The sequence below is a fragment of the Oncorhynchus nerka genome, unplaced genomic scaffold, assembly GCF_034236695.1.
Source record: "Oncorhynchus nerka isolate Pitt River unplaced genomic scaffold, Oner_Uvic_2.0 unplaced_scaffold_1429, whole genome shotgun sequence".
Taxonomy (NCBI): Eukaryota; Metazoa; Chordata; class Actinopteri; order Salmoniformes; family Salmonidae; genus Oncorhynchus; species Oncorhynchus nerka.
Window position 1 is genome coordinate 48,719 of NW_027039884.1, and position 69,771 is coordinate 118,489.

Sequence of the window (69,771 nt, forward strand, 5' to 3'; positions counted from 1 at the left end):
ACTGAGATGCAGGGTCTTAGACCGCTGTGATACAGCCTGGATTCAAACCATGGTGTCTGTAGTGACGCCTCTAGCACTGAGATGCAGGGTCTTAGACGGCTGTGATACAGCCTGGATTCAAACCATGGTGTCTGTAGTGACGCCTCTAGCACTGAGATGCAGGGTCTTAGACCGCTGTGATACAGCCTGGATTCAAACCATGGTGTCTGTAGTGACTCCTCTAGCACTGAGATGCAGGGTCTTAGACCGCTGTGATACAGCCTGGATTCAAACCATGGTGTCTGTAGTGACTCCTCTAGCACTGAGATGCAGGGTCTTAGACGGCTGCGCCACTTATATCACCTTTACATGCTGCATTGTCCAAATCTACAATTGGATTGAATCCCAGACATAGTTTCATTCAAACCATGGTGTCTGATGAATTGCACTGAGATGCGGGTTTAGACCTGCTGTGAAAGCCTTCATGTTCAAACCATAATAAGACATTCTGGCTTCCTAGTCACTTGTAGATGAAAGGGTCTTTAGAAATAATAACTCAATCGTTATATCACTTTATATGTGCATTGTCCAAATCTGGTCATTGTGGATTGAAGGGAGGAAGAAATAGTTTCAGTCAGAGAGAGAAAAGACATAAACAGGGAGAGAGACAGAGGCAGAGTGGCAGACAAGATACAGATATGTTCAGAGAGAGAGAGAGACAAATAAGACATTCTGAGGCAGAGTGGCAAATGAAAGATAGTCTTTAGATACATAAGAGATACTTTATAGTGTGGACACAAACAGGGAGAGCGACAGAGGCAGAGTGGCAGACAGAGAGACAGATACAGAGAGAGATACAGAGAGAGAGAGACATAAACAGGGAGAGAGACAGAGGCAGAGTGGCAGACAGAGATACAGATACAGATACAGAGAGAGAGAGACAGCAGAGTGGCAGACAGAGATACAGATACAGAGAGAGATACAGAGAGAGAGAGACACAAACAGGGAGAGAGACAGAGGCAGAGTGGCAGACAGAGATACAGATACAGAGAGAGATACAGAGAGAGAGAGACACAAACAGGGAGAGAGACAGAGGCAGAGTGGCAGACAGAGATACAGATACAGAGAGAGATACAGAGAGAGAGAGACACAAACAGGGAGAGAGACAGAGGCAGAGTGGCAGACAGAGATACAGATACAGAGAGAGATACAGAGAGAGAGAGACACAAACAGGGAGAGAGACAGAGGCAGAGTGGCAGACAGAGATACAGATACAGAGAGAGATACAGAGAGAGAGAGACAGAAACAGGGAGAGAGACAGAGGCAGAGTGGCAGACAGAGATACAGATACAGAGAGAGATACAGAGAGAGAGAGACACAAACAGGGAGAGAGACAGAGGCAGAGTGGCAGAGACAGAGATACAGATACAGAGAGAGATAAACAGGGAGAGAGACAGAGGCAGAGTGGCAGAGACAGAGATATAAACAGATACAGGGAGAGAGACAGAGGCAGAGTGGCAGAGACAGAGATACAGATACAGAGAGAGATACAGAGAGAGAGAGACAAACAGGGAGAGAGACAGAGGCAGAGTGGCAGACAGAGATACAGATACAGAGAGAGATACAGAGAGAGAGAGACATAAACAGGGAGAGAGACAGAGGCAGAGTGGCAGACAGAGATACAGATACAGAGAGAGATACAGAGAGAGAGAGACAGAGGCAGAGTGGCAGACAGAGATACAGATACAGAGAGAGATACAGATACAGAGAGAGATACAGAGAGAGAGAGAGACAGAGGCAGAGTGGCAGACAGAGATACAGATACAGAGAGAGATACAGAGAGAGAGAGAGAGACAAACAGGGAGAGCGACAGAGGCAGAGTGGCAGACAGAGATACAGATAGAGAGAGAGATACAGAGAGAGAGAGAGAGACAAACAGGGAGAGAGACAGAGGCAGAGTGGCAGACAGAGATACAGATACAGAGAGAGATACAGAGAGAGAGAGACAGAGGCAGAGTGGCAGACAGAGATACAGATACAGAGAGAGATACAGAGAGAGAGAGACACAAACAGGGAGAGAGACAGAGGCAGAGTGGCAGAGACAGAGATACAGATACAGAGAGAGATACAGAGAGAGAGACATAAACAGGGAGAGAGACAGAGGCAGAGTGGCAGACAGAGATACAGATACAGAGAGAGATACAGAGAGAGAGAGACATAAACAGGGAGAGAGACAGAGGCAGAGTGGCAGACAGAGATACAGATACAGAGAGAGATACAGAGAGAGAGACACAAACAGGGAGAGCGACAGAGGCAGAGTGGCAGACAGAGATACAGATACAGAGAGAGATACAGAGAGAGAGAGACACAAACAGGGAGAGAGACAGAGGCAGAGTGGCAGACAGAGATACAGATACAGAGAGACACAAACAGAGAGAGAGACAGAGGCAGAGTGGCAGACACAGAGATACAGATACAGAGAGAGATACAGAGAGAGAGAGACACAAACAGGGAGAGAGACAGAGGCAGAGTGGCAGACAGAGATACAGATACAGAGAGAGATACAGAGAGAGAGAGAGACAAACAGGGAGAGAGACAGAGGCAGAGTGGCAGACAGAGATACAGATACAGAGAGAGATACAGAGAGAGAGAGAGACAAACAGGGAGAGAGACAGAGGCAGAGTGGCAGACAGAGATACAGAGAGAGAGATACATAAACAGGAGAGAGACAGAGGCAGAGTGGCAGACAGAGATACAGATACAGAGAGAGATACAGAGAGAGAGACACAAACAGGGAGAGCGACAGAGGCAGAGTGGCAGACAGAGATACAGATACAGAGAGAGATACAGAGAGAGAGAGACACAAACAGGGAGAGAGACAGAGGCAGAGTGGCAGACAGAGATACAGATACAGAGAGAGATACAGAGAGAGAGAGACAGAGGCAGAGTGGCAGACACAGAGATACAGATACAGAGAGAGATACAGAGAGAGAGAGACACAAACAGGGAGAGAGACAGAGGCAGAGTGGCAGACAGAGATACAGATACAGAGAGAGATACAGAGAGAGAGAGACACAAACAGGGAGAGCGACAGAGGCAGAGTGGCAGACAGAGATACAGATACAGAGAGAGATACAGAGAGAGAGAGAGACAAACAGGGAGAGAGACAGAGGCAGAGTGGCAGACAGAGATACAGATACAGAGAGAGATACAGAGAGAGAGAGAGACAGAGGCAGAGTGGCAGACAGAGATACAGATACAGAGAGAGATACAGAGAGAGAGAGACATAAACAGGGAGAGAGACAGAGGCAGAGTGGCAGACAGAGATACAGATACAGAGAGAGATACAGAGAGACTCAAACTTTTAGTCCCGTACCCCTTCAAACATTCAACCTCCTTCAAACGTACCCCCTCTAGCACCAGGGTCAGTGCACTCTCAAATGTTGTTTTTTGCCATCATTGTAATCCTGCCATACCCACAATATATGATACATTTGTTAAACATAAGAATGAGTGTGATTTTTGGTCACAACCTGGCTCGTGGGAAGTGACAAAGAGCTCTTATAGGACCAGGGCGCAAGTAATAATAGAATAATTATCAATCATTTTGCTCTTTATTTAGCCTTCGTTACATATAAAACCTTATTTGTGAATAAAAAATTGTGAATAGCTCACCACAGGTTAATGAGAAGGGTGTGCCTTGAAAGGATGCACATAACTCTGCACTGTTGGGTTGTATTGGAGAGAGTCTCAGTCTAAAATTATTTTCCTCACACAGTCTGTGCCTTCATTTAGATTTCATGCTAGTGAGGGCCGAAAATCCACTTTCACATAGGTACGTGGTTGCAAAGGGCATCAGTGTCTTAACAGCGCGATTTGCCAAGGTAAGAAACTCTGAGCGCAACCCTATCCAGAAATCTGTCAGTGGCTTCTGATTAAATTCAATTTTCACAGAACCGCTTGTTGCAATTTCGATGAGGCAAGTAGTTAGTAGTAAAACCTTGAAATCTCTTGTTCAGATATAGTGGACTGGAAGCAGAAGAAAGGGATGACGAATCCAGTTGTTTGTGTCGTCCGTTTCGGGAAAGTACCTGCGTAATTGTGCACCCAACTCACTCAGATGCTTCACTATATCACATTTGACATTGTCCGTAAAGCTTGAGTTCATCTGCACACAATAAATCACACAATGATGGAAAGACCTGTGTGTTGTCCTTGTTAATGCAGACAGAGAGGAGCGCCAACTTCTGAATCATAGCCTCAATTTAGTCCCGCACATTGAATATAGTTGCGGAGAGTCCCTGTAATCCTAGATTCAGATCATTCTGACGAGAAAAAATATCACCCAGATAGGTCAGTCGTGTGAGAAACTCGTCATCATGCAAGTGGTCAGACAAGTGAAAATTATAATCAGTAAAGAAAACTTTAAGCTCGTCTCTCAATTTTTTTAAACGTGTCAATATTTTGCCCTTTGATAACCAGCACACTTCTTTCTGTATGTTGTAAAAGCGTTACATGGCCGCTGCCCATATCATTGCATAATGCAGAAAATACATGAGAGTTCAGGGGCCTTCCTTGCTTTGTTAACAAAGTTAACCACTTTCACTGTAGCGACTAAAAAGTCTTTCAAGCTTGCCTGTCCTAGCCACTCGGTAACTCACCTTATAAGACACTTCTAGCCCCTTCTTATTAATGCTATCTGTTGCTTTTATACATGTCTTACTACTCAAAACCATTTTTTTAAATGGTCATGTTTCGTTTTTAAATTTCTGCACAGGAGTGAAGGTTTCCTGCGAGAGAGTAACGGATAATGTGATTGGATGTTAATTATTTGACTAGGCTACCTGTATTTGACATTGTGTTGTTATTTCGCTGAACAGTAGATGGTTTAATTGTATTTCTGGCAGGGAAACGAGGACAGGGCCAGGATATAACCCCACCTACTTTGCCAAAGCACAGCCACCACACCACTAGAGGGATATCTTCAACCACCAACTTACCATCCAGAGACAAGGCAGAGTATAGCCCACAAAGATCTCCGCCACGGCACAACCCAAGGGGGAGCGCCAACCCAGACAGGAAGACTACGTCAGTGACTCAACCCACTCAAGTGACGCGCCCCTCCTAGGGACGGCATGGAAGACCACTAAGTAAGCTTTTAATTTGACACGTCAAATAACACAATTCTATTATAGAATGTTGCGTGTGCTGAGTTTACATGTGCAAGCCAAGCACCACAACTACTAAAGTTATGTGTCTACAATACAGCGTTGGTGAAAATAGACCCAATTATTAGGGTGAGTCACATGGGCTACTAACAGCTTACTACACAACATGCACTTAGTATTACGTTCTTACCTACAGTATACATATCTCCCTGTCATATTACATCACTTATGCAGCAGCATACAATACATTTTGGAATCACCTTGGACTCACCTTGGACTCACCTTGGACTCACCTTGGACTCACCTTGGACTCACCTTGGACTCACCTTGGACTCACCTTGGACTCACCTTGGACTCACCTTGGACTCACCATCAAACTTTGTCATCAAAGTCTGGCATCCTCTGGATTTAGGGTGGGAACATAACCACTCCAAAACAAAGCCACTCCATTGAATAGCAGGCTAACGTTAGTGGTTTCTTTGCAACACTTGCAGGTAGTCAGTGATTCCTTCCAAACGACTCTTTGTTGAATTTGCAATTTCCAACTTGTTATGCAATCTTTATGCCGGTGAGCACCGATACATTTTATCTATAGTTTCTCATCATTATTTATCTTCATATGACAGGGATTAAAAAGGATTTGCCAGTAGATTGTCGACTTGATGACAACTGATGATGACAGCTAGCTAAGACTTTGAAAGTAAGATGTTGACATGATCAGTCCTACCAAAGCTACTGTAGATATAACGTGATTTGATGTCATTCTATCTGTGGCCAATGACTTTGAGCCTTCTTGGATGGGAACTTCTAATATAACTATGGCAGAACCCAAGGGGATTTATTTTTTTAGCTCTAACCTTAGAATTGGGGATGACGTACTGGCAAGTGTGGTGCTCTTCCCCACCTGCCCTGAATGACAGGTCACCACTGTATAGAACACAGATAAATAGATGGGGAGATAGTTAGATGGGGAGATAGTTAGATGGGGAGACAGTTAGATGGGGAGACAGTTAGATGGGGAGATAGTTAGATGGGGAGACAGTTAGATGGGGAGATAGTTAGATGGGGAGACAGTTAGATGGGGAGATAGTTAGATGGGGAGATAGTTAGATGGGGAGATAGTTAGATGGGGAGACAGTTAGATGGGGAGATAGTTAGATGGGGAGACAGTTAGATGGGGAGATAGTTAGATGGGGAGATAGTTAGATGGGGAGATAGTTAGATGGGGAGATAGTGAGACCAAAGGAGAATAAATTGCTAGGTGGGATACATGCTTTAGGAGTGAAAGTGAGCGAGAAAGAGGGCAGAAGGGGGATGGAGTGCAATTCTGAGGGGTGCTGAGGCAGTGAAACAAGGGGTGATGAGGCAGTGAAACAAGGGGTGCTGAGGCAGTGAAACAAGGGGTGCTGAGGCAGTGAAACAAGGGGTGCTGAGGCAGTGAAACAAGGGGTGCTGAGGCAGTGAAACAAGGGGTGAAATATCGCTGATGTCAGATAGCATTTTTTAGACCTGATTTGCTAGGTTGTTTTAGTTTAACTTTGTGAAAATATGTGTATTTTGTTTTATATGACTTTATTCTAGTTGAATATTTAGACAGTGGTAATCTAGTGGTAGGCTTGATTACCAACAACGACGAGACGGCCTACAGCAGGGGTGTCAAAGTCAAATGGACGGAGGGCCAAATAAAAAAATCAGCTACAAGACGAGGGCCGGACTGTTCGAATGTTCATTGAAAATTTTTTAAATGACGCATATAGTCTAGTGAACCTAATTGAACCTACTGAAAACCTAACAAATATATTACAATATGATCAGATAAATAAAGCAATATTTTCTTATGGCTCTGTCAGTAATCTTTAATTTTCAACAGACACAAAAGACAAATTTCCTTTATATAAATATCCCCATAACATGAACATTAAATGAAAGAAACCGGTATTCAAGGCACCATCAGTAGACTATATTTTCTATTTTAGCAAAAGTGGGCTAAATTTACTTCAAAGAAAAAACAATAATAGCAATTTTCTATCATCCACTCAACTGAAATATTTTTAAAATATAATTGGATTGAAATACAAAAAAATAAAGTGCAAAAATCTATTAATCAAAAACAACACTTTGTTTAAGGAGAAGTAACATGCAGTGAAAACAAATATTAAATTTGAACTTTTAAACTTGAACTGAGTAAAAACTCTAAATATGTGATTGCACAGTAATGTTCACTTGTTTGAGGTTGAGGGTGATACTTGGTGGTGTCCCATCTTTTCCACAAGTTCATCAATGTTCTAAGGCTCTGAGCTGAAGAAATCCTCAGAATTGAGTGGAGGTGTTCAGCAGTAAGTCGACTTCTGTGTGATGTTTTGTTCAGGTTCATCAAAGAAAACAGTTGTTCACACAGGTATGTGCTGCCAAACATAGACAACGTTTGAGCAGCCTGGATGCGCAGCTGGGGCAGGGAGGAAACGGGCGAACTCCGCAGCACCCACTGCCGCATATTTTGCCCTCAGTGCATCATTGCATTGGAGGTCAATCAACTCCATTTGGAGGTTTGGTGGTGAGCTTTCCACGTCAACAGCAAATGGGTTACCGAGCAGTTCCAACCTGCTTTTTGTGCTTCAAAGTCAGCAAATCGGCGTCGAAAGTCAGCGGCAAGCATACCTATTTTATCAGCCAACTGTGTGCTCGGGAACGCACTGGTAGAGAGCTTCTCTTTCATGGTCTGGCAGCTGGGAAAGTGGCTCAAATTTTCTTTCCGCATCTCGTCTCCCACAGAGTCAGTTTGGTTTTAAATGCCTTCACTGTACTGTACATATCAGAGATGACACGATCCCGACCCTGCAGCTGCAAGTTTATTGCATTCAGATGACTCGTAATGTCACACAGAAAAGCCATTTCACACAGAAACATTTCCTGAGTTGTGTTGTGTCTTTCCCTTTGCTGTCCAAGAACAGACAAATCTCCTCACGAAGCTCGAAACATCTTTGAAGCACCTTTCCCTGGCTTAGCCATCGCACCTCTGTGTGATAAGGCAAATCACCATGCTCCGTTTCTAACTCCGTCAGAAATGCCTTGAACTGGCGGTGATTCAAACCTTTGGCTCTGATAAAGTTAACTGTGCGCGTGATGATGCTCATTACATGCTCCATTTTCAAGGCTTTAGACAACGCTTCCTGGTGTATGATACAATGATAAGCTGTCAGCTCACCTGTCGCGTTTTCCTCTTGCATCTTTTCCCGTATCTTCGCCACCAGTCCGCTCCTGTGTCCACACATCGCAGGTGCTCCGTCGGTTGTCAAACCCACGAGTTTTTCCCAAGGCAGCTCCATCTCATTTACACATCTTGACACCTCTTCATACAAATCATGCCCCGTAGTTGTGCCATGCATAGGACGTAAAGCCAAAAACTCCTCTGTCACGCTTTAGGTTGGAGTCCACTCGCGGATGAAAATTGACAACTGGGCAATGTCAGAAATGTCGGTGCTCTCATCCACAGCCAAGGAATATGCAATAAAATCTTTTCCCTTTTTCACAAGCTGCTCTTTTAGATTGATGGACAACTGGTCTACTCTCTCGGCAATGGTGTTTCTGCTCAGACTCACATTTAAAAAGAGTTGCCTTTTTCTGGGCAAACTTCGTCACAAACTTTAATCATGCAGTTTTTGATGAAATCCCCCTCCGTAAATGGCCGGGCTGATTTAGCGATCTCTTCTGCCAAAATAAAACTGGCCTTGACAGCAGCCTGGCCTTGTGATTTGGCTTTTTTGAACAGAGCCTGTCGAGATTTGAGGCCTCGTTTTAATTCCTCTGCCTTTTGTAGCCTTTGTTCCATGTCCATATTCTTGTTTTTGTCCGCGTGTTTCGTTTCATAATGTCGTCTCAGATTATACTCTTTCAGTACCGCCACACTTTCTCCACACAGAAGACACACAGGTTTTCCAGCTACCTTCGTGAACATATACTCCGACTCCCACCTTGTTTGAAACCCCGGTTCTCAGTATCCACCTTCCGTTTTGCCATTTTTGATGGGTATCTGAAAGTTAATTTTACTGTGATGCTGACGACTGCTGTGCCAATAAATATTGAAATGAAGCAGCCTACTGCTCGGTGCGTCATTTTTTGCATTGTGGGAAATGTAGTATTGGTGCGTGTAAAAGATCTGCGGGCTGCCGGCTTGCTGCGGGCCGGTTCTAATAATAAATCAAGATCATCCCAGGGGCCGTAAAAACCTTCTTGCGGGCCGGATGTGGCCCGCGGGCCTTGACTCTGACATATGTGGCCTACAGGGAGGAGGTGAGGGCCCTCGGAGTGTGGTGTCAGGAAAATAACCTCACACTCAACGTCAACAAAACTAAGGAGATGATTGTGGACTTCAGGAAACAGCAGAGGGAACCCCCCCTATCCACATCGATGGAACAGTAGTGGAGAGGGTAGCAAGTTTTAAGTTCCTCGGCATACACATCACAGACAAACTGAATTGGTCCACTCACACTGACAGCTGCGCAGCAGCGCCTCTTCAACCTCAGGAGGCTGAAGAAATTCGGCTTGTCACCAAAAGCACTCACGAACTTCTACAGATGCACAATCGGAGCATCCTGGGGGCTGTATCACCGCCTGGTACGGCAACTGCTCCGCCCTCAACCGTAAGGCTCTCCAGAGGGTAGTGAGGTCTGCACAACGCATCAAGGGGCAAACTACCTGCCCTCCAGGACACCTACACCACCCGATGTTACAGGAAGGCCATAAAGATCATCAAGGACATCAACCACCCGAACCACTGCCTGTTCACCCCGCTATCATCCAGAAGGCGAGGTCAGTACAGGTGCATCAAAGCTGGGACTGATGAGACTGAAAAACAGCTTCTATCTCAAGGCTATCAGACTGTTAAACAGCCACCATTGAGTGGCTGCTGCCAACACACTGTCATTGACACTGACCCAACTCCAGCCACTTTAATAATGGGAATTGATGGGAAATGATGTAAATATATCACTAGCCACTTTAAACAATGCTACCTTATATAATGTTACTTACCCTACATTATTCATCTCATATGCATACGTATATACTGTACTCTACATCATGCTGACTGCATCCTTATGTAATACATATCACTAGCCACTTTAACTATGCCACTTTGTTTACTTTGTCTACATACTCATCTCATATGTATATACTGTACTCGATACCATCTACTGTATGCTGCTCTGTACCATCACTCACTCATATATCCTTATGTACATATTCTTTATCCCCTTACACTGTGTATAAGACAGTAGTTTTAGAATTGTTAGTTAGATTACTTGTTGGTTATCACTGCATTGTCGGAACTAGAAGCACAAGCATTTCGCTACACTCGCATTAACATCTGCTAACCATGTGTATGTGACAAATAAAATTTGATTTGATTTGATTTGATTTGACAGTGGGAGGCTAGGAGACATGTGTGTTGTATAGTATCTTTTGTCACATCATTTCTTGCCACTGCAGGCAGTAATAGATAAGGTGATGAATCAGGTTATTTGTTAGGTCAGGTTTCAATTATAAAGTCAATCTCAATGTGACTTGGATTTAAAAGGAATAACGACAGATGCAAAAATATGGTGGAGGGAAACTATCCAGCCCATGTTTACACTAATCCAATGCTTTTTAACTTGAGCAGTACAAGAGGAATCAAGTTAGCAACCTAGCCAATGTTTCCCCTGTTCAGTTATGGTGGAGGTCCTCGTTCCAGTTCCACTCCTCGTTCTAGCATCTCTTCATCGCTTCTCTTAATATGTATGGACACAGAACTTAATGGAGCAGCTGACCAATTACGCAAGGCTTTAGTTTTAACCAAGATTAGCGAAGCATTTAGCTGGCTGATTCAGTAAACCCCCTAAAAGCTTGAAACCCCCATACGATTTTTGCCCAAAGTTTCGAGAGAAAAAATCTAACGGAACATAATTCATTATGTTTTTTTTATTTGACTTTAGTTTGTTTTGAAGTCAAATATAATATTTTCAGTTTAGTTTAGTTTTTCAAATGGGTTTGTTAATTATTTTATTTTATTTTACTTTATACTTTTTTTCAGATCAGGTTTTCCTTTCAGTTTTCGTTTACAATAATAACCTTGACACACACGCACACACACTGACACACACGCACACACACTGACACAACGCCTTTGTTCAGAGGAATTCATGCAGGTTTCAGTGGTTCAAATGATAACACATAACACTCTGTCCTGCTCTTTCTTTCTATCTTTTTCCACCCCTCATCTGTGTTTTATCAGTGACCTTGGCCGTAGAGCCACCAGGTATATTAAAACATTTATAGCCAGCAGCCTGGGAGAGTCCTGAGGGGCTAGTAGAGGTTTATAGGCCTAAAGCAGTCCACCACACACACCGTACCAGCATAAAAGCATGAGCACTCGGACACAACAAGGCCCCTCCTCTCACTCTACCCCTCTTTCATCTTACCCCTCCCTCCTCTCTCTCTCTCTCCCTCCTCTCTCTCTCTCTCTCTCTCTCTCTCGCTCTCTTTCTGTAAAGGTTATAGTAGCTCCATGAATAAGCTGCAGATTTATTAACCTGCCAACTCCCAGCAATCACTGTGACCGGGCGCTCACACACGCATGCTGACTCGCTCACTCACTCACTCACTCACTCACTCACTCACTCACTCACTCACTCACTCACTCACTCACTCACTCACTCACTCACTCACTCACTCACTCACTCACTCACTCACTCACTCACTCACTCACAAACACTATGGTAATGAAACCAAAATGACACTGTGATAATAGTTTGTCCTGTGAATATTGACTAAACTAGACATACTCACACACTCAGCTCTCCTCACTGCATCTCTCTGGTTTTCCTCACACCTAAAAACTCAGTCGCAGGGAGTCTCCTCACCCCTTCTCCACCTCCCCCTCCCATTATGTGTACTCAACCATTCTTGTCACCCCTTACCACTCATCCTCACCCCTCCTCCTCACCCTCCTCCCCTCTCTCCCACTCCCCCGTGTGTACTCCCCCTTCACCCCTCCCCCTCTTCACCCCTCTCCTCCCCTCCACTTCTCCTCACCCCTTTCCTCTTCTCCTCCCCTGCCTAGCCACCCCTCCTCCTCCTCCTCCTCTCCCCCTCTCCTCCCCCTCCACTTCTCCTCCCCCTGTCTACCCACCCCTCTCCTCTTCACCGCACTCCTCTCCTCCTCCCCCTGTCTACCCACCCCTCTCCTCTTCACCCCCTCTTCTCCTCCCCCTGTCTACCCACCCCTCCCCTCACCCCTCTTCTCCTCCCCCTGTCTACCCACCCCTCTCCTCTTCACCCCTCCTCCTCCTCCCCCTGTCTACCCACCCCTCTCCTCTTCACCCCTCTTCTCCTCCCCCTGTCTACCCACCCCTCTCCTCTTCACCGCACCCCTCTCCTCCTCCCCCTGTCTCTACCCACCCCTCTCCTCTTCACCCCTCTTCTCCTCCCCCTGTCTACCCACCCCTCTCCTCTTCACCCCTCTCCTCCTCCCCCTGTCTACCCACCCCTCTCCTCTTCACCCCTCTTCTCCTCCCCCTGTCTACCCACCCCTCTCCTCTTCACCCCTCTTCTCCTCCCCCTGTCTACCCACCCCTCTCCTCTTCACCCCTCTTCTCCTCCCCCTGTCTACCCACCCCTCTCCTCTTCACCCCTCTCCTCCTCCCCCTGTCTACCCACCCCTTTCCTCTTCATCCCTCTCCTCCTCCCCCCTGTCTACCCACCCCTCTCCTCTTCACCCCTCTTCTCCTCCCCCTGTCTACCCACCTCTCTCCTCTTCACCGCACTCCTCTCCTCCTCCCCCTGTCTACCCACCCCTCTCCTCTTCACCCCCTCTTCTCCTCCCCCTGTCTACCCACCCCTCTCCTCTTCACCCCTCTTCTCCTCCCCCTGTCTACCCACCCCCTTTCCTCTTCACCCTCTCCTCCTCCCCCTGTCTACCCACCCCTCTCCTCTTCACCCCTCTTCTCCTCCTCCCTGTCTACCCACCCCTTTCCTCTTCACCCCCTCTTCTCCTCCCCCTGTCTACCCACCCCTCTCCTCTTCACCCCTCTTCTCCTCCCCCCTGTCTACCCACCCCTTTCCTCTTCACCCTCTCTTCCTCCCCCTGTCTACCCACCCCTCTCCTCTCCTCCTCCCCCTGTCTACCCACCCCTTTCCTCTTCACCCCTCTTCTCCTCCCCCTGTCTACCCACCCCTTTCCTCTTCACCCCTCTTCTCCTCCCCCTGTCTACCCACCCCTCTCCTCTTCACTCACCCCTCTCCTCCTCCCCCTGTCTACCCACCCCCCTCTCCTCTCCTCCTCCCCCTGTCTACCCACCCCCCTCTCCTCTTCACCCCTCTCCTCCTCCCCCTGTCTACCCACCCCTCTCCTCTTCACCCTCTCCTCCTCCCCCTGTCTACCCACCCCTCTCCTCTTCACCCTCTTCTCCTCCCCCTGTCTACCCACCCCTCTCCTCTTCACCCCTCTCCTCCTCCCCCTGTCTACCCACCCCTCTCCTCTTCACCCCTCTCCTCCTCCCCCTGTCTACCCACCCCTCTCCCTCTTCTCCCCCTGTCTCCCCCCCTCCTCTACCCACCCCTCCCTCTCCTCCTCCCCCTGTCTACCCACCCCTTTCCTCTTCACCCCTCTTCTCCTCCCCCTGTCTACCCACCCCTTTCCTCTTCACCCCTCTTCTCCTCCCCCTGTCTACCCACCCCTTTCCTCTTCACCCCTCTTCTCCTCCCCCTGTCTACCCACCCCCTCACCCCTCTCCTCCTCCCCCTGTCTTCCCACCCCTTTCCTCTTCACCCCTCTTCTCCTCCCCCTGTCTACCCACCCCCTCTCCTCTTCACTGGCACTCCTCTCCTCCTCCCCCTGTCTACCCACCCCTCTCTCTCACCCCTCCTCCTCCTCCCCCTGTCTACCCACCCCTCTCCTCTTCACCCCTCTCCTCCTCCCCCTGTCTACCCACCCCTTTCCTCTTCACCCTCTTCTCCTCCCCCTGTCTACCCACCCCTCTCTCCTCCTCCTCCCCCTGTCTACCCACCCCTTTCCTCTTCACCCCTCTTCTCCTCCCCCTGTCTACCCACCCCTTTCCTCTTCACCCCTCTTCTCCTCCCCCTGTCTACCCACCCCTTTCCTCTTCACCCCTCTTCTCCTCCCCCTGTCTACCCACCCCTCTCCTCTCCTCCTCCCCCTGTCTACCCACCCCTTTCCTCTTCACCCCTCTTCTCCTCCCCCTGTCTACCCACCCCTCTCCTCTTCACTGGCACTCCTCTCCTCCTCCCCCTGTCTACCCACCCCTCTCCCTCTCCTCCTCCCCCTGTCTACCCACCCCTCTCCTCTTCACCCCTCTCCTCCTCCCCCTGTCTACCCACCCCTCTCCTCTTCACCCCTCTCCTCCTCCCCCTGTCTACCCACCCCTCTCCTCTTCCCCCCTCTTCTCCTCCCCCTGTCTACCCACCCCTCTCCTCCTCTCCCCCTGTCTACCCACCCCCTGTCTACCCACCCCTCCTCCTGTCTTCACCCTCTCCTCTCTCCTCCTCCCCCTGTCTACCCACCCCTTTCCTCTTCACCCCTCTCCTCCTCCCCCTGTCTACCCACCCCCTTTCCTCTTCACCCCCCTCTCCTCCCCCTGTCTACCCACCCCTCTCCTCTCCTCCTCCCCCTGTCTACCCACCCCTTTCCTCTTCACCCCTCTTCTCCTCCCCCTGTCTACCCACCCCTCTCTCCTCTTCACTGGCCTCCTCTCCTCCTCCCCCTGTCTACCCACCCCTCTCCTCTCCTCCTCCCCCTGTCTACCCACCCCTCTTCCCCCCTCTCCTCCTCCCCCTGTCTACCCACCCTTCTCCTCTTCACCCCTCTCCTCCTCCCCCCCTGTCTACCCACCCCTCTCCTCTTCACCCCTCTTCTCCTCCCCCCTGTCTACCCACCCCTCTCCTCTCCTCCTCCCCCTGTCTACCCACCCCTCTCCTCTCCTCCTCCTCCCCCTGTCTACCCACCCCTTTCCTCTTCACCCCTCTTCTCCTCCCCCTGTCTACCCACCCCTTTCCTCTTCACCCCTCTTCTCCTCCCCCTGTCTACCCACCCCTCTCCTCTCCTCCTCCCCCTGTCTACCCACCCCTTTCCTCTTCACCCCTCTCCTCTCCTCCCCCCTTTCTACCCACCCCTCTCCTCTTCACCCCTCTTCTCCTCCCCCTGTCTACCCACCCCTTTCCTCTTCACCCCCTCTCTCTCCTCCCCCTGTCTACCCACCCCTCTCCTCTCCTCCTCCCCCTGTCTACCCACCCCTTTCCTCTTCACCCCTCTTCTCCTCCCCCTATCTACCCACCCCTTTCCTCTTCACCCCTCCTCCTCCTCCCCCTGTCTACCCACCCCTTTCTTCTTCACCCCTCTTCCTCCTCCCCTGTCTACCCACCCCTCTCCTCTCCTCCTCCCCCTGTCTACCCACCCCTCTCCTCTCCTCCTCCCCCTGTCTACCCACCCCTCTCCTCTTCACTGGCACTCCTCTCCTCCTCCCCCTGTCTACCCACCCCTCTCCTCTTCACCCCTCTTCTCCTCCCCCTGTCTACCCACCCCTTTCCTCTTCACCCCTCTACTCCTCCCCCTGTCTACCCACCCCTCTCCTCTTCACCCCTCTTCTCCCCCTGTCTACCCACCCCTTTCCTCTTCCCCTCTCCTCCTCCCCCTGTCTACCCACCCCTCTCCTCTCCTCCTCCCCCTGTCTACCCACCCCTTTCCTCTTCACCCCTCTTCTCCTCCCCCTGTCTACCCAGCCCTTTCCTCTTCACCCCTCTCCTCCTCCCCCTCTTCTCCTCCCCCTGTCTACCCACCCCTCTCCTCTCCTCCTCCCCCTGTCTACCCACCCCTTTCCTCTTCACCCCTCTTCTCCTCCCCTGTCTACCCACCCCTTTCCTCTTCACCCCTCTCCTCCTCCCCCTGTCTACCCACCCCTTTCCTTTTCACCCCTCTTCTCCTCCCCCTGTCTACCCACCCCTCTCCTCTTCACCACACTCCTCTCCTCCTCCCCCTGTCTACCCACCCCTCTCCTCTTCACCCCCTGTCTACCCACCCATCTCCTCTTCACCCTCTCCTCCTCCCCTGTCTACCCACCCCTCCTCCTCCTCCCCCTGTCTACCCACCCCTCTCTCTCTCCTCCCCTCCCCCCCTTTCCTCTTCACCCCTCTTCTCCTCCCCCTGTCTACCCACCCCTTTCCTCTTCACCCCTCTTCTCCTCCCCCTGTCTACCCACCCCTTTCCTCTTCACCCCTCTTCTCCTCCCCCCTGTCTACCCACCCCTTTCCTCTTCACCCCTCTTCTCCTCCCCCTGTCTACCCACCCCTTTCTCTTCCTCTTCCCCCCCCCCCCTCTTCACCCCTCTCCTCCCCCCTGTCTACCCACCCCTCTCCTCTTCACCCCTTTCCTCTTCACCCCTCTCCTCCTCCCCCTGTCTACCCACCCCTCTCCTCTTCACCACACTCCTCTCCTCCTCCCCCTGTCTACCCACCCCTCTCCTCTCCTCCTCCCCCGTCTACCCACCCCTCTCCTCTTCACCAGCACTCCTCTCCTCCTCCCCCTGTCTACCCACCCCTCTCCTCTCCTCCTCCCCCTGCCAGTATGTGTATTCAGTTCTCCTCTCCTGATTCAGAGGTGTTGGGTTAAATGCGGAAGACACATTTCAGTTTAATGTATTCAGTTGTGCAACTGACTATGGTATCCCCCTTTCACTTCCCTTTCCTCCCCCTCCTTTGTGTGTACCCTGTCCCAGAGGTGTTGGTTCATAGTGAGGTCAACCTCCAGTCAAACCGTCTGGATTAATATTTCACTAGGAGACTGATGCATATTTCATCACATCCATGTCTTCCCCATGTCACACTCTCTTCAAATAACCCCCCCTCTCTCTCTTCCTCCTTGTCCCTCTATCTTTTCCATTGTCATCTCTCCATTGTTACCTTGTGGATTGTTCACTCTCTCATGGTTGTTCTCTATTAAATGTAACACGTCGACAGATTGTCCACAAACTAATTTGGAACAAAACAATTCCTTTGAATTAAAATCCAACATATTTATTTTACTAGGCAAGTCAGTTAAGAACAAATTCTTATTTTCAATGACAAACTTGCAACCTTTAGGAACAGTGGTTTAACTGCCTGTTCAGGGGCAGAACGTCAGACTTGTACCTTGTCAGCTCGGGGGTTTGAACTTGCAACCTTTAGGAACAGTGGTTTAACTGCCTGTTCAGGGCAGGGCAGAACGCTCAGACTTGTACCTGTTGTCAGCTCGGGGATTTGAACTTGCAACCTTTAGGAACAGTGGTTTAACTGCCTGTTCAGGGGCAGAACGTCAGACTTGTACCTTGTCAGCTCGGGGATTTGAACTTGCAACCTTTAGGAACAGTGGTTTAACTGCCTGTTCAGGGGCAGAACGTCAGACTTGTACCTTGTCAGCTCGGGGATTTGAACTTGCAACCTTTAGGAACAGTGGTTTAACTGCCTGTTCAGGGGCAGAACGTCAGACTTGTACCTTGTCAGCTCGGGGATTCAAACTTGCAACCTTTCGGTTAACTAGTCCAACGCTCTAACCACTAGGCTACGCTGCCACCCCTATACAAAGAGTTTTATTGAACAATTATTTGAGCTTAATAGAGTTGATAAGTAGAAAATACTATCATAGTATTAGTAAGACAAATTCCTGCAGACTGTCTGGATTGAGACCCAGTGGTCTGCTTCCTGTATGTCTAAACCACAGCACCTCTCTACCACGACCTTCTGATGCCTTCCATCTGATCTCCTTCAGTACACACACACACACACACACACACACACACACACCTCGGCAGAGTGCATCAGATGCTTTTCGGTAGTAGTCTCAGTCAGTGAACTCTGGCTGACCTAACTGATAACTGGTCTCACCCAGCTACGACCTTACACACTCTAGTGTCTCCATCACACCCCTGGAGAGCAAGATACACACACAAAGGCACACACACAAACCAACACACTCACTTTGCACGCTGTCGTGATCTCCAGTCCAGTTTATATCTGGTGAGAAAAAAGAGACACAAAGAGAAGAGATGAGAGGCTAGATGGTACAGATTTAAGCAGCCATGAAGCCAGTGAGCTCTGAGGTGTCCTGTCAGTTTGAAGGAATGTGTCTTTAGAAATGATGATGAAACACCTCGATTGTCTCTATCTCTCCGTCATGTTTTAGAGAAGAGATATTGAGGGAGGGATTTAACAAAGAGAATAAAAGAGAAGGACGAGGGTTGACAGAGGGGAGGGGAAGTACTGTAGGGTGTGTGTGTGTGTGTGTGTGTGTGTGTGTGTGTGTGTGTGTCAGGGCGATAAGATGCTCTCCGTTAACAGCTCTGATTTTCTCTACAATTCCAATTAACATGTTTAATTAATAATGAAAAGCTCAATCTCCAAACACACACATGAACACACACACACAAACATGCACACACACACACACAAACATGAACACACACACACACACACACACACATGCGCAGGGACAGAGAGAAAGAAAGAGGACAGACAAAGGGAAAGACAGAAAGGTTAAGAGGGAGAGGAAAAGAAAGGAAGAGGGAGGAAGTGGTATGGAAATGGAAGAATAGAGGGATAAATAGAAAGGTCATTAGAAATGGGTAGAAAACAAGAGAATGACAGGAATGGAGAGATTAAAAGAAGGCAGGAAAAGAGAAATGGAGGGAAAGACAGATAAAGGTTAAGAAGGATTTCTGTAATACATGCTACTTATTCTGCCATCCAGTCTTAATAGCGGTCTTACCACTTCGTGACGTAACCTAGGTTACCAAACACTGTAGTTTGATAGCAGATATCACTTACCACACACACACACACACACCCCAGGTTCCAGTAAATGCAGTGCCAGTGTGATCGAAGTGATTGCTGGGTGGGAAATGTAACGACACTATCATTCCCAGGTTGTGTGTGTGTGTGTGTGTGTATTCTGTTATCATTCCCAAACTCATCATACCCAGGTAATTTCCAGCTCTAGCTCCTGCAACGGTGCTTAACGTAACGCATACAATCATGCGTACACACACACACACACGTGCGCCTCCACATGCGCATGCCACACACACACACACACACACAGTGATGGCCCTAGGGTACCATCTAGTGTCTAAAATGTGTGTGTGACAGGGGAAAATACGTCTCATGTCTAATCTGACTCATATTCTCACTGTGAACTATGGAGAAGAGGGGGGAGGAGATATACAGAGAGAGAGAGAGAATGTGACTTTGGGGTAAATGAACAGGTAAAGGGAGAGAGAGAGAGGAGGGGGTATGAAAGGAGGAAGGGTGGGGGCGAGAGAGAGGAGGGGGTATGAGAAAGGGAAGGGTGGGTGGGCGAGAGAGAGGAGGGGGTATGAGAAAGGGAAGGGTGGGGGCGAGAGAGGAGGGGTATGAGAAAGGGGGAAGGGTGAGAAAGGGGGGGCGAGAGAGAGGAGGGGGTATGAGAAAGGGAAGGGTGGGGGGCGAGAGAGAGGAGCGGGTATGAGAAAGGGAAGGGTGGGGGGCGAGAGAGAGGGGGGAGGGAATGGGGGGGCGAGAGAGAGGAAGGGTGGGGGGCGAGAGAGAGGAGGGGGTATGAAAGGAAGGGTGGGGGGGGGGCGAGAAAGAGAGAGGAGCGGGTATGAGAAGGGAAGGGTGGGGGCGAGAGAGAGGAGCGGGTATGAGAAAGGGAAGGGTGGGGGCGAGAGAGAGGAGGGGGTATGAGAAAGGGAAGGGTGGGGGCGAGAGAGAGGAGGGGGTATGAGAAAGGGAAGGGTGGGGGGGCGAGAGAGAGGAGGGGTATGAGAAAGGGAAGGGTGGGGGCGAGAGAGAGGAGGGGGTATGAGAAAGGGAAGGGTGGGGGCGAGAGAGAGGAGGGGGTATGAGAAAGGGAAGGGTGGGGGGCGAGAGAGAGGAAGGAGGGGGCGAGAGAAAGGGAAGGGGGTGGGGGGCGAGAGAGAGGAGGGGGTATGAGAAAGGGAAGGGTGGGGGGCGAGAGAGAGGAGGGGGTATGAGAAAGGGAAGGGTGGGGGCGAGAGAAAGGAGGGGGTATGAGAAAGGGAAGGGTGGGGAGGAGGAGAAGGGAAGGGTGGGGGGTATGAGAAAGGGAAGGGTGGGGGGCGAGAGAGAGGAGGGGGTATGAGAAAGGAAGGGTGGGGGGAGAGAGAGGAGGGTATGAGAAAGGGAAGGGTGGGGGCGAGAGAGAGGAGCGGGTATGAGAAAGGGAAGGGTGGGGGGCGAGAGAGAGGAGCGGGTATGAGAAAGGAAGGGTGGGGGGCGAGAGAGAGGAGGGGGTATGAGAAAGGGAAGGGTGGGGGGGCGAGAGAGAGGAGCGGGTATGAGAAAGGGAACGATGGGAAGAAGGAGGGAGATATTTTCGGGTCTACTGCACTAAAAGCATATGGAAACACGGTGCCAAACTCATTATCCACACACACTGTACACACTTCCCTTGACTAAGCAGAACTGACCCTTCGATACAGCCAACCACTTACCGCAGTGTGTGTGCGCGGGCATATGTGTGTGCAAGCGAGCATGTGTGTGTTTGTGTGTGGTGTGTGTGTGTTCGCGTGGGCGTGGGGGTTATCAGTAGTGTAAAGGATGGGTGGTAATTGAATACCTGATGGATCACCTGTCACTACTCTGTCCTCCATCCCTCCATCCTTGTCCTCTCCTTTCTTTCAATCGCACCATCCACAGCTAAAAGTCAAATCAGCCGTCAGCAGTGTAAGTAGGCTAAAGGCCCAGGTGTGTGTGTGTGTGTGTGTGTTACCCCCCTATAATGGCGCCTAGAATCCACTTCTTCCAAAGCAAAGACGCCTTTGACAGCATTTTGTCACCATTTCTTTAATATATTTAAAGAGGTTGCAGAACTACAAATACAAGCAGGTGAAGAGTATTTACACACAGGTCTCTTTAGAACAATTTATATCCTGAAGATAGACAGAAAATACTGTAGTGTCACAGCACCAATATACCTCCGTAGAGTGAGTTACTCTACGGGTACAACATTAACAAAATATAGAGGTCATAAGGAATTGTTTTGATAGAGAGAACATTCTCCAGAAGAAATGATATAATTTAAAAAAAAATCCTGTTCATTCAATGATTTACAGCACAAACATAATTTCAGTGGCTTCAAACATCTTATCACATCTCCAATATTTCATCACCTTCCAGGTCAATCAAATCACTCTGGAGACATGGTTTAACGCAGTCAGCATTTGTTTGAATTGCTGTGTATAGAGTATCATGGATTAATGCTCTGGGTAGAAGTTCCTATTTTAGCACAGATCTAGGATCAGCTTACCTTACCAAAATGGAACATGAACCATTATGGTTAAAAACATGAACCTGACCTTAGATTAGTGTCTGGTGGTGACTTACAGCTGTAATCCCCTCTCTGTCAGGTGTAGAGTGACTAGCATGGTGGTTTTCTATACCAACCGTGGGAACGCAGTGAACCAAGGGCACACACACACACACACACACACACACACACACTGAGTTAATGACATTGATATTTTTTATAGGAGGAAAAGTGACTACTGGAACTGTGTGGGAGGAAATAAACACTCCGGATATCTATGTAGGGAGGGAAGGGGGTGAGGGGAGGATGTAGGGATGGAGGGAGGGAGGGGAGGGGGGCATGTAGGCAGGATGTAGGGAGGGAGGGGAGGGGGCATGTAGGCAGGATGTAGGGAGGGAGGGAGGGAGGGAGGGGGCATGGAGGGAAGGGGGGATAAGATATGGAGGGAGGGAAAGAAAGATGTGGAGAGATAGAGAGGATGCTGGTTGATTTCTTTCTAGAAGGATCAGCACAAACCTGTGGGAAGAAACACAAGACATGAAAGAATGAAACCACACTGTGTCTCTTTCTCTCTCTCCACTCTCTCTCCACTCTCTTACTTTCACACTCGAAGGCCTGCAGGACCGTGGTGTATGTAGGACCCAACCAGGAAGTGTAACTACCCACAACCCTGAGCAGGTGGTGGGTGGAGTCAGAAAACAGGAGATCTGATTGGGTGTAGCCCACTGAGCTGAACATGGTGGTGTTCCCAAACACATTCTATAGAGAGAGAAGAGAGGGGGTGAGATGTCAAAAAAAAGTACACACACACACACACACACACACACACACACACACACACACACACACACACACACACACACACACCTGTAGGCGTTCCAGGTATTTCCAGACTCTACACTTGTCCTCTAGGCGTACCACCACAGCGTTAGCTGGTACCACAGCCAGGTGACACGTCTCATGGTCAAACGGCCCAGCCTCACTGCCATCCGGGCACAGCAGCTTCAGGTCCTCCAGTTCCAGGTCCATGGCCCATGATTCCATATTGTTGCCTAGGGTAGAGTAGAAGAATTGGTGAAGTGATGTGGAGGAGGCTGATCAGAAAACCTATGAAATACTGACACTTAGTGTCTCGAGCGAGAAATGCTGAAGTTTGTTTAGAGAGGAGACATTCTGAATGTTGGTGTTTGGTTAGATTTAGATCAGATTCTCACCATCCATGTTGTCAGAAATGGTGGTGTGTTTGACAAATGCCACATCGCCCAAATTCTCAGCCACACACCTGGAAGAAAGACTCAAGTCAAACACAGCTAGTTAAATAAGACACTGTTTCTCAAACCAGTCCTCTGGGATCCACAGCAATTCTACCTGATTCAACTAATCAAGGGCTTGGTGATTCGTTGACTTGTTACATTTGTAGACTGGTGTTGGAATATATCAAATATGTGGGATGGTTAGGGGCCCCCATGGACTGATTTGAGAAACTTTCAAGAAGGAGAAATAGATCCTTTCCTCCTCTCGTCTCATCCCTATCACCTCTCCTCCTCTCCCTCTCTTCCCTACCTCAGTGCCCCAGCCTCTCTCCTCCCTACCTCAGTGCCCCAGCCTCTCCTCCTCTCTCCCTACCTCAATGCCCCAGCCTCTCCCTCTTTCCTCTCCTCCCTACCTCAGTGCCCCAGCCTCTCTTCTCCTCCTCTTCCTCTCTTCCCTACCTCAGTGCCCCAGCCTCTCCCTCTCTCCTCCCTACCTCAGTGCCCTAGCCTAGCCTCTCCCTTTCTCTTCTCTCTACCTCAGTGCCCCAGCCTCTCCTCCTTGCCCTCTCTCCTCTCCTCCCTACCTCAGTGCCCCAGCCTCTCCCTCTCTCCTCCATACCTCAGTGCCCCAGCCTCTCTCCTCTCCTCCCTACCTCAGTGCCCCAGCCTCTCCTCCTCTCCTCCCTACCTCAGTGCCCCAGCCTCTCCTCCTCTCCTCCCTACCTCAGTGCCCCAGCCTCTCCTCCTCTCCTCCCTACCTCAGTGCCCCAGCCTCTCCTCCTCTCCTCCCTACCTCAGTGCCCCAGCCTCTCCTCCTCTCCTCCATACCTCAGTGCCCCAGCCTCTCCCTCCTCTCCTCTCCTCCCTACCTCAGTGCCCCAGCCTCTCCTCCTCTCCTCCCTACCTCAGTGCCCCAGCCTCTCCTCCTCTCCCCCCTACCTCAGTGCCCCAGCCTCTCCTCCTTACCTCAGTGTCCCAGCCTCTCCTCATCTCCTCCCTACCTCAGTGCCCCAGTCTCTCCTCATCTCCTCCTTACCTCAGTGCCCCAGCCTCTCCTCCTCTCCTCCCTACCTCAGTGCCCCAGTCTCTCCTCTCCTCCCACCTCAGTGCCCCAGCCTCTCCTCTCCCCCCTACCTCAGTGCCCCAGTCTCTCCTCATCTCCTCCTTACCTCAGTGCCCCAGCCTCCCCATCTCCTCCTACCTCAGTGCCCCAGCCTCTCCTCCTCTCCTCCCTACCTCAGTGCCCCAGTCTCTCCTCATCTCCTCCCTACCTCAGTGTCCCAGCCTCTCCTCATCTCCTCACTATCTCAGTGGCCCAGCCTCTCCTCCTCTCCCCCTACCTCAGTGCCCCAGCCTCTCCTCATCTCCTCACTATCTCAGTGGCCCAGCCTCTCCTCCTCTCCCCCTACCTCAGTGCCCCAGCCTCTCCTCATCTCCTCCCTACCTCCATGCCCCAGCCTCTCCTCCTCTCCCCCTACCTCAGTGCCCCAGCCTCTCCTCCTTACCCCAGTGTCCCAGCCTCTCCTCCTCTCCTCCCTACCTCAGTGCCCCAGCCTCTCCTCCTCTCCTCCCCACCTCAGTGCCCCAGCCTCTCCATAGTGTCTCTCTCGGTGGTTGTTAACACATATATGTCTCTCGTTGTCGTCTCCTATGCAGGCTTCACACAGGTTCTTAGGGTTGCTTCCTCTGGGGTCGTGTTCTCTGTCCTTTACTCCTGGTACACAGCTGTAGCCAAAGAAGTCCCCCACCGCTGGAGGGACACACAATGACACCAACAATACACACAAAGAGTCTGGGCCACACAACACACACACACCCCCACACACACACAGGTCTCACCTTTAGGAAAGTTGCATTGTTCATCGACACTGATCTGTGAGGTGTTGACCAGGAAGCCAATAGGAACAGTCCAGCCCACCGTGGTACGGATCCCTGGGTGACAGGAGCTACAATATCCAATCAATCAATCAATGAGTCAATCATTCAAATCGCAAAGTTGGTGTGGAAGAGGCAACGTTTTTTTCCACTGTCTATAAGAACAAGCCACCTGGTACCGACAACCTGGATGGTAAATTGCTGAAGCTGAATTCCTCTTTGCCACATCTTCAATTTAAGCCTAGAAGACAGTATGTGCCCTCAGGCCTGGGGGAAGGGAAGGGTCATTCCGCTATCCAAGAATAGCAAACCACCCTTTAATGGTTCAAACAGCCGACCAATGAGCCTGTTACCGGTGCTTAGCAAACTTTATGAAATGATCGTGTTTGACCAAATACAATGTTATTTTACAGAAAACAAATTAACAACACTGTATTTACACTGTATTTCTGATCAATTTGATGTTATTTTAAAGGACAAAAAAAATGTGCTTTTCTTTCAAAAACAAGGACATTTCTAATTGACCCCAATCTTTTGAACGGTAGTGTACTTTCAGCATGACGATCGGGAAGGGCACTCAACATGCTCGGCACTGACACAAATGACTGATGATTGGCTGAGATCATTTGATAATAAGAAGATTGTGGGAGCTGTTTTGTTAGATTTCAGTGCAGGTTTTTGATATCATTGATCATGACCTATTACTGATAAAAACGGATGGATTCAGAATGATCTAATAGAACAAAGAGGGTTTTCTTTAATGAAAGATGCAAATTAAATTGAGTGTGATATACCGCAGGGCAGTTTTTACTAATGAACTTCCACTGGCCTTGAATAAAGCCTGTGTGTCGATGTACGCTGACGACTCAACCGAAAACACATCAGCTACAACAATAGAATAAATAACTGACACCCTTAGTATAGAGCTCCTGTCCGTTTTAGAATGGGTAACTAGCAATAGGCTGGTGCTAAGTATCAAAAACTAAAAACATTGTTTTTGGGATAAATCACTAACTCAACCCTAAATCTCACCTAGATCTATTATTGAATAATGTGGTGATTGAGCAAGTTGAGGAGATTAAACTGCTGGGTGTAACCCTAGATAGCAAGCTGTCATGGTCAAAACATATCGACTCGATGGTTGCTTAAAAGGAAAGAGGTCTGTCCGTGATAAGGCGTTGCTCTGCTTTCTTGACACCTCAGTCGACCAGACAGGTCAGGTCTACTGCCCAGTTGTGTGGTCATTTACGGCAAAGAAGGATATAAGTAAATTGCAGTTTGTCCACAACAGAGCAGCACGTATTGCACTTCGATGTACACGGAGGGTGAATGTCAATAACATGCATGTCAATCTCTCCTGGCTCAACGTTGAGGAGAGATTGGCTGCATCACTATTGGTCGTTGTGAGAGGTATTGATGTGTTGAAGGTACCAAACGCTGTCACACAGTTCGGAGACTCATCGGTACAACACAAGACATGCAACCAGAGGTCTCTTCACAGTCCCCAGGTCCAGAACAGAGGCTGGTAAACACACAGTATTAAATAGAGCCATGACTACATGGAACTCTCTACCACCCCAGGTAAATCAAGCTGGCAATAAAACCAGTTAAAAAACAAGATAAAAGAACACCTTACGGCACAACGGGGACTGTGAAGAGACAGACATTTTTATATACTACGTATTGTATTAAGTCTTGTATAATGTTTGCATAATGTGTTGTATTAAGTATTTTATATTGTATTATGTGTTGTATTAAGTATTGTATGATGTATATTGTATTATGCATTGTAGTATGTATTGTATTATATTTTGTATTGTATATTGTATTATATATTGTATTATGTGTTGTATTAAGTATTGTATGATGTATATTGTATTATGCATTGTAGTATGTATTGTATTGTATATTGTATTGTATATTGTATTGTATATTGTATTGTATATTGTAGTATGTATTGTATTATATATTGTAGTATATATTGTATTATATTTTGTATTGTATATTGTATTATAGTGTTATGTATACTATGCATTTTATTTATTTGTTTGGACCTCCAAGAGCAGCCACTGCCTTGGATCCTAATCAAATCAAATCCAAATCTAACAAACAATCAATCAATCCGTCTATCTGTTCTCACCTGCGTTCATGCATCTCCAACAGGGACAGGTCACTGGAGGAGCGACGAGCCAGAGCTACAACATAGTAGCTGATACCATCTGAGAGAGCAGACAGGATAAGGTAAGACAGGTTCAACGTTTACACACGGTTTCCTTCTCCCCCCCCCCCCTCCTCACTCACCCAGTCCGTTGTAAGACTCTCCAGCAGCCAGTTCTAGTCCAAAGCACCAGCCAGCTGTGTAGATGTCATCAGCAAACATGGCTGCTGCATCCGCTGTACCATTCTGAACAGACATAGGTCACATTACATGTTGCACAATTCAACTACACTTTCTCTACAGGTCGTTTAAGGTTGCACAATTCTGGTAACTTTTCAGAAATCCCGGTTGTAGGGTTCCCAGATTTCCTGCGAATTATTTTGTAATTCCATGGATTTCTGAAGCCGTAAGGCTGTTTTGCCACACACCTTGATCTTCTCCATACAGTCTGTGGGACTCTGGCCACGGACGCACAGCAGCGTTCCTCTGATATTCCGGGCTGTAGCACTCCCAGCCAGATCCAGACACTTCTGCTCCTCTGCCTCCGACACCACACACCAGGAGACTGGGAAAGACAAGGAATGTTGAACTGTGTTCAACTTTATTCTCACTGGAGAAAAACAGGTACAAGCATTGTACCTTCGCACCTGTTGCAAATGCAACAGAAATGCTCCAGGAGACTTCACATTATGATGAGGTTCATCATAACCGAGGTGAAAACACAGAATACATCTGACCTAAAGACTCCCAGACTTACCGGAGGTTTTCTGAGTGGAGAAAGAGATGAATGAGAAGAGGAGAAGAGTCACTGCCAGCCTTCTGTCCAGACGATCCATGTCGACTGACAAAAATCAGAGAAATCTTCTCCCTCTCAAACACACTCTGTGAAGACGAAATCTCCTCTCACACACGAGACACACTCCAACTGAACGCTACAGTGGAGAAACCAGTAACCTGAGGTTTTATCAGGAAAAAATGCTTTCACATCGACCCCCTCTTATACCCTTGTTCTTAGGAACCCTCAAGCGGAGAGATGGATGGGGGAAGGGGGGGGTCAGGTAAGAAGAAAACATTTCATTATTCTCCTCCATTCCAAAAATTCTAACCACTGGAAGATAATCTCCTGATAGCTGTCTAACGTTTCTCTTTCAATTATCCCCTTAGCTTTAGAAAGCGAGAGGAGGGGAGAGAGAGATGGGAGGAGATGGGGAAAGAGAGGGAAAGGAGAGGAGAAATGCAAGGGGAGGGGAGAGGAAGAGAAAGAGAGAGAGAGAGAGAGAGGGTAGAGAGAGGTAGAGGAGGGGAGGTGACGGAGAGAGAGAGGGGAGGGAGAAGAGAAGGAGGGAAGAGGAGAGGAAGAGAACGAGAGAGAGGGTAGAGAGAGGTAGAGGAGGGGGAGAGAGAGGGTAGAGAGAGGTAGAGGAGGGGAGAGAGGAGGGAAGAGGAGAGGTAGAGGAGGGGAGAGAGAGGGTAGAAAGAGGAGGAGGAGGGAGAGAGAGGGTAGAGAGAGGTAGAGGAAGAGACAGAGAGGGTAGAGAGAGATAGAGGAAGAGAGAGAGAGGGTAGAGAGAGGTAGAGGAGGGGAGAGAGAGGTAGAGGAAGAGAGAGAGAGGGTAGAGAGAGAGGTAGAGGAGGGGAGGAGAGAGAGGGAGAGAGAGAGAGGAGGAGGGAGAAGAGAAGGAGGGAAGAGGGAGAGGAAGAGAAGAGGAAGAGAGAGAGGGTAGAGAGAGGTAGAGAGAGGGAGGTGATGGAGAGAGAAAGAGGAGGGAGAAGAGAAGGTGAAGAGAAGGAGGGAAGAGGAGATGTAGAGGAGGGGAGAGAGAGGGTAGAGAGAGGTAGAGGAAGAGAGAGAGATGGTAGAGAGAGGTAGAGGAGGGGAGAGAGAGGGTAGAGAGAGGTTGAGGAGGGGAGAGAGAGGGTAGAGAGAGGTTGAGGAGGGGAGAGAGAGGGTAGAGAGAGGTAGAGGAAGAGAGAGAGAGGGTAGAGAGAGGTAGAGGAGGGGAGAGAGAGGGTAGAGAGAGGTAGAGGAGGGGAGAGAGAGGGTAGAGAGAGGTAGAGGAGGGGAGAGAGAGGGTAGAGAGAGGTGGAGGAAGGGAGAGAGAGGGTAGAGGAAGAGAGAGAGAGGGTAGAGAGAGGTAGAGGAAGAGAGAGAGAGGGTAGAGAGAGGTAGAGGAGGGGAGAGAGAGGGTAGAGTGAGGTAGAGGAAGAGAGAGAGAGGGTAGAGAGAGGTAGAGGAGGGGAGAGAGAGGGTAGAAAGAGGAGGAGGAGGGGAGAGAGAGGGTAGAGAGAGGTAGAGGAGGGAGAGAGAGGGAGAAAGAGGGAGGAGGAGGAGGGAGAGAGAGGTAGAGGAGGGGAGAGAGAGGGTAGAGAGAGGTAGAGGAAGAGAGAGAGAGGGTAGAGAGAGGTAGAGGAAGAGAGAGAGAGGGTAGAGAGAGGTAGAGGAAGAGAGAGAGAGGGTAGAGAGAGGTAGAGGAGGGGAGAGAGAGGGTAGAAAGAGGAGGAGGAGGGGAGAGAGAGGGTAGAGAGAGGTAGAGGAAGAGAGAGAGAGGGTAGAGAGAGGTAGAGGAAGAGAGAGAGAGGGTAGAGAGAGGTAGAGGAGGGGAGAGAGAGTAGAGAGAGGTAGAGGAAGAGAGAGAGGGTAGAGAGAGGTAGAGGAGGGGAGAGAGAGGGTAGAAAGAGGTAGAGGAGGGGAGAGAGAGGGTAGAAAGAGGAGGAGGAGGGGAGAGAGAGGGTAGAAAGAGGAGGAGGAAGAGAGAGAGAGGGTAGAGAGAGGTAGAGGAGGGGAGAGAGAGGGTAGAGAGAGGTAGAGGAAGAGAGAGAGAGGGTAGAGAGAGGTAGAGGAAGAGAGAGAGAGGGTAGAGAGAGGTAGAGGAAGAGAGAGAGAGGGTAGAGAGAGGTAGAGGGAGGGGAGAGAGAGGGTAGAGAGAGGTAGAGGAGGGGAGAGAGAGGGTAGAAAGAGGAGGAGGAGGGGAGAGAGAGGGTAGAGAGAGGTAGAGGAAGAGAGAGAGAAAGGGTAGAGAGAGGTAGAGGAAGAGAGAGAGAGGGTAGAGAGAGGTAGAGGAGGGGAGAGAGAGGGTAGAGAGAGGTAGAGGAAGAGAGAGAGGGTAGAGAGAGGTAGAGGAGGGAGAGAGAGGGTAGAAAGAGGAGGAGGAGGGGAGAGAGGGTAGAGAGAGGTAGAGGAAGAGAGAGAGAGGGTAGAGAGAGGTAGAGGAAGAGAGAGAGAGGGTAGAGAGAGGTAGAGGAGGGGAGAGAGAGGGTAGAGAGAGGTAGAGGAAGAGAGAGAGGGTAGAGAGAGGTAGAGGAGGGGAGAGAGAGGGTAGAAAGAGGAGGAGGGGAGAGAGAGGGTAGAGAGAGGTAGAGAAAGAGAGAGAGAGGGTAGAAAGAGGTAGAGGAAGGAATGGAAGTTGATGGAGAGGGTGGGGGAAGAGAGAGAGAGGGGAGGAAAGGTAGAGTGGTAGAGGAGGGAAGGGGAGGCAGGCTGACTACTTGGCTTGACATACCCTCTCCAGTACACCTGGCATATCCCAGCAATCTCTCTAATTAAAAGAGTGACGCAGACAGAGTGTCTCTGTGTGGAAGTCTGGTGGGAGGCCTTGCCAAGGAGAGTGGATACTCCCTGTCCCCCGCTCTGCCTGGGCTGAGATTAAAGATGTAGCCTAGCCACCATAACAGGCTGTGTATTGTTCAGGTGTACGGTAGCCAGTCAAGGAAAACGTATTGGCTATCTGATACCGCTTCCCCTCTCTCTGGGTCTCAGCTCACAAGCAGACAGGTACACATACACATGTACATAATGTCTAGCCCTACCTTGACTTAAGAGGTTTTAAATCTGGTTTCTACATCTGGAATAGGCTCAAAACTGGTAAAACCACTAGAAACAACAGTAGCATAAAATCATGTGTTTGTTACCCAAACCGCTTTAACTATTGCATCCAGGGGTGCAACTTTCACTGGGGACGGGGACCGGGGGGACGGGGGGGGCAGTCTGAAATTGCATTCCCCCCCAGTTTCATCATTGGAGTGTGATACAAAAGGAGGAAACAGTGTGCTTTAGGACCATGCGGACGCCTCAGAGCGGTCGGGTAGGCTGTTTGGAGTGATTATTCGACTGGAAAAAATGTCATTAAAAAGAAGTTATTGCGATGATCAGAGGCTGGTGCTCCCCGGTGCTGTGAAGGCACCTGAAGCACAAGAAGAGAGGGAACAACCTTTTAAATTGTGGCCACAAGACTTTTGGTTGTAGCTAATGGGGATGAGCTAAGAAGAGGAAAATGTCAGTCAAAGCTGCAGTTGAGCTTAATGGAGGGAAGTGGCCCTAATGCAAACAAGTAAAATAGCACAATCGATATGGATGCAGTCCATATTGATCAACAGTCTAATGTCAAAGTCAAAGCCTCTATAAAGGGCCTAGTGGTTGAGGCCAGGGGTCGGTTTGATATTGGGCAGTACGTTTAGTAAAAGTAGGCTACCTGTATGTTGGCTGTAAGGCATTGCCTATATTGGTGAAGACTTTGGTGTAGATCAGATTGGTTTCAGAGCTGAAGGGTCCTACTGCTCCTGAATCAGTCAAAGCCGCATAGAAGGCCACCTTCGGTCCGTCTGTGAACACAGGAGAGAAAGTATACTTACTTAGGACAATTCACTGAAAATACGCAGAAATTCCAATTTAGAAAAGATCTTTACTTATTAAACCTACTTAGTTTCTAATGAGGTGTTTTTTGAAAGTGTAGAGGAATTCTCCAATACCATAATTGAACAACATGGGAACAAGTGAAGTTTTCAGACAATGTTTCACCTCTCTTTACCTCCTCCTCCTCGCCCTTCATTTTCATTCTATGATACAATGAGGAACAATATACACTATTTACATTTCTGGTGGCCAAAGAAATGACAGATTTTCATTTAGACTCAAATCTGCATACGGCATCTTCCTTCACATTTGTACTCAACATGTATTTCATTGCTTTCTATAAAGGCATGTTCTGTCATATTAAATAAAGTACATTGCCAGTATTCTTGGTATTTAGCTCCTCCACGTTCATCTCACTGGCATTCAGTCTCACTGCCAATGCTAGAATGATATCAGCAGAAACACTGCTTACCTCACAGTTAAAACTGAGAGACACATTATATGACCAACCCAATGTAGAACGTGAACTGATACACACGATCATATTTGCATTTTCACTCTCACTGGCAGTCAATCCAATTCAACTTTATTAATCATATTGATTCTCCCACAAATTCAAGAATAAGCTTTTCTACACGACCTGTGTTCTACACTACCTGTGTCACTGGCTTACAGTCTGGCCCGCATATTCCACAGCTCCACTCTCTGTTCAACGACCATGTCTCTCAGCGCTCTCAGCTCAGCCCTGACATCAGGTGGTTTGGTCGTGCGTTCGCCTGTCGTGCCTGTAGCTTTAGTTCTTTATCTGAAATTCACTCACCATATTCTGTTCCCCTGTCCGTTGAGTGATGTCTTTCTCTCTGACCTCTCCTCTCTCCTCCTGAGTCCATGACCTCTCCTCTCTCCTCCTGAGTCCATGTTCCAGACAGACAGAACACCCTCCTCCTGAGTCCATGTTCCAGACAGACAGAACACCCTCCTCCTGAGTCCATGCCCCAGACAGACAGAACACCCTCCTCCTGAGTCCATGCCCCAGACAGACAGAACACCCTCCACTCTCCTCCTGAGTCCATGCCCCAGACAGACAGAACACCCCCTCTCTCCTCCTGAGTCCATGCCCCAGACAGACAGAACACCCTCCACTCTCCTCCTGAGTCCATGTTCCAGACAGACAGAACACCCTCCTCCTGAGTCCATGCCCCAGACAGACAGAACACCCTCCTCTCTCCTCCTGAGTCCATGTCCCAGACAGACAGAACACCCTCCTCCTCCTCCTGAGTCCATGTCCCAGACAGACAGAACACCCTCCTCCTGAGTCCATGTCCCAGACAGACAGAACACCCTCCTCCTGAGTCCATGCCCCAGACAGACAGAACACCCTCCTCTCTCCTCCTGAGTCCATGTCCCAGACAGACAGAACACCCTCCACTCTCCTCCTGAGGCCATGTTCCAGACAGACAGAACAACAACACAAGCAGAGCTACAGCACCCCTCATTCTGAAACAATGCTTCTTCAGATATGATATAGTCTACAGAGCTCAGTTCCCTTCCTTATACACAGAGAACACACATCGTAGTGAACCACAACATGGGACACAAGCTGCACGTGTTCTCAAAGGTGAAGTCTAGACAATAAAACCAAAGACTGGTAAAATACAAGACAATTGAGAAGGTGTTTCCTTAAAACGTCTTTGGCCAACATCCGGTGAAATGGCAGAGCGCCAAATTCAAATTAAATTACTATAAATATTAAACATTCATGAAATCACAAGTGCAATACATCAAAATAAAGCTTAACTTGTTAATCCAACCAAGGTGTCAGATTTCAAAATGGCTTCCAGCACACAAATGCATAACAAATCATTTTCAACCAGGGAGTTGCGACACGAAAGTCAGAAATAGCGTTATAATATGCCTTACCTTTGAAGATCTTCTTCTGTTGGCACTCCAAAAGGTCCCAGTTACATTACAAATGGTCCTTTTGTTCGATAAATTCCTTCTTTATATCCATAAAAACTCAGTTTAGCTGGCGCGCTTCAGTCAATAATCCACTCGGTTTGCCTCCTTCAAATTGCATACAAAATTAATCACAAACGTTACCAATAAACGTATCCAAACAAGTCAATCAACGTTTATAATCAATCCTTAGGTACCCTAATACGCAAATAAACAATACAATTTAATACGGAGAATCGTTAGTCTTTACCGAAAATGGGAGCCACTTAGAAAAACTACAACTTCTCCCTCATTTTTCCAAAAACCAGCCTGAAACTCTTTCTAAAGACTGTTGACATCTAGTGGAAGCCCTAGGAACTGCAACAGGGGACGATTTCGCCCTATTATAAAAGTGCCAGTCATTGAAATCAGTGATATGCTGAATATTATTTTGTTTGATGGTTTGTCCTCTGGGTTTCGCCTGCCATTTCAGTTCTGTTATACTCACAGACATACTCTACCAATTATATGCATATCCTAACCTCTGGGCCTGAGTAGCAGGCAGTTAACTTTGGGCAGGCTTTTCATCTGGACGTTAAAATACCGCCCCCTATCCCAAATCATTTTTTAAAGCAGGTCATTTCGATCAATGAGGCTACGAGACTGCTTGTTGTTATTGTCTGTCATTTGCCAGTCGCCAAGGTCATCAGATTTCAGGTTGAAAACATTGATCCAGATAACAGAGAGGGTGCTAAGATGATAGGACCTGAAGGGGCATGGACACAGAGCCAAACCCAGAGCAGTGTACAGAGAAGATATCTACTGTGCCCTCCAAACTTATTTAAATTAGGCCAAAGTACAGAATGTCACCTTTCATTTCTTATGTTGGTCCTGTGTGTGTCTCAGCTGGTAGAGCAAGGCCCTTACAATGTCACGATTGTGGTGTTGGTTCCCGCTGGGGCCACCCATAAGACAATGTATCCATGCACTACTGTAAGTTGCTTTGGATAAAAACATCTGCTAAATGTCATATTCTATATTACTATAGCGAAGACGTTAATTAGGGAAAAAAAGTGCAAAGTTGTCTGCCCAAGTTATTGTACCGATCGAGCATGCATGCATTAAATTGCTGAAGAGGAGACTGAGGTAAAACAAATATTGAAAAGCGGTGTGATAAAAGCTAATCAAGGCATCGGTGTCCAAAGACCTACCTTTATTTGACCTTGATTATTTAGCCAATGAAATTGCTTCATAATAAAGCAACAACAAATAAGTTGATATCTGTCCAGATACCGGAGGGCGCTGTAGTTCATCTAACTCTAGGCCACTACCAAGAAGACTATTTCCCTCTAGAGCTCCCTACTGTATGTCCTTGGATCCATACTGATAAACAGTCAGTCAGATACCAACACTACCAGATGGATAGTAACATTGCCGGTAAACGATTTAGTTATGTGGGTGATTTCATTGGCATCTAAGGGGGCAGAGTTGTACTTGTTTTTCCCCCCCAGATGAAAATAAACAGGTTTAAGGTCTAATTAAAAGGTTAAAAAACCATAAGGAGTATGGTATTGAGGTAAAGCGTAAATTAGAATTGGAGTTTTACTTGGTGCTAATGATAGGTACATTTGGGCCTTGTTGTGGACAGACTATGCCATGACTATATAATGTAACCTAATCATCCATCCCAAACCTTCTTCCCACCAACCAGAAACACTGAGCTACTGTCATGTTGAACTAATTAACATAAAACATAAATAATATAAAAGTTCTGCTTTTAATGATGCATTTATTAATACGGGAGTCATTTTGGCTCCAAGAGGCCCTGACATACAGACACTTTTACTAGAGACCATTACAGCATCCATGATGTTCTCACACTGTGAAGAGCAGGAAGCCACTGAAGATGTTGTGATTATTTGAGTTATCATAGAGCCGGTTGCTTGCAGGGATGCGCATGTACACCACGTCTCCCTCCTCCAGCTCTAGACTGACTCCATTAGACAGTGTCTCATAACCGCCAGTATTATATCCCTGACTATACAGGATTTTCTGTCCATTCTTATACATGTATGCATAAAAGTAAAACGAGGTCTGGACACTCATGGCAGTGGAGCTAATGTAGTAGAGTCCTCTCACTGGTGCTGTGAAGACACCTGTATCAGTGGAGAGTAAAGAGGAATCAACACAAATCAACAGAATGCCATTGGCACCTGATAGCTAAACAAGAAAAGTTAACTTTGTAGCTACACTAAGTACCAGACTACTTAACCTCCTAGCCCAATGGCCATAAGAGCGACTAGCCTCATAAGCCCAGGCTTACGAAGGAGGGTTTGGAAGGATGGCCACCAATGACTAAAGAGCGACAAATACATATCACATTTGCAAGGAGCATTCAAAAAGGGACAAAGAGTTGGTTTGAAATCAGGCCAGAGATCAGTGAAAGTAGACTACCTGTAGCTGGGTTGTAGGCCTTGCCAATGTTTGAGAAGATTTTGGTGTATACCAGTGTGGTTTCAGCAGCAAAGGGTCCAACAGTTCCTGAATCAGTCAAACCAGCAGAGAAGGCCACCTTTGGCCTGTCTGCGAACACAGGAAAGATAACATACAGATTGAATAACAGACTGTACTTCTAGTATTCTCAAGTACACAGTGAAAACTGCATTACACCCTCTGGCAAAAGATTAAACGTTGTTAATAACCCAAATCCAGATAGCTGATGTTCTGAAAGAGCTGCAAAATCTGGACCCCTGCAAATCAGCTGGTCTAGACAATCTGGACCCTCTCTTTCTAAAATTATCTGACGATATTTTTGCAACCCCTATTACTAGCCTGTTCAACCTCTCTTTGGTATCGTCTGAGATTCCCATAGATTGGAAAGCTGCCGCGGTCATCCTCCTCTTCAAAGGGGGAGACACTCTAGACCCAAACTGCTACAGACCTATATCTATTCTACCCTGCCTTTCTAAGGTCTTTGAAAGCCAAGTTCACAAACAGATTACCGACCATTTCGAATCTCACCATACCTTCTCCGCTATGCAATCTGGTTCCAGAGCTGGTCATGGGTGCACCTCAGCCACGCGCAAGGTCCTAAACGATATCATAACCACCATTGATGAGACATTACTGTGCAGCCGTATTCATCAACCTGGCTAAGGTTTTCGACTCTGTCAATCACAACATTCTTATTGGCAGACTCAACAGCCTTGGTTTCTCAAATAATTGCCTCGCTTGGTTCACCAACTACTTCTCCAATAGAGTTTAGTATGCCAAATCGGAGGGCCTGTTGTCCAGACCTCTGGCAGTCTCTATGGGGGTGCCACAGGGTTCAATTCTCAGGCCGACTCTCTTCTCTGTATTCACCAATGATGTTGCTCTCGCTGCTGGTGATTCTTTGATCCACCTCTAAGCAGACGACACCATTCTGTATACATCTGGCCCTCTTTGGACACTGTGTTAACTATCCTCCAGATGAGCTTCAATGCCATACAACTCTCCTTCCGTGGCCTCCAACTGCTCTTAAATGCAAGTAAAACTAAATGCATGCTCTTCAACCGATCACTGCCCGCACCTACCCGCCCGTCCAGCATCACTACTCTGAACGGTTCTGACTTAGAATATGTGGACAACTACAAATACCTAGGTGTCTGGTTAGACTGCTCTCCTTCCAGACTCATATTAAGCATCTCCAATCCAAAATTAAATCTAGAATCGGCTTCCTATTTCACAACAAAGCATCCTTCACTCATGCTGCCAAACATACCCTCATAAAAAAAAAACTGACCATCCTACCAATCCTCAACTTCGGCGATGTCGTTTACAAAATAGCCTCCAACACTCCACTCAACAAATTGGATGCAGTCTATCACAGTGCCATCCGTTTTGTCACCAAAGCCCCATATACTACCCACTACTGCGACCTGTATGCTCTCGTTGTCTGGCCCTCGCTTCATACTCGTCGCCAAACCCACTGGTTCCAGGTCATCTACAAGTCTCTGCTAGGTAAAGTCCCCCTTTATCTCAGCTCACTGGTCACCATAGCAGCACCCACCTGTAGCACGGGCTCCAGCAGGTATATCTCACTGGTCACCCCCAAAGCAAATTATTTCTTTGGCCGCCTCTCCTTCCAGTTCTCTGCTGCCAATGACTGGAATGAACTGCAAAAATCTCTGAAGCTGGAGACTCTTACCTCTCTCACTAGCTTTAAGCACCAGCTGTCAGAGCAGCTCACAGATCACTGCACCTGTACATAGCTCATCTGTAAATAGCCCATCCAATCTACCTCATCTCCATACTGTATTTATTTATTTTGCTCCTTTGCACCCCAGTATCTCTACTTGCACATTAATCTTCTGCACATCCTACCATTCCAGTGTTTAATTGCTATATTGTAATTACTTCACCACCATGGCCTACTTATTGCCTTACCTCTCTTATCCTACCTCATTTGCACATGCTGTATATAGATCTTTCTACTGTATTATTGATTGTATGTTTGTTTATTCCATTTGTAACTCTGTGTTGTTGTATGTGTTGAACTGCTTTGCTTCATCTTGGCCAGGTCGCAGTTGCAAATGAGAACTTGTTCTGAACTAGCCTACCTGGTTAAATAAATGTGACATATTTTTTAAAAACAACAAAAAAACATGTATGTATGTATCCGTGTTGCAGAGTGAAAACAGCACAATGCTAAATGTTGGAGCAAGAGCTTTAAGTGAGATCTCAGGGAGAGTGATGTCACCATATGATAGAACTCTTCTACTGTGGCAGATGTGACATTTTTGGGAGTAGGGGGGAGCTGAATACAGCCAAACTGGGAGAGACAGTAGAGAAGCTTTGTGGTGTTTGGATAGATTCGAAACTGAACAGAGCAGGCAAATCAACTGCTACATTTTCAATTGTGTGTGTGTGTTGTAGAGTTTAAACTGAACTGTGACATCACCCTCCTAAGATCGAAGACTCAACTATGGCTCTCAGAGAGACAAGCTAATGTTTTGCGAGACGTGTGTATGTTTGACGCAGATGTCAAGGCAATCATCTGTTTTACCTGCAGTTGCTCTCTTCAGCTCCTCCACCTGGCTCTCACTAGCACTCAGTCTGGTCTCCAGGGCTGAACAATCATTACAAAGTCAGGACTACTCTTATGTATAATGCACTTCCTATGAACAGTAAGGTTAAGTACAGTAGCATGTATAATATACATTATGTAAACATACCTGCAAGATACCACATATTCCATAGAATTATTACAAGGTAAAGAAATATTCAAGTATTTGTCATTTAGGTGAACTATCCCTTTTTAACAACCAGTAAATCACTCTTACTTAGTACCTGCATTCTCAGCCTCACTGGCTGTCACTCTGTCCCCCATGGCTGATAGTTCAGCAGCTTGGGCTAAATTTATGGAAACATAAGCTATTCAAGTTTATGTAAAACAGGTGAGTAATAAGCATAATCATTCAGATAAGCAATATAGAGAATGACCTGCATTCTTTGTCTGCAGCTCCTCCACCTGGCTCTTGCTGCCACTCAATCCAGCGGTCAGGTCTAGAATGATAGAAGAAATAGGAAAAACAGTTCATGTTGACCTTTGTTCTGATTGTGGAAAGAGGTGCCTGAAAAAAAATAATCCCAGGACAGGAAATATGGCGGGACATTGTTGAGGCCTCATGTGCCTCTTGGCGTAATAAGGCCTAAGTACATAAGTGCCTTACAAACTAACCTGAAAGAAACGTCCATCCAGAATGTTAAATGTTCATTATTTCCACTTTCACTGACAATCAATTGTACATCCGTTACATAAAGCAATAAATAATAAGTTTAAATGACCTGCGTTCTCTTTCTCCACTTTATTCTTGGTGAGCATCAGCTCCACCCTAAGATCGGTCACTGTGTTTCTCTGCTCCTTTGCCTCAGCCTCACTGGCTGTCGCTCTGACCTCCATGTTCCTCAGCTTCTCGCTCTGCTCCACCACAGTGGTTCCCAGGTTGTGCACCATGTCTCTCAGCTCCTTCATCTCAGTCCAGATGTCAGGCGAGGTGGTCGTCTGTTTGTTGGTTCTCTCTGAAACGTCAGTCATTTGGCTCTCCATCTGAACCTCTCTCTCCCTGCACTGTGTCCCTGTTGAGTGATGTCACTCTCTCTGACCCCTCCACTCTCCTCCCGAGTCCATGCCCCAGACAGACAGAACAACAACACCAGCAGAACAACAGTCAGACCCCTGACTCATATACACACATCTCAGTTAAGCAGTACGTGTACAAGAGACACGTCATACTCAGTGGAAAAATACTAAAGCCATAAGGATGTTCCGATAACAATTTTTTTAAAATCAGAAGTTTCAACACAGCAGTTAAATCAATGTTGCGTAAGACTGTGAGATGCCTGCAACTGCAGTGATCTCATGTCTCAGTACAGTTTGTACTTGGGTCACTTTGACATGATTTCAACTAATGATTATGGATATGATCGGGGAGGGGACGCTGATCCTAGATCTGTACCTAGGGGAACTTCATCCCAGAGTTTATGATAGGTGTGACTGGCCATTTTCCGCTCTCATCCAAGTAGGTTGGATCTAAGCATAAAGGCGAAGGTCCATCGAGCATTCTAGGCAAAGGGAAGGTTAAGCCCTACTGCTTCTCCACCTATCCAGTGTTTCATCTCTGCATTCTGTAAACACAGAAGGGGATGGAGGGGTCAAGGGACCAAGAAAGCTGATAAAGAATGAGTGCAAGGCAATGAGTTATAAATATATTACACAAGTGAACTTGCTTTGAGCTGTCTAGCTACCTGGCTGTCTGCCCCCTGCAGAGTTGAGCTACATCAGACACTCATTGTAAATGCTTCAATGAATTACATGAGATGTGTGTACAAAAACACCTAAACAAAAATAACTTTGTACTGGGGAGAACCCCAAAATGGTTTGAGGACTGGGGTACCCACAATGCATTATAACGGGAACGTTGTGACGTCATGTTGTTGCGCAAGAACTGCACGACCCAACAAGAAGCCTGTGGGTGGTGGTCGGTTCGTTCATCCTTTTTATAGTAAAAGCAACTGAACTAACTAGCACGCTAATTTGGATTAGCCCTACCCAAATCAGTTAATTAAGCCCAGGTAAGCACCATTTCGCAAGCTTTTGGGAGCTAGCTGCTACTAGCCAGCTAAGGGCATGCTAACGAAGCTGAGCTAGAACAAGTAACGTTAAGATGGTTCAACGTTAGCGTAGCGAAATTGCCAATAGCTTATAGTGAATTGTAATAAAACAGCAAGTAAACGTTCGCTAACTAGAAGTTTTGATACAATAATACAGTGCATTCAGATAGTGTAGACCCCTTGACTTTTCCCAAATATTATTACGTTACAGCCTTATTCTAAAATTGATTAAATTGTACCCCGCCCCCAATTCTACACACAATACCCCATAATGACAAAGCCAAAGGGGAAAAAAAAAGATTTTTGCAAATGTGTAGAGAATACAAACTGAAATATCACATTTTACATAGGTATTCAGACCCTTTATTCAGTACTTTGTTGAAGCACCATGACTCTACAAGCTTGGCACACCTGTATTTGGGGAGTTTCTCCCATTCTTCTCTGCCGATCCTCTCAAGAGCTGTCAGGTTGGATGGGGAGCGTCGCCTCAGATATTTTCAGGTCTCTCCAGAGATGTTCGATCGGGTTCAATTCCGTGCCACTCAAGGATATTCAGAGACTTGTCCCGAAGCCACTCCTTGGTCTTGGTTGTGTACTTAGGGTCGTTGTCCTGTTGGAAGGTGAACCTTTGCCCCAGTCTGAGGTCCTGGACTCTGAAGCAGGTTTTCATTAAGTATCTCTCTGTACTTTGCTACGTTCATCTTTCCCTCGATCTGCTGAACAACATCCCCACAGCATGATGCTGCCACCACCAAGCTTCACTGTAGGGATGGTGCCAGATTTCCTCCAGATGTGACGCTTCGCATTCAGGCCAAAGAGTTCGAGTTTGGTTTCATCAGACCAGAGAATCTTGTTTCCCTTGGTCTGAGAGTCCTTTAGGTGCCTTTGGCAAACTCCAAGTGGGCTGTCATGTGCCTTTTTACTGAGGAGTGGCTTCCATCTGGCTACTCTAGTATAAAGGCCTGATTGGGGAAGTGCTGCAGAGATGGTTGTCCTACTGGAAGGTTCTCCCATCTCCACAGAGAAACTCTAGAGCTATGTCAGAGTCAACATCTGGTTCTTGGTCACCTCGCCGACCCTTCTCCCCCGATTTCTCAGCTTGGCTGGGCGGCCAGCTCTAGGAAGAGTCTTGGTGGTTCCAAACTTCTTCCATTTAAGAATGATGTAGACCACTGTGTTCTTCGGGACCTTCAATGTTGCAGAGATTTGTTTTGTACCCTTCCCCAGACCTGTGCCTCGACACAATCCTGTCTCGGAGCTCTACGGACAATTCTTTTGTTCGCATGGCTTGGTTTTTGCTCTGACATCCACTGTCAGCTGGTGGACCTTATATAGACAGGTGTGTGTCTTTCCAAACCATGTCCAATCAATTGAATTTAACACAGGTGGACTCCAATCAAGTTGTAGAAACATCTCAAGGATGATCAACGAAAACAGGATGCACCTGAGATCAATTTCGAGTCTCATAGCAAAGGGTCTGAATACTTATGTAAATAAGGTATTATTGTTTTTTTATTTTTAATACATTTGCAAAAAATTCTAAACCTGTTCACATTGTCATTATGGGGTATTGTGAGTAGATTGGATATCTTTTTTTAAATACATTTTAGAATAAGTCTGTAACAGAACAAATTTTTGAAAAAGGGAAGTTGATTATCGAGTTGATTATTCCTTTTATACCATGGTTATAATTTAACACGTTTGCTGCTAGAAATGTGTTAAAACATCCAGTTGAAATAATGCACGCTCTAGAATGCCCTTCAAGTATTCAACAATGACATGGTATAATTAAGCAATAAGGCTTGAGGGGGTGTGGTATATGGCCAATATACCACTGCTAAGGGCTGTTCTTAGCCGTGGTATATTGTCCAAATACCATAAACCTCCGTGGTGCCTTATTGCTATTATAAACTGGTTAACAACATAATTAGAGCAGTAAAAATACATGTTTTGTCATATCTGTGGTACATTGTCTGATATACCACGGCTGTCAGCCAATCAGCATTCAGGGCTTGACCACCCAGGATATAATGCCCATTATAAACTGGGTGGTTTGAGCCCTGAACACTGATTGGCTGACAACCGTGGTATATCAGACTGGATACGACTGGATATGACAAATTATTTTTACTGCTCTAATTACGTTGACCAGTTTATAATAGCAATAAGGCACCTTGGGAGTTTGTGGTATATAATTAATATACAGAGGCTAAGGCCTGTATCCAGGCACTGCGTTGCGTCGTGATAAGAACAGCCCTTAGACGTGGTATATTGGACACATACCACACCCCCTCGGGCCTTATTGCTTTAAATAACGCACAGTATATCCGCACAGTAGAATTCGATGGCTAAGTTCATTCATAGATGTTCGAGCTGCTTTTGAAAGCAAAAGGTTAATTGAAAACATTATTTTCGTTGCTGAATTAGATTTTCATAATAGCAAGCTAGGACTGATGGTTTGGTTAGCTGAACTAGCAAGTCTTTTTGGTTACCAAGTCTACTCTAGCTACTCTAGTAAACTAGCTAGCTACTATATGTTAAACACATTCATAGCAGCAAATGTGTTAAATTATAGTCATGGTATGAAAGGGATAATGAATTCGGGGCTCTATGCGTTCTCTAAAAAAATTATGCAACTCTTGTGGAATGTTAGTTCACTCCTCTAGCGCGTCGTGGAACACACCTCCCACGTCGTTCATTATTTTCCACAGAACTCGTTGATTATCTCTTACATAATGCACACTCTAGAATGCTCTTCAAGCCAATCAGGAGTATTCAACAATGCCGGAGTATTCAACAATGCTAGCGAAAATGTTCTAGATATCTAGTTGGCTAGACATGATTTGTGTCATGCCGTAACTAGCTAGTCTGCGTTAGCGAACAGTAGCTAGCTAGATGGCCGAGGGGAACAGATGTGTGAAGACTGGCTGCTAGCCAGTTAGCTTCCACTAAACCTTCCAGGGCATGACACAAATCATGTCCAGCCAACTAGATATCTAGAACATTTTTGCTAGGTAGCTAACGCTGTCTAACTAGCTATGCGTGTTTTATGGTGACTGAAAGAGTCAAACCAGTAACTTTACCACCGTGTTGGTTTTGTACTTCCTAGACTGATGTACATCACATCATTAATGTGTTGTGCAGTTGAGAAACCCGGCTATAAAATAAGCAGTAATACGTGTATGATGGCTACCTGATATGAGAATGTGTCTAACTGAATCCTGCTACTGTTTGGCTTCCCTCCTGTCCCCTCCAGGAGATTTGTAGAGGCCAGACTGGCTATGTCTGAGCCCTGAGGCACAGCAGAGCATCCCAACTGGACCACTACAAGTAAGACCTGCTAGTAGTAAGCCCATATCTAACCAGGGCTTGGGTCAGTTCCAATGCAATTCAGTCTATTCAGAGAGTGAATAGCAATTCAGTTTCAATTCCTCTCTAAATAGAAATTAAATGGACCCAATCCATTTGTTCTTAACGGACTTGCCTACTTAAATAAAGGTTAAATAAAACATTTAAAAATAAACAAATAGCAGAATATAAGATCCACATTCTGCTATTTGTTTATTTTTAAATGTTTTATTTAACCTTTATTTAAGTAGGCAAGTCCGTTAAGAACAAATTACTATTTACAATGACGGCCTACCAAAAGCCAAAAGGCCTCCTGCGGGGACAGGGGCTGGGAATAAAAATATAGGACCAAACACACATCACGACAAGAGACACTACAACACTACATAAAAAGATCCCTAAGACAACAACAGTGTGGCTGTGTATTTTTCCCTGTCAACATTGTGAGTTGCAGCCCAGTTTAATTCACTCACACGCTGCAGAGGGTTGATCAATTGAGACAAAAGCCATTGTGTCTCTTAAAGAGAGGAAATAAAATGACTGTGACCAGTTCTGAGAGCTGACCGTCTCCCTCTCCCCTACAGTGCAGTGAACCAAATGGGTCGTTGTGTCTTTCTGTTCCTGCTGCTACAGACCCTGCAGACATTGGCCGAAGGTAGACGTAAAGTATATCTACCGCTCTCTCTCATATGGACATTTGCTTTGCATGTGTGTTAACTCTCTCCCCTTCTTCTTCTCCTCTCTCTCTACTAGATGGCCAGTTGCTGTGCGTGTGTGAGGGTAGCGGCTGCCTCAACTCCCCCCAGTGCGAGGGCTCTCAGTGCTACTCGTCGGTGGCGGTCAGTAGCCATGGGGCCGTAGTAACACGGGGCTGCCTGCAGGGATCAGAGAAGACCCGTTTGATCTGTTCCACGGCCTCCTCCCTCAGCCATGCCCTGCTCTGCTGCTCCAGCTTCATGTGCAACCGCAACGCCACCGCTAGCTCACTACTGCCCCTCCTCGCTACAGGCGGGAATTGCACCCTTTAAACTACGTTTAAGAAAAGCAAAGACTTTGGCTTGTTTCATGGCATGCTGGGTCCAGTTATAGTGATGTAACATTTTCTCTCTCCCTCTTCTGCCTTTCTCTCCCTCCAGCTCCAGAAGAAGAGCCTGTGAGGTATCGTGTGGAGACTCTGGCCCTGTTTGTATTGGGTCCAGTAGTGATCCTTACCCTCCTGTCAGTCTTATCTGTGTTGGGCTGCAGGAGGCTGCACCACGGCAGGCTACAGCGACTACAGGAGTTTGACCCAGAACAGGATGCGATTGATGGACTCATCACCTCTAATGTTCGGGACAGCACTCTGGCTGTAAGAAGAAAAGGCTTGTATAAGTTTGTTTGCGTGTATTTTATAGAGAGAACCCTGATGACCTCTGTCTCTCCCACTTCTCTCTCTAGGAGCTGTTGGACCACTCCTGTACGTCAGGCAGTGGTTCAGGCCTGCCCTTCCTGGTCCAGAGAACTGTGGCCAGACAGATCAGCCTGATGGAGTGTGTAGGTACGTAGAAACGCAACAATTAGATCAACCTGATGGAGTGTGTAGGTATGTAGAAACGCAACAATTAGATCATTAGTACATAGAATCACAAGACATACAACAGACAAACACATACAGTGGGGCAAAAAAAGTATTTAGTCAGTCACCAATTGTGCAAGTTCTCCCACTTAAAAAGATGAGAGAGGCCTGTAATTTTCATCATAGGTACACTTCAACCATGACAGACAAAATTAGAAAAAAAATCCAGAAAATCACATTGTAGGATTTTGAATGAATTTATTTGCAAATTATGGTGGAAAATAAGTATTTGGTCACCTACAAACAAGCAAGATTTCTGGCTCTCACAGACCTGTAACTTATTCTTTAAGAGGCTCCTCTGTCCTCCACTCGTTACCTGTATTAATGGCACCTGTTTGAACTTGTTATCAGTATAAAAGATACCTGTCCATAACCTCAAACAGTCACACTCCAAACTCCACTATGGCCAAGACCAAAGGGCTGTCAAAGGACACCAGAAACAAAATTGTAGACCTGCACCAGGCTGGGAAGACTGAATCTGCAATAGGTAAGCAGCTTGGTTTGAAGAAATCAACTGTGGGAGCAATTATTAGGAAATGGAAGACATACAAGACCACTGATAATCTCCCTCGATCTGTGGGGCTCCACGCAAGATCTCACCCCGTGGGGTCAAAATGATCACAAAAACGATGAGCAAAAATCCCAGAACCACACGGGGGGACCTAGTGAATGACCTGCAGAGAGCTGGGACCAAAGTAACAAAGCCTACCATCAGTAACACACTACGCTGCCAGGGACTCAAATCCTGCAGTGCCAGACGTCTCCCCCTGCTTAAGCCAGTACATGTCCAGGCCTGTCTGAAGTTTGCTAGAGAGCAAAAACCTCCTTCCATCAGCAAAGGCATTGAAGATGAAACGTGGCTGGGTCTTTCAGCATGACAATGATCCCAAACACACCGCCCGGGCAACGAAGGAGTGGCTTCGTAAGAAGCATTTCAAGGTCCTGGAGTGGCCTAGCCAGTCTCCAGATCTCCATAGAACCCCATAGAAAATCTTTGGAGGGAGTTGAAAGTCTGTGTTGCCCAGCAACAGCCTCAAAACATCACTGCTCTAGAGGAGATCTGCATGGAGGAATGGGCCAAAATATCAGCAACAGTGTGTGAAAACCTTTTGAAGACTTACAGAAAACGTTTGCCAACAAAGGGTATATAACAAAGTATTGAGATTAACAAAAGTTTTTGACCAAATACTTATTTTCCACCATAATTTGCAAATAAATTCATTAAAAATCCTACAATGTGATTTTTTTTTCTCATTTTGTCTGTCATAGTTGAAGTGTACCTATGATAAATACAGGCCTCTCATCTTTTTAAGTGGGAGAACTTGCACAATTGGTGGCTGACTAAATACTTTTTTGCCCCACTGTATAACAGAAATGTAAACATGGGTTTTGTAACGAATGAGGTCTCTCTCCCCATGTCTTTAGGGAAGGGGCGTTATGGAGAGGTCTGGAGGGGTCAGTGGCAGGGGGAGAACGTGGCTGTGAAAATCTTTTCCTCCCGGGACGAGAGGTCATGGTTCAGGGAGACTGAGATCTACAACACAGTGCTGCTGAGACACGAGAACATACTGGGTGAGTAGGAGTCCATCTCTCTCTCTAACCCACATCCAGACACAAGCACACAACAGCATATTGAACAATGTTAAGATATGAAATGGTAATATTCAAATAATATTTAAAATGGTCAGCGTTCTACCCAAAGAATGTAAGAGGGGTGGTCTTATCATATACAGTGCCTTCGGAAAGTATTCAGACCCCTTGATCTTTTCCACATTGTTACTTTACAGCCTTATTCTAAAATGGATTAAGTCATTTTCCCCCCTCAATCTACACACAACACCCCATAATGACAAAGCAAAAACAGGTTTGTAGAAATGTTTTCACACAAAAAAAAAGTGAGGTTGGATAGGGAGCGTTGCTGCACAGCTATTTTCAGTTTTTTTGGTACCCCAGATCTGTGCCTCGACACAATCCTGTCTTGAAGCTCTACAGACAATTTCTTCAACCTCATGGCTTGGTTTTTGCTCTGACATGCATGGTCAACTGTGGGACCTTATATAGACAGGTGTGTGCCTTTCCGAATCATGTCCAATTAATTGAATTTAACACAGGTGGACTCCAAGTTGTAGAAAGATCTCAAGGATGATCAATGAAAACAAGATCAAATCAAATTTATTTATATAGCCCTTCGTACATCAGCTGATATCTCAAAGTGCTGTACAGAAACCCAGCCTAAAACCCCAAACAGCAAGCAAAGCAGGTGTAGAAGCACGGTGGCTAGGAAAAACTCCCTAGAAAGGCCAAAACCTAGGAAGAAACCTAGAGAGGAACCAGGCTATGTGGGGTGGCCAGTCCTCTTCTGGCTGTGCCGGGTGGAGATTATAACAGAACATGGCCAAGATGTTCAAATGTTCATAAATGACCAGCATGGTTGAATAATAGTAAGGCAGAACAGTTGAAACTGGAGCAGCAGCATGGCCAGGTGGACTGGGGACAGCAAGGAGTCATCATGTCAGGTAGTCCTGGGGCATGGTCCTAGGGCTCAGGTCCTCCGAGAGAGAGAAAGAAAGAGAGAAGGAGAAAATTAGAGAACGCACACTTAGATTCACACAGGACAGCGAATAGGACAGGAGAAGTACTCCAGATATAACAAACTGACCCTAGCCCCCTGACACATAAACTACTGCAGCATAAATACTGGAGGCTGAGACAGGAGGGGTCAGGAGACACTGTGGCCCCATCCGAGGACACCCCCGGACAGGGCCAAACAGGAAGGATATAACCCCACCCACTTTGCCAAAGCACAGCCCCCACACCACTAGAGGGATAACTTCAACCACCAACTTACCATCCTGAGACAAGGCTGAGTATAGCCTACAAAGATCTCCGCCACGGCACAACCCAAGGGGGGGCGCCAACCCAGACAGGATGACCACAACAGTGAATCAACCCACTCAGGAGACACACCCCCTCCAGGGACGGCATGAGAGAGCCCCAGTAAGCCAGTGACTCAGCCCCTGTAATAGGGTTAGAGGCAGAGAATCCCAGTGGAAAGAGGGGAACCGGCCAGGCAGAGACAGCAAGGGCGGTTCGTTGCTCCAGAGCCTTTCCGTTCACCTTCCCACTCCTGGGCCAGACTACACTCAATCATATGACCCACTGAAGAGATGAGTCTCAGTAAAGACTTAAAGGTTGAGACCGAGTTTGCGTCTCTGACATGGGTAGGCAGACCGTTCCATAAAAATTGAGCTCTATAGGAGAAAGCCCTGCCTCCAGCTGTTTGCTTAGAAATTCTATGGACAATTAGGGGGCCTGCGTCTTGTGACCGTAGCGTACGTGTAGGTATGTACGGCAGGACCAAATCAGAGAGATAGGTGGGAGCAAGCCCATGTAATGCTTTGTAGGTTAGCAGTAAAACCTTGAAATCAGCCCTTGCTTTGACAGGAAGCCAGTGTAGAGAGGCTAGCACTGGAGTAATATGATCAATTTTTTGGGTTCTAGTCAGGATTCTAGCAGCCGTATTTAGCACTAACTGAAGTTTATTTAGTGCTTTATCCGGGTAGCCGGAAAGTAGAGCATTGCAGTAGTCTAACCTAGAAGTGACAAAAGCATGGATTAATTTTTCTGCATCAGTTTTGGACAGAAAGTTTCTGATTTTTGCAATGTTACGTAGATGGAAAAAAGCTGTCCTCGAAATGGTCTTGATATGTTCTTCAAAAGAGAGATCAGGGTCCAGAGTAACACCGAGGTCCTTCACAGTTTTATTTGAGACGACTGTACAACCATTAAGATTAATTGTCAGATTCAACAGAAGATCTCTTTGTTTCTTGGGACCTAGAACAAGCATCTCTGTTTTGTCCGAGTTTAATAGTAGAAAGTTTGCAGCCATCCACTTCCTTATGTCTGAAACACATGCTTCTAGCGAGGGCAATTTTGGGGCTTCACCATGTTTCATTGAAATGTACAGCTGTGTGTCATCCGCATAGCAGTGAAAGTTAACATTATGTTTTCGAATAACATCCCCAAGAGGTCAAATATATAGTGAAAACAATAGTGGTCCTAAAACGGAACCTTGAGGAACACCGAAATTTACAGTTGATTTGTCAGAGGACAAACCATTCACAGAGACAAACTGATATCTTTCCGACAGATAAGATCTAAACCAGGCCAGAACATGTCCGTGTAGACCAATTTGGGTTTCCAATCTCTCCAAAAGAATGTGGTGATCGATAGTATCAAAAGCAGCACTAAAGTCTAGGAGCATAAGGACAGATGCAGAGCCTCGGTCCGATGCCATTAAAATGTCATTTACCACCTTCACAAGTGCAGTCTCAGTGCTATGATGGGGTCTAAAACCAGACTGAAGCATTTCGTATACATTGTTTTTCTTCAGGAAGGCAGTGAGTTGCTGCGCAACAGCCTTCTCTAAAATTTTTGAGAGGAATGGAAGATTCGATATAGGCCGATAGTTTTTTATATTTTCTGGGTCAAGGTTTGGCCACTTTTAGTGAGTTTGGTACACATCCAGTGGATAGAGAGCCGTTTATTATGTTCAACATAGGAGGGCCAAGCACAGGAAGCAGCTCTTTCAGTAGTTTAGTTGGAATAGGGTCCAGTATGCAGCTTGAAGGTTTAGAGGCCATGATTATTTTCATCATTGTGTCAAGAGATATAGTACTAAAACACTTGAGCGTCTCTCTTGATCCTAGGTCCTGGCAGAGTTGTGCAGACTCAGGACAACTGAGGTTTGGAGGAATACGCAGGTTTAAAGAGGAGTCTGTAATTTGCTTTCTAATAATCATAATCTTTTCCTCAAAGAAGTTCATGAATTTATCTCTGCTAAAGTGAAAGTCATCCTCTCTTGGGGAATGCTGCTTCTTAGTTAGCTTTGCGACAGTATCAAAAAGGAATTTCGGATTGTTCTTATTTTCCTCAATTAAGTTCGAAAAATAGGATGATCGAGCAGCAGTAAGGGCTCTTCGGTACTGCACGGTACCGTCTTTCCAAGCTAGTCGGAAGACTTCCAGTTTGGTGTGGCGCCATTTCCGTTCCAATTTTCTGGAAGCTTGCTTCAGAGCTCAGGATGCACCTGAGCTCAATTTTAAGTCTCATAGCAAAGGGTCTGAATATGTATGTATATAATTCTCTTATTAATACATTTGCAAAAATGTCTTAGCCTGTTTTCGCTTTGTCATTATTGGGTATTGTGTGTAGAATCCAATTTAGAATAAGGCTGTAACGTAACAAAATGTGGAAAAAGTCAAGGGGTCTGAATACTTTCCGAATGGCCTGTAAGACCATTACAGGTGTTTAAAAATCTCCCGCCGTACTCAGCAGCAGCACCTTGTTAAAAATTCCCGGGGAGAACCCGATGGTAATATTAAAATAATAGTTATTAGTTAAGATATTTGACCTCTCCGTTTCCTTCCAGGCTTCATGGCGTCAGATATGACGTCTCGTAACTCCAGCACCCAGCTCTGGCTTATCACACATTACCATGACAACGGCTCGCTCTACGACTACCTCCAGAGGGTTCCCGTGGAGACGGGGGAGGGCCTAGCGATGGCGACGTCGGTGGCGTGCGGTTTGGTGCACCTGCATACGGAGATCTTCGGCACCGAGGGGAAGCCGGCCATCGCTCATCGAGACCTGAAGAGCAAGAATATACTGGTGACCAAGGAGCTACGCTGTTGTATAGCTGATCTGGGTCAGTACTGTGTGTGTCTGAGTGTCTGTCTTTACATGCTACTAATTAGCGTCGGTACTTAAATCCAATGTGAAAGAAATGTCAGATTGATAGATGCAGAGCCATATAACAAAAAATAAACAGGGCACCCACAGTCACACACAGTAGCCATTTTGTGCCCGTACTGACCAGTTTCTCTCCTCTCCCCCTGTTCCCTACAGGCCTGGCAGTAACCCACTCCCAGTCAGACAATCAGCTGGATGTAGGAAACAACCCCAAGGTGGGCACCAAGCGCTACATGGCTCCTGAGGTGTTGGATGAGTCCATCCAGACAGATTGTTTTGATGCCTATAAGAGAGTGGACATCTGGGCCTTCGGTCTGGTGCTGTGGGAGATCGCTAGGAGAACCTACAGCAACGGTGACGACTAATAATGTTTTTATTACCTTAAATAGTTCAGAAACCTCTGACGTCAAGTGGCTTCCTCTCCTCGTCCCCTTTCCTTCACCTAGCCCCTGTAACCCTTGACCCTAACACTAGATGTCTTCTTACCTCTGTGATCAGGTATTGTGGAGGAGTACAAGCCTCCGTTCTATGACCAGGTGCCTAACGACCCCAGCTTTGAGGACATGAGGAAGGTGGTGTGTGTGGAACAACAACGACCGTTCATCCCCAACCGCTGGTTCTCCGACCCTGTGAGTATGACCACTACATGACCGTTAAATGACCACACACACTGGTACCATGACCTTAACGGTAACACTACATTAAGGTAATCCGTTCTCAGGTTTCTGTGTTTCAAACCCTGTCTTCTTGCGTATCAACTTACAATGACCCTCTCCATCTCTCTCCCCCTCTCCTCTTTCTGTCTCCCTCTCTCCTCTTTCTGTCTCCCTATCTCTTTCTCCCCCCCCCCCCCCCACCCCACCCTCTCTCTCTAGACCCTGTGTGCCCTGGTGAAACTGATGAAGGAGTGTTGGTACCAGAACCCCTCGGCTCGCCTCACAGCCCTGCGCATCAAAAAGACCCTGAACAAGATCCATAGCTCCCTGGAGAAAGGAAAGAAGTCGTGAGGAAAGGAGGACGACTGCCAGAGGAGAGATAGAAAGAAGTCAGGGAAGTAGAGATGCCAGATCAGATGGACACAGCTGCTGCTACTGAACATGAATGTTGTTTTCCTTATTGGCTGAATGCTGAACTGAACTAGCTGGTCACTCAGTGTGAGATGGTGTTACCGTAGCCTTACCCTGCTTTAAAGGCCTGTGCACGCTGCAGGGGTCAAGGCTGGGGCTCAGACCCTCTACACACACGCACTTCTGCCCATTTGTCGTTTCAATGTTCAGCCAATCATATTATGTTGCTCTACTCAGACAATCAGATGTGTATTCCAATGTAGCTACACACACGAACAAAGACACACACAATCTTGAGTTCAGTTACACAGGAACAGAGCCAATAGGATCAAATGAACGCTGTGGTTGTGAACTCTATAGTAAAATATGTATGTAGTGTGCTTTATGTGTAGGGTGGGACTATGATGATTTGTAATGTTATGACTAGGAGTTCGGGAGTTGGTCTTGGTAAGGGAAAACTGATTACATTACAAGGAAACTTTGTAATGCAGTTTTTTGGCTGGTAAGACATTGTGTATTTACAAAGGAAGTCAGGAGACATGCCTCCACATGCTTTGAATTGTGAGCTGTGAATGCATTATTGTTATAAATATTGGAACCACATACTGATTCAGTATTGTATGCTTTGTAGAATTCCACCCAGTGCTCTTGATTTACTTCAGACCTGCGCCATGTTGGCAGAGTTTTCACCTTGACTAGTTTCAAAAGTGAAAAACTCTCCCAAACCAGAGTGCAGCCTTTGAGGCCCTAAACCAGATTTGGTTGTGTGGCCCCCCACCTTGCGACAAAACATTTTATTGCCCCCCCTCTACGGAGGAGAGAGAATGTTTTTTTTGAATGTGATTGTCCTGTGTAGTAGCTGTTTGGAATTTCAGCCTGTTTTGGTGGAAGTTGCAGCCTTCCATGGTGACATCACCATGTGGTAAATGAGTTAATAGACCAGTAAAGAGTTCCAAACCTCTCCCAATAACACTTAGTTTTCCACTCAGAAAGTGCTAGTAAAGTTTTTTTTGCTTTAGAAAGTGCTCTTGCTTAAGAAGCTATTTTTGACAATTTTAATTAAACAATCACAGGTACTTAAAGGGATCCTTCTGTATTTTACCAATGAAGCCCTTTATCTCCTTCCCCAGAGTTGGATGAACTGGATAACATTTGTATGTCTCTGCATCCCGTATGAAGTCAGTTGGAGGTTGTCAATGCTAACTAGTCTAAGGTATCTACTAGCAGGTGCTAATTCTAGCTAGCAATCGCACTAACGCTAGTTAATAACTTCCTTCAAACGGCACGTAGACACACATGAGTTAATCTGTCTATGAGGAAGTAGAAAAGGTATGGAATTGTATTCACTCACTACTGTAAATCGCTCTGGATACTGTACATCACTTTTTGTCATCTAGAGTCTGCTAAATAACAACAAAAAGGGGGGCTTATTGCCAAAATCCTGAAGTATTCCTTAAATGTTACCCAGAAATGATTTGATATTGATATATAAACGGAAACATTAACACATTTTGACAATTTCCTGTAATTCTACACTATTAACACGTCATGTTAATATGATATCTGAGTGAGAATGACAAACCAAATCAATGGGGCCCCCCTGCATGTGCCCTGTGGGTATTTGGCCATGATTACTACACATTTAGATAGCTGGCTAGACTAGCTGACATGGTTAATTGAGTGACTGTCAGCGACTGACATAAGACAAACTGCTGTTGCACAACAACATTTCTAAATTGCAGCTGGTATATTCTACTATTCTTACTCTCAATAGTAAATTGAGACCCTGCTGAGTTCCTGTTTTTGGGGGGATCCCGGAGGCCCTTAGTGCCCGCTCATGTCACTTATGCCTGGAACCGGCCCTGCCAGAGTGTCAGGCAAGTTTAATCACATGAACCTAATGATTCTGCTCAGCCAGGACTTTACCTGATTGGGATTAGTGGACAGGATCGCCAACGCATAGGAAACAGACTTGTTCCTTTTGAGAGAAAGATTTACAGGAAAAGCCAGGATTAAATCAGATCCGCAGTAGCCTGGTTATCTGAAAAACACATTGCTCCTTTTGGGGGTCGGAGGTGTAACTGATTGGATTGAATTCTGACCTTAAATTTGTAAGGAATTTATTTGTAATAAGGTCCCTCTATAAGACTCTGTGAAGTGATCTGTTTTCACACTGGTACTGAAGCTAACAGGAGTCGCTCAATTAAGGTTCCAGGTAGAAGTTTCCCCTAACCACAGATTACCATGCTACCCACATCCTAACCTTAACCACTACGGGGATGACATATCAGACCCTGTATCAGGCAACTTCTATCTACTCAAGGAGGTCAAGAGAGAAAATGTGTTTTAAAGGCAGATTAGTGTATTTCTAGGGGCTGGATTAGATCCGTATCGCGGAAGATCCATGTTAGAGCTCGATTGAAATTTAAAGGTAACGTTCAAGAGTTCTCGGAGACAATATTCACGGTAAACACCATTGTCTCACGTCAGATGGCGTCGGCACTCCGCGTCGCTCGTCCCTCAACCAATATCAGTGCATGCCGAATCTTCTCCCTACCTGACGTAAGACAATGCGGTAAACGCTGCATATGTATGACCTTTACTTTACATTTTAACGCGGATCTTCCACTACACGGAATTAATCCAGCCCTTATTCATAGGGCAGCTAACGAATGTGATTGGTTACGTTAAAGCAAGAAATATGAATGGAATTAGAAAACAACCACTGAGATTTGAACATCAGGGCATCAACAAGATCAGAACGTGACCTTCTGGTCCCTGTACCTAGTCCATTGCGCCACTAGGGGGAGCCATCAGTCTTTTTACTGCACATATATAACGCTGTTCAGTCAAATATGTCAGAATGACAGTAGATTGAGAATGTGATTGGTTAAGTATGTTGGGGCAGTGAACTGAAACCACACTGGGATTCGAACTAGTGACCTTGTGTGTCAAAACTAATTCTGTACACCCTCTACCGCTCCCAAGTGGCGCAGCGGTCTAAGGCACTGCATCTCAGTGCTAGAGGCGTCACTACAGACACTTTGGTTGGAATCCAGGCTGTATCACAACCGGCCGTGACTAGGAGTCCTATAGGGGGGCGCACAATTGGTCCAGCGTCGTCCGGGTTTGGCCGGCATTGTAAATAAGAATTTGTTCTTAACTTACTTGCCTGGTTAAATAAAGGCTGAATAAAATTAATTGTTTTAACACCTAACAAGCCTTTCTTTATTTGACATTCACCTGTTGCTGCAAACTCTGCCTACATCCAACCAATCACATTTTATTCTGCCCTCAGAACAAGATCGAAAAAGGAGAACTCCACTGAGCTTTTAACATCAGAGGGCCAGGTGCAGCCACCACATTGCTTATAGTGTAGGGGTTAAGGGTCAATTTGGAATTGGGCATCTATGGGTCCCTTTGGGGAAACGAGCATGCACAATTATTTACATAAAAAGAACCAACCATACATCTAGCTTTTAGAGATTCTGTATTCATTCACAAAATGAGCTTATGTTGTTGCTGTACATTTAAAAATATATATATATATATTTTACATGTAATAAAACAATATCTGCACTGTTACCAAACACCATCTGCTGTCTTCAATTCTGGTGGTAAAATAATAAACTGATTAGGTAAAAAATTATAATCTGCACTATTTACAATGAATGAACACAGATTATACTTACATTAGAAGTTGATCAGACACTTGTACAATGAGAGAACTATGGCCACGGTTATCAGACTGGTCTACTAGGGCCTCATCAGTGCAGGGTAGAGTTGCGTATCAGAGGTAGTTAACTAGGGCCGGGATTCAATCCGATCGCGGATTTGGACAATGCGCCACTTAAGGTCATTTCCGATTGAGCAGACATATGCAGGGTATACTGTGAATGTGGTCTCTGTGAACTCGTAAACATTGCCTTTAAAACGTGCACTGCCGACAAAGTGAGATCAGATTGAATCCTAGCCTAGACAAGCCTTACAGTACCTTTACACAACAATAACACCATACCAGAGATCTGGGCCCAGATTCACAAAACACTTCTTATGCAAAGAAAAGTAAGACATTTCTTGTTAAGAAGGTTTTGTGAAACTGGGCCCTGGAGTCAGCAGTGGAGGTGGTCTGAGTCTGTAGTCTGGAGGGGGGTTTGGGTCAGGGTTCATTGAGTTCATCGGGTATGGTCGTGCAGGGTGAAAGGTCAACTGGTAGTGTCTTATGAGAGTTGAGTGAAGGTCAGGTCAGGTGTTTAAGTTAAGTTAATCAGGGAAGGAGCAATATGGTCATTGCAGGTCGTCCGGCAGGGTCTTATAAGGGTTGAGAATGCCTTTGGGATCTAACATGATCTTAATGTTCCCCATCAGAGCGACAGCCAGGCTGGCTTTACTGTAGTAAATATAGTTCCTCTTCTTCAGGCCCAGGCCGTGCTCTGCGCTGATGCTGCCCTGGAAACGGGCCGTCCACTCATAGACAAAGGGTTCGATGGACGCCAGGAGGTCGGGATCTTTGGTAGGAGAGGTGATGTTCAGGTGGAGGTTACCATCACCTGGTGGGAGGAGAGTACACACACAGTCAGGCATGCGCGCACACACACACACACAGTCAGGCATGCACACACACATACACACACACACACAGTCTTACCAACGTGTCCGTATCCCACCACACTCTTGGCCCTGTTTCCCAGGTGTTCTCTCATATCTGTGACCAGCTGGTAGATCCGTTCCACAGGAAGTGAGATGTCGTATTTATATGTGAAACCATCATGAGTTAAAGCCTCTGTTACCCGCTCACGCAGTGACCAGAGAGCCTAAACACACACAGGAACACACACACAGGAAAACACATTGAGGCAACATGTCTTGCACCCTCCAATGTTTTATCATTCTTTTGAATGATTCTCTTTAATTTGATATCAACATATTCATAAATGAAAGTCACCTTGATTTTGGCCTCCTCCGTTGCTACGGTCCCGTCGATAACCTGGGATGATGTCATGGCCTCCTCCAGAAACTGGTGCAACTTCTCCTCATCGTGGGTGGGGTTAGAGCCGGACGTTTCTATGACGATGTAGAACGGACAGTCTGCGGAACAAAGCAAGAAATAGATAAGAGGCTTTGAACCAATCAGAGTTAGAATTACTCAAACAAACAATTACTAGAATGTTCAAAAGCATTAGAAAATCTGTGTGTGTACCTGTGATGGGGTTAGCCAGTTTCAGGTGTGTGTTCAGCAGTCTCATACACTCTCTGTCCAGGAACTCAAAGGCTGAGAGGATCTCTCCCAGCATGCCTCTACACAGCTGGAAGGTCTGCAGCAGCTGCTCAAAACTTTCACAGCCTGGACACACACACACGATCATATCATCACATTAAATTGTCATGGCGATCATCTCACAGAAGAAACACATCACATGCGTCATATATTGGACTGTGTGAGAGTGCGTAAACATAAATAAGTCAAAAGGAGGATGCATTTGTGACATCAGATGATCACTAGTTACAAGGTCATGTGGGGTCATGAGGTCAGGTCACACCCACCCAGGAAGGCCACGTTGACGGCTTTAGGTTTCCGTGGACACAGGATGGTTACGGCGGTGATGACCCCCAGTGTGCCCTCTGACCCGATGAACAGCTGTTTGAGGTCATATCCTGTGTTGTCCTTCCTCAGGGTGGCTAGGCAGTCCAGGACCCTCCCGTCTGCTAGCACCTACACACAAATACACACACAGAGTATTGGTGCTGTCCTTTATAGTTAGTTGAATTTCAAAAGGCATAGCCCCCTGCCCCCCCCCTCCCCTACTGACCACCTCTAGTCCTAATACTGTCCCTCGTAGGGATCCGTAGCGTAGCAGCCTCAGTCCTCCAGCGTTAGTGGCCACGTTGCCTCCTATATGGCAGCTTCCCTTTGCCCCCAGGTCCAGAGGCATGATGTAGTCCCTGTCCTCTAGGTAAAGAGACAGGTTCTCCAACACACAACCTGCTTGGCACAACAGAATACCTAGCAGGAGAGGAAAGAGAGAGAGAGAGAGAGAGAGAGAGAGAGAGAGAGAGAGAGAGAGAGAGAGGGGTGAGTCTGACTCAACTGGATTGGACTGTAAATACTAGGGCAAAACTTGGAGAATTGGAACAGGAAATTTGACGTGTAACTGACCAATGAATAGTGACAGTAACCCTAGAATTACAGACGATACTGACAGTAACCCTAGAGTTACAAACGATACTGACCGGAGACAGAGTCGAAGTTGAGGACATTGTTCATGAGAGCGGTAGAGAGGATGATCTCATCATAGACAGGAACACTGCCTCCCACCAGCCCTGTGTTACCACCCTGAGGACTCACTGCCAGGTTACGACTGTTACAGTACCTACAGGAGAATCACAACACAACATTAGAACACAGGTATACTGCCTGCTACCAGTCATGTAACACTGCAACAGTAGAGGAAACCTGGCTTCATACACTAGAAGACTGGAGAATAATACCCAAGGATCTGAGAAACTTCCTCTGTGGTCTGGGGCCTCAGCAGAACCTCACTGAAACCTGCACAGACAAAGAGAGGAGATCAACACATCAACTCAATACAACAATAACATAAACAGTTCCTAACAACCCTACAGAGGAGACGAAGATAGCAAGCTCTTTCCTCCACAATCTCCCTCCTCTGACCTATCTTTCTACATTTGAGTTATTTAGCAGACACTCTTATCCACAGTGACTTAAAGTAGTGAGTGCATACATTTTCATATTTGTTTGTACTATTTGTTTCTCTCGCTCTCTCCCTCCCCCTCTCTTTCTTTCTCACCTCTCACTGACTTGAGCCAGTCCACATTACTGGCCTCCAGTATATCTGGGTCAGTGATGGTCCTGCCTGGTATCATCTTGCTGAAGAAGGCCATGTCCTCTGGAGTTACCCTGGAGAAAGGCCTCCTCTCTGGGGCAGCTGTGGGTGACGGGGTGGGTCTCTCTTCCCCAGCATGGAGCTCCCGACAGTGGACGCCACAAGACACGGGCCTGGGTGTCTGGAGCAGGCCGCTGCTAAAGCCTGGGGGTAAAGTTCTGACTACGGCTGGAGGTGAGGCAGTGCTGAGGGGACTCATCCACCTGAGAGCAGTCCTCAGACGCAACCTTCTGTGGAAGAGACCAGCCATGGCTGGGGAGAGAGCGGATGCCTAGAGTGGATGGAGAGGGATACTTAGTTACATTGCAAAGTGTATTATGTGGATGTTTTACATGCACTGACTTTAATTTAAGTTTGACAAATTATTCCTGCAGAACTAAAACCAATCATATAACTACACAATTTAATGTTGTAAATCTAACCACAATCTAATGGTTTAAACACACACACACTACAGTAAGCTAGTGCCATGCAACAATGCCATGCTTCCCATTGTTAACCCACGTGGTGCAGCGGTCTAAGGCACTGCATTTCAGTGCTTGAGGAGTCACTACAGACACCCTGGTTCGAATCCAGGCTGTATCACGTCTGGCCGTGATTGGGAGTCCCATAGGGCGGCGCACAATTGGCCCAGCGTCGTCCGGGTTTGGCCGGTGTAGGCCGTCATTGTAAATAAGAATTTGTTCTTAACTGACTTGCCTAGTTAATTAAAGGTTAAATAAAAAACACTATTTCGTTAACATACTGTACCTGTCACTGTAGTGTTTGTGCTTTTCTTAGATTCTTAGAATGTGCACCATTCTCATTAGATGGACGACGTTTTCCTTGAAAGCAACAGCACTGCAACTTTACACGTCAACCACCGAAAAATACAAGATGTGGCTATAGCTAGCAAACGTTAACGTTACTTCGTATAACGTTTGCTACCAACCAATCGGGGAACGTTGTTGGATGCAAGTGTCTATTAATGTCGTATAATGTCGCAAATATAGCTATCTGTCACAAAGTTCAAGGGCAGATTAAACTACAACGTCAAGATTGTTGTGGTCAATATATTGTTTACATCCGGGACAGCTAGCTAGGAACCTAGTACCTAAGAACAAGTGGGAGGTCAGGACCGTTTAGCTGAAAACACAGTTCTGAGGAGGTGCAACACAAAAAGGGTATTTCCGGTTTTGAATCAAATAAAAGCACAATAAAAGCTTATGTCTGATAAAAACGCTCCTAAAACGTTAGAATAATATTTTGTTTTATTATATAACATTTCAATGGCCACTGTTCTATGAATGATATCTGGGTATAACAAAACAAATCATAACAAAGCTTTTATTTTATCAGCAGTTCATCTTCTGAATTTGATAATAAATGAGTCTCCCTAGGCAGACAAGGTTGGGTTGCATACCTCCCATAATGTTAACAATGTTCCATTGCCCTAGGTCTGGGATTGCCTAGACTAATACATCCTTTTAAGAAAGTATGATCAACTGTAGAAATAGGAACTCATACCGTGCCCTCCTGAATTATTGTCACCTTAGGTAAATATGAACAAAAAAGGCTGTGAAAAATGTAATTGTTGTTTATCAGCTTGATCTTACATTCAAAATATCATATGAATATAACCTTTAACTAGGTTAAAATAGTTTTAAAAATATATTATTTTATTCACAATAATTGTCACCCTTGCATTTAGTACTTTGTGCACCCTCCCTTGGCCAAGATAACAGCTCTGAGTCATCTCATATAATGTTTGATGAGGTGGGAGAACACACCCTCCCTTGGCCAAGATAACAGCTCTGAGTCATCTCATATAATGTTTGATGAGGTGGGAGAACACACCCTCCCTTGGCCAAGATAACAGCTCTGAGTCATCTCATATAATGTTTGACGAGGTGGGAGAACACACCCTCCCTTGGCCAAGATAACAGCTCTGAGTCATCTCATATAATGTTTGATGAGGTGGGAGAACACACCCTCCCTTGGCCAAGATAACAGCTCTGAGTCATCTCATATAATGTTTGATGAGGTGGGAGAACACACCCTCCCTTGGCCAAGATAACAGCTCTGAGTCATCTCCTATAATGTTTGATGAGGTGGGAGAACACACCATCCCTTTGCCAAGATAACAGCTCTGAGTCATCTCCTATAATGTTTGATGAGGTGGGAGAACACACCCTCCCTTGGCCAAGATAACAGCTCTGAGTCATCTCATATAATGTTTGATGAGGTGGGAGAACACACCCTCCCTTTGCCAAGATAACAGCTCTGAGTCATCTCATATAATGTTTGATGAGGTGGGAGAACACATAGGAAGAGAACGGATTTGAGACCATTCCTCTATACAAACCCTCTCCAGATCCTTCAGAGTCCTTGGTCCTTGCTTGTGGACTCTCCTCTTCAGCTCACCCCACCGTTTTTTCAATGGGGTTTATGTCAGGGGACTGGGATGGCCACTGCAAATGCTTGATTCTGTGGTCAGTGAACCATTTTCGTGTGGATTTGGAGGTATGCTTTGGATTATTGTCCAGCTCGACCATTGTCCTGGTACTTGATGGAGTCCATGATGTCATGTAACCTAACACGGTTCCCATGGCCTTTGGAAGTAAAAGAGTGTGGATGAGGTTATGTTCTGCAGGGCCATGGCACTTCTTACACCTCTGGTGTTTGTTGACAAAAATATATATTTTAGTCTCATCAGATCATAGAAACTGGTTCCAATGGCATTTAGCAAACTACAGCCGCTTACATTTGTGGTTTGGAGACAGCAGAGGCTTTCTTCTGGCAACCCTTCCAAATAACTTCTTGGCATGGAGGTGGTGTCTAATTGTAGTTTTGGAGACTTGATGACCCCAAGATGTTACCAACTTCTGCAATTCTCCAACTGTGATCCTTGGAGATTTTTGTTGCCACTTAAACCATCCTTCTCACTGTGCGTTGGGGGCAAAGTACACTGGCGTCCTCTTCCAGGAAGGTTCATCACAGCTCCAGGTGTTTTACATTTCTTAAGTATTGCCCTATTAGTGGAGATGGGCATTTTCAGGCGTGTAGCTCTCTACATTACCCCAGACGACAGTAGTTCATTTGACAATGGAAGAGAGCTCATGAGATTTGTTTTAGAATTTTCTCTACCTATCCCAAATGTATAAGCACTGGTAATGGCTCTACCATTCCCTCTGATAGGCTATGTTGGCCATATTACACCTATATCTCCCTGTACGCCTATGAAATATTTTCAAGATGTAGGAGTGCTTAGTGTTAATACTGTGTTATACAGTATGCCTTGCAGTCGAGGGATTTTTACGCTTCGCATGCTGGTAGAGAAATAAGATGTGCTGGATGGGTAATTATCTAGGCCTGAAACGTTTGATTGATGAGTAGGTTAAATCAAATCAAATGATATTTGTCACATGCGTCGAATACAACCTTACAGTGAAATGCTTACTTACTTAGCCCTTAACCAACAATACTTTAATTAACAAGTTTCAAGAAAAAAAAGTGTTAAGTAAAAATGTATAAATGAAAGTAACAAATCATTTAACAGCAGCAGTAAAATAACAATAGCGAGGTTAGATACAGGGGGTACCGGTACAGAGTCAAAGTGCAGGGGACACAGGTTAGTCGAAGTAATTGAGGTAATATGTACATGTAGCTAGAGTTAAAGTGACTATGCATAGATAATAAACAGAGAGTAGCAGCAGTGTTAAAGAGGGGTCTGGGTAGCCCATTGATTAGCTGTTCAGGAGTCGTATGGCTTGGGGGTAGATGCTGTTGGCTGTGTCCCTGAATTCTTGAATTCTAGTTCAATAAATGATGAATTAAGGAAATCAATATAAGCTGACTATAGAACCTGCCAACAGTGCCTATTGTTAAAAACATGTCTGAAAATGTTCTTATCCATGTTGATCTAGCCAATCAGAGAACCTTTCTTGCTAAAGAGCATCAGACATTCCTCCATTCATTCTCTATCATATTCCCCTCTATCAAATTCCTCTCTATCATATTCCCCTTCTATCATATTCCTATCTATCATATTCCTCTCCATCATATTCCTCTCCATCATATTCCTCTCTATCATATTCCTCTCTATCATATTCCCCTTCTATCATATTCCTCTCCATCATATTCCTCTCCATCATATTCCTCTCTATCATATTCCTCTCTAACAAACTCCGCTCTACCCTCCATCTACTCCCCCTCCCTTTCCGTCCTCCTCATCTCAGCACAGCTCCACTCCATCAGGTAGATTTGGAATTCAACATTTTAACAGTGCAACACTCCCCAGATTTGTGAAATGTAAACATTGTGTGTTTATACTGTGTTATACAGTATGCCTTGACAAAAATCAAACAGAGAGTAAACCTTTTTTATTGATTTTTTTTATTGCATTTTTCATTGCATGCAAAAACACAGTATCCCGCCCTGCTCTCTCTCTCTCTATTACCCAGTCTACTCATCCATCTTCAAGCTTTCATCCTTTCCCTGCTCTTCTATCACCCTGTCAGTTCCACCTCCAGCTGGCTCCCTCTTTTTCGTCTTCTCTAGTCTCTTCCTCTCCTCTTTCCTCCTCTTTTCTCTCTTCTTCTCCTCCTTTTCTTGAATCTTTCTCTCCTTCTCCAAGAACTCAGTTTGAGCTTTCTCTCTCTTTTTCATCTCCTCAGAACACTTCTTCTCTTTCTTAATCCTGTCTTTCATCATGTCATTATGTATCTTCATCAGCCCCTCTAACCTCTTTTTCTCTGCCTTTTCCTTCTCTTTTCTTTCCTTCTCTCTCTTTTTCTGTTCTAACTTCTCCCTCTTTTTCTCAGCCTTCATGACTTTCTTCTGCTCTTTCTCTCTCTCATTCATCTCTTTCTTCTCCCTCTTTTTGTTCTCCTCCTCCTTGTTTTTCTTCTCCTTTCTCTCTTTCTCGTCATCTTTCAACTTCTTCTGCAGTTTCTTATTTTTCTCTTTTTCCTTCATCTTCAAAAATGGGATTTTCTGCATGTGGTTCATGACCAGAAAGCCCACTCTTCCAAGGATGGTCTCTGCTCTCTCTGATGAAGCCATCCCATTGGAGCTCTTGGAATGGGCACAGTCCGCCTCACGCTTCAATCCCTCCCTCTGTCTCACCTCCTCCTTGACGCTCCTCTCTTCACTCTCAATTTCAAGGCCTATCCAATAATCCTGACAGGAAGACATTGACTCTAGATGTAATATTGTTCCAATGTGTCACATTCAATACACATTTGAGTGATCAACATACAATGATGACCTCATGGGGCACACAATTTGGAGGACAGTAAATAAGGTCCCTTGTTTTTTTGGTATTCCCATTATATTTTACAATACCCATAGATGTTCTTCCTGGGTCCATACTAAAAGTAATACAAATGTTAACTCTAGTGAGGGGTGATGTTTCATACTATGAGCAAAGAGCAGCAAAGTTGGGGTCAATTCCAGTCAATTCAAGAAGAACTCTAAAATTCCAATTCTCTTCAATGCTTTGAATTGAAATGGAACTGACCCCCATCCCCTATAAAGTAGTAGTGTAAAATAGGACACCTACCTTTGCCTCTTCCAGGGTCCAGGTCCTGGGTTCATCATTGCGGGTTGCCAGAGTTAAGTTAACATCTGGGTCCAGCTGGTGAGTGTGAGGGCAGAGATCCACCTCTTCACTAGGGCCCTTCACTTTCTGCTCTGGCTCCTTGTGGTCCTTGTCATGGATGCATCCCAGGATTGGAGGAATTGCTCGGACAGGGCTTTTATCACCTGTCAGTTCCTCTCTCTTGACAGTGGATGCAACTGCACTTGCCTCGGTGTCAACTGAGCACTCTGTGTTGTCCTCAACTGTCTCCTCTGGTAGTTGGTGGTCGTTGTTGTTGTGGATGCATGGCAGAACTGAAGGACTTTTATCTTCCCAAGTGTAAATGGCAACAGTTGCTTCTTTGTCTACTGAGAACTCTGTGTTGTCCTCAACTTTCTCCCATAGCTGTTTGTGGTCAATGCTGTGGGTGCAGGGCAGCCTTAGAGGCAGTGCTGCGGGTGCAGGAAGACTCTTATCAGCTGAAAACTCCTCTTGGAGGACAGCGGACACGGAAGCGGCAGATTCACTGGCGACTGGACACTTGTTGGTTCCCTCTACTGCCTCCTCTGGCAGTTTGTAGTCAATGCCAAAGACAGGTGGCAGACTTGGAGGCAGCATTGGGACAGGGCATTTAGCTGTTGATCTGTCCACTCCATCAACAGTAGCTGTGCCTGAAGTGTTCTCTGTAGCACCTGAGACCTCATAGGCATCCTCTACTGTCTGCTCTGGAGGCATGAAGTCATCGTCAAAGATTGGTGGCAGGCATGGAGGCAGCACTGAAGGAAGACTTCTGGCTGCCCATCGGTTCTCTGTCTTGACAGTGGCTGTGTCTGCAGTGGCCTCTTTGGCAACTCGGCACTCTGTGGCTGAAACAGCAGGCTGGGAGGTTTCTGGGACAATGATTGAATTGCCAATGAACCGCTGAGCCAGTGGTGGGAGGGAGAAAGGATAGAATCTGTCCTCTTCCTTTATATTAGATATTGCCACTGGAGCAACTGAGAGCTCAGTGGTTCCCTCTACTGTCTGCTGTGGTGGAATGGAGTCATCGTTAAAGAGGTGTGGCAGGTATCGATGCAGCATTGAGGAAAGATGTGTATCTGTCAATAAGTCCTCTCTTTTACCAGTAGATACATCTGCTGTGGCCTCTTTGGCAACTGGGCACTCAGCAGGGACAAAGTATGAAAATACAATGAACCGCTGTGCATCCTGAGCGCGTATGGCCAATGGAGAGGGGGGATGTAACATGGTTGGTATAGGCCTCCGATTGGTGAAAGCCAGCGGTGGGAGGGAGTCAATACAGGGAGCCATGAACTCAGTGAGTGGACGGTTGGTCACATCTCTCACATTCTGCGGGAGAAAAGAAACAGACATGTTGAAAGTGATCACATTCACGACATACATACTTTATGAGTCAACGCTATTTACTTACACATCACATATACAGTGCCTTCGGAAAGTATTCAGACCCCTTCACTTTTTCCACATTTTGTTACCTTACAGCCTAATTCAAAAATGTAATAAATTGTTTTTTTCCCTCATCAATCTACACACAATAGCCCATAATGGCAAAGCAAAAACAGAATTGTTCCAAATTCATTACAAATAAAATGTGAAATATCACATTTACATAAGTATTCAGACCCTTTACTCAGTACGTTGTTGAAGCACCTTTGGCAGCGATTACAGCATAGAATCTTCTTGGGTATTACGCTACAAGCTTGGAAATCTTGTGTTTGGGGAATTCTCCCAATCTTAGGAGAATCCAAGTTAGGTTGGATGGGGAGATTTTCTGCACAGCTATTTTCCGGTCTCTCCAGAGATGTTCGATCAGGTACAAGTCCAGTCTCTGGATGGGCCAATAAAGGACATTCAGAGACTTGTCCTGAAGACACTTCTGCGTTGTCTTGGCTATGTACATAGGGTCATTGTTCTGTTGGAAGGTGACCCTTCACCACACTCTGAGGTCCTGATTGTTCTGGAGCAAGTTGTCATCAAGGATCTCTCTGTACTTTGCTCTGTTCATCTTTGCCTAGATCCTGACTAGTCTCCCATTCCCTGCCATTGAAAAACATCCCCACAGTATGATGCTGCCACCACCATGCTTCACCGAAGGGGTGGTGGCAGATTTGCTCCAGATGTGACCCTTGGCATTGGGGCAAAAGAGTTCAATCTTGATTTCATCAGACCAGAGCATCTTGTTTCTCATGGTCTGAGAGACTTCAGGTGCCTTTTGGCAAACTCCAAGCGGGCTGTCATGTGCCTTCTACTGAGGAGTGGCTTCCATCTGGCCACTCTACCTTAAAGGCCTGATTGATGGAGCGCTGCAGAGATGGTTGTCCTTCTGGAAGGTTCTCCCATCTCCACAGAGGAACTCTAGAGCTCTGTCAGAGTCACCATCTGGTTCTTGGTCACCTCCCTGACCAAGGCCCTTCTCCCCCGATTGCTCAGTTTGGCTGGCGGCCAGCTCTAGAAGAGTCTTGGTGGTTCCAAACGTCTTACATTTAAGAATGATGGAGAACAGTGCGTTCTTGGGGACCTTCAATGTTGAGGAGAGGTTTTGTACCCTTCCCCAGATCTGTGCCTCGACACAATCCTGTTTCGGAGCTCTATGGAGAATTCCTTCAACCTCATGGCTTGTTGTTTGCTCTGACATGAACTGTCAACTGTGGGACCTTATATAGACAGGTGTGTGCCTTTCCAAATCATGTCCAATCAGTTGAAAATACAACTGGTGGATTCCAGTCATGTTGCAGAAACATCTCAAGGATGATCAGTGGAAACAGGATGAACATGAGCTAATTTCCAGTCTCATAGCAAAGGGTCTGAATACTTATGTAAAAAGGTATTTCAACATTTCTAAAAACCTGTATTTGCTTTGTCAATATGGGGTATTGTTTGTAGTTGCTGAGAATTTGCATATATTCAATCAATTTTAAAATAAGGCTATTAAGTTAAAAAAAAGGTAGAAAAAGTCAAGGTGTCTGAATTCTTTCCAAAGGCACTGTATATATATAGTGTCCTCTCAGATGATCTGCACCAGTCTGTACCAACCCTGGGTCTTCTAGCCAATGGGTCAACTAATTGTAAAAATACATGCCCCACACCCAGCATAACATTTGACATTTTAGACATTTAGCAGATGCTTTTATCCAGAATGACTTACAGTTAGTGCATTCAACTTAAGGTAACTAGGTGGGACAACCCATATAATCCTGATATGAAGGTCTACGAGAGATCGCTTGGTCTAGTTATTTTTATTTATTTAAGACAACCATAAGAACTGAGGACTATGTCCATAACAATACTCAAACAGAGAGACAGACACGATACAACACAAGAAAAGATGTCAGACAAAATATTGTTGTTACAATTCATGGCATATCGCACATTTTGCCCGTATATTGACATGTATTTGCTTTAATCAATATTGTTCAATAGAACTCTAGTCAACTTTGTCAAAGTTGGTCTTGTTACCTCCTCAATCAGGCTTGGCATTTTCCTCGTCTCAAACCAAATCCTCTTCATCTCCTTCTCCTGCTCCCTCTGGATCTGTCTCACCAGAGCCAACCTGGCTCCCAGCTCCAACATGTAGTCTGTCTGGATCTCCCTTTCCTTCAACTGACACTCAGCCCTCCTCTGTGTCAGCGTTGAACCCTCCATGTCTTCCTCCTAGCTAACAATAACTCTGAAAAATACATAACGTTGTAGTAAGTGGCGTGTTGCTCACCAAAGAATAATGCATCTCTTTACAATGTGCACACATTTTTTTCCCATTTACTTACAATGAAGCAAGTGACAATCCTGATCCAGAGATGATTACGCAATAGGCCTATCTGAATTACTAGTAAAAAGTTGGCTACTGGAAACGCGACCAGGTTCAAATCAATCAAATTTTTGCCTTTCCTATCATTATGTGCACAATATCCTTTATGACATCATCATTGTGATGCAAGGCGTTGCCATTGGAGATGACAAAGCACAACACAGACTTTAAAAATAAAACTTCAGTCTCTCTCTGTACGTTACTACAGAGCCTTATCCACCCCCCCCACTCCCCCACTCCATATTGGGCCTGGTTTTCACAAAACACACTAATCACTTATATCATATCATTCAAAAAAGGTTTGGGGTAGAAAATGACTCTGTATCCATGCAGGACCTAACTTATTGTACAGTTTCATATATTGTATAAAACAAGGAGGTAAACACTCCAGTCTTCTCTTTGAGTGCCCCTGTGTGCACCTTCATGTAAAGAGGTCTATCAATTCAACCATTTGAAATGGATGACCATTCATTTAAGAAAAGCTGATTTTCATTAGCAATTTAGCAACTACAAATTAGGTAGGTCGACTTGTTTTTTTACATAACCTTCCCTTTTGGTACATATTTATTCAGATAATTGATTACAATTATGGTTGTTATTAACACAGAGAGAGGGTTTTCTTTCATCAATATAATGCATTTGCCATTAGCCTGGCTCACTACAACAACTAACATGTCATCTCAGGTGTCAGGATGAACCATTTTCTCACGAAAATTGGATTCAAACAAACTGTCTCTCGTCAACAGTTTCACTTGGCACCATGATTGCATGTTAGGCCTAAATAAAAGGTCATGTAAGTACACAAGTAATTTGAAAAGTAGTTATTCTACAGAAACATAGTTATACAGTAAGTTATATTACAACCTACCTCTCCAGTAAGCAACGTGTTCTCTCTCTCTCTAATGAAATAGGACATTAATAATCTGTTAGTAGTTAGTTGAATCAGTACCTTTACACTGTTCTGTTTGTCTGTACAACAGCTAACCTCCCAGAATCAGAATCTTGTGATGTCACAATGAAGGCCTCATTGCCATGACTACCCACAGAAGCTCTCATGTGTAGTCAAATGCTGGAACAATTCACTTTTTTAGCCTATGCAGCACAGTCATAACTGATATTTGCATTGAATCCATGTAACCACATTTTTTATTCAAATAAAATGCTCTACCTCATATCAAATGGTTGACCATTCATAATACAGGTGTTTTGACTAATTCAA

General features: G+C 46.1%; 5 protein-coding genes across 5 annotated transcripts; 1 reads left to right on the forward strand and 4 right to left on the reverse strand.

Moving 5' to 3' along the window:
- Window positions 1-21,026: 21,026 nt before the first annotated feature.
- On the reverse strand, window positions 21,027-27,712 carry LOC115120791 (otolith matrix protein 1-like). Its single transcript, XM_029649769.2, has 10 exons — window positions 27,521-27,712; window positions 27,192-27,328; window positions 26,907-27,009; window positions 26,746-26,824; window positions 24,570-24,676; window positions 24,306-24,480; window positions 22,692-22,759; window positions 22,345-22,529; window positions 22,077-22,236; window positions 21,027-21,993 (listed from the first exon to the last, which is right to left on the reverse strand). Exons 1-10 carry the CDS (start codon window positions 27,597-27,599, stop codon window positions 21,983-21,985), a joined length of 1,104 nt encoding a protein of 367 aa, XP_029505629.1. The 5' UTR covers window positions 27,600-27,712; the 3' UTR covers window positions 21,027-21,982.
- A 7,395-nt stretch (window positions 27,713-35,107) lies between these two features.
- On the reverse strand, window positions 35,108-39,647 carry LOC115120792 (uncharacterized). Its single transcript, XM_029649770.1, has 6 exons — window positions 39,158-39,647; window positions 38,813-38,875; window positions 38,660-38,722; window positions 38,376-38,438; window positions 35,783-35,911; window positions 35,108-35,484 (listed from the first exon to the last, which is right to left on the reverse strand). The coding sequence occupies exons 1-6, from the start codon at window positions 39,417-39,419 to the stop codon at window positions 35,204-35,206; spliced, it is 861 nt and encodes a 286-aa protein (XP_029505630.1). The 5' UTR covers window positions 39,420-39,647; the 3' UTR covers window positions 35,108-35,203.
- A 650-nt stretch (window positions 39,648-40,297) lies between these two features.
- On the forward strand, window positions 40,298-53,773 carry LOC115120790 (activin receptor type-1-like). The gene is made up of 11 exons (XM_029649767.2): window positions 40,298-40,444; window positions 43,740-43,813; window positions 44,416-44,486; window positions 44,585-44,839; window positions 44,968-45,179; window positions 45,269-45,368; window positions 46,872-47,018; window positions 50,878-51,153; window positions 51,354-51,551; window positions 51,696-51,826; window positions 52,073-53,773. The coding sequence occupies exons 3-11, from the start codon at window positions 44,429-44,431 to the stop codon at window positions 52,202-52,204; spliced, it is 1,509 nt and encodes a 502-aa protein (XP_029505627.1). The 5' UTR covers window positions 40,298-40,444; window positions 43,740-43,813; window positions 44,416-44,428; the 3' UTR covers window positions 52,205-53,773.
- Window positions 53,774-55,737: 1,964 nt separating this feature from the next.
- On the reverse strand, window positions 55,738-60,261 carry LOC115120789 (D-2-hydroxyglutarate dehydrogenase, mitochondrial-like). The gene is made up of 10 exons (XM_029649766.2): window positions 59,920-60,261; window positions 59,074-59,440; window positions 58,754-58,811; window positions 58,496-58,635; window positions 58,075-58,268; window positions 57,809-57,977; window positions 57,465-57,608; window positions 57,210-57,352; window positions 56,913-57,078; window positions 55,738-56,814 (listed from the first exon to the last, which is right to left on the reverse strand). Exons 2-10 carry the CDS (start codon window positions 59,417-59,419, stop codon window positions 56,552-56,554), a joined length of 1,623 nt encoding a protein of 540 aa, XP_029505626.1. The 5' UTR covers window positions 59,420-59,440; window positions 59,920-60,261; the 3' UTR covers window positions 55,738-56,551.
- Window positions 60,262-63,612: 3,351 nt separating this feature from the next.
- On the reverse strand, window positions 63,613-65,809 carry LOC135568688 (RNA-binding protein 25-like). Its single transcript, XM_065015443.1, has 2 exons — window positions 64,712-65,809; window positions 63,613-64,329 (listed from the first exon to the last, which is right to left on the reverse strand). The coding sequence occupies exons 1-2, from the start codon at window positions 65,807-65,809 to the stop codon at window positions 63,613-63,615; spliced, it is 1,815 nt and encodes a 604-aa protein (XP_064871515.1).
- Between the last annotated feature and the right edge of the window lie 3,962 nt (window positions 65,810-69,771).

Excerpts from the sequence above, each read along its gene's own strand:
- LOC115120791 (XM_029649769.2), bottom strand. The coding sequence starts at position 27,599 with ATGGATCGTCTGGACAGAAGGCTGGCAGTGACTCTTCTCCTCTTCTCA. Across the intron at positions 24,481-24,569 it reads ACAATGCAACTTTCCTAAAG|CGGTGGGGGACTTCTTTGGC; the intron begins GTGAGACCTGTG and ends GTGTCCCTCCAG. Across the intron at positions 22,237-22,344 it reads AATACCTGGAACGCCTACAG|AATGTGTTTGGGAACACCAC; the intron begins GTGTGTGTGTGT and ends CTCTCTCTATAG.
- LOC135568688 (XM_065015443.1), bottom strand. The coding sequence starts at position 65,809 with ATGCTGCATCGATACCTGCCACACCTCTTTAACGATGACTCCATTCCA. Across the intron at positions 64,330-64,711 it reads GGACCCTGGAAGAGGCAAAG|GATTATTGGATAGGCCTTGA; the intron begins GTAGGTGTCCTA and ends TCTTCCTGTCAG.
- LOC115120789 (XM_029649766.2), bottom strand. The coding sequence starts at position 59,419 with ATGGCTGGTCTCTTCCACAGAAGGTTGCGTCTGAGGACTGCTCTCAGG. Across the intron at positions 58,812-59,073 it reads CTGGCTCAAGTCAGTGAGAG|GTTTCAGTGAGGTTCTGCTG; the intron begins GTGAGAAAGAAA and ends TTGTCTGTGCAG. Across the intron at positions 56,815-56,912 it reads GGTGGGATACGGACACGTTG|GTGATGGTAACCTCCACCTG; the intron begins GTAAGACTGTGT and ends TCCTCCCACCAG.
- LOC115120790 (XM_029649767.2), top strand. The coding sequence starts at position 44,429 with ATGGGTCGTTGTGTCTTTCTGTTCCTGCTGCTACAGACCCTGCAGACA. Across the intron at positions 45,180-45,268 it reads TTCGGGACAGCACTCTGGCT|GAGCTGTTGGACCACTCCTG; the intron begins GTAAGAAGAAAA and ends TTCTCTCTCTAG. Across the intron at positions 51,552-51,695 it reads TAGGAGAACCTACAGCAACG|GTATTGTGGAGGAGTACAAG; the intron begins GTGACGACTAAT and ends CTCTGTGATCAG.
- LOC115120792 (XM_029649770.1), bottom strand. The coding sequence starts at position 39,419 with ATGGAGAGCCAAATGACTGACGTTTCAGAGAGAACCAACAAACAGACG. Across the intron at positions 38,723-38,812 it reads GCTGCAGACAAAGAATGCAG|CCCAAGCTGCTGAACTATCA; the intron begins GTCATTCTCTAT and ends CCATAAATTTAG. Across the intron at positions 35,912-38,375 it reads GCTGAAGAGAGCAACTGCAG|ACAGGCCAAAGGTGGCCTTC; the intron begins GTAAAACAGATG and ends CTGTGTTCGCAG.